Source organism: Dendrobates tinctorius, unplaced genomic scaffold (assembly GCF_039654945.1).
Source record: "Dendrobates tinctorius isolate UK_male_01 unplaced genomic scaffold, ASM3965494v1 ptg000294l, whole genome shotgun sequence".
NCBI lineage: Eukaryota > Metazoa > Chordata > Amphibia > Anura > Dendrobatidae > Dendrobates > Dendrobates tinctorius.
Genome location: NW_027361961.1, coordinates 2956492 through 3028580, shown reverse-complemented (window position 1 = coordinate 3028580; position 72089 = coordinate 2956492). Strand labels below are relative to the sequence as shown.

The 72089-nt window shown below is 46.7% G+C and overlaps 1 protein-coding gene across 1 annotated transcript; it reads right to left on the bottom strand.

The window, feature by feature from the left end:
• Positions 1–15660: 15660 nt before the first annotated feature.
• On the bottom strand, positions 15661–71671 carry LOC141072988 (uncharacterized). The gene is made up of 7 exons (XM_073560255.1): positions 71630–71671; positions 52182–52331; positions 51873–52052; positions 51667–51790; positions 50790–50887; positions 50501–50591; positions 15661–17450 (listed from the first exon to the last, which is right to left on the bottom strand). The coding sequence occupies exons 1-7, from the start codon at positions 71654–71656 to the stop codon at positions 15850–15852; spliced, it is 2271 nt and encodes a 756-aa protein (XP_073416356.1). The 5' UTR covers positions 71657–71671; the 3' UTR covers positions 15661–15849.
• Positions 71672–72089: the final 418 nt, after the last annotated feature.

Here is a 72089-nt window from a genome sequence, read left to right as displayed (position 1 = left end):
GTGCAGAACCGGCATAGGGAATGTTAGGAGCGTTAGGGACACTGACTCAGGGGAGTGCAGGAGGTCTCCACGTCCCCTTTCCCTATCGCAGGGCCCACCATTGTAACTGTTTTCCCTACCTCTTGTCTTGTTGTTTTAGTTACCGGCCTTCGAGCCGTGTCACACAAGTCAGTATCACGTGCCACGTCCTGTTTTAGTTACCGGCCTGCGAGCCGTGTCACACAGGACGGGTCCACGTGACATTTATCACCAACCACAACTTTTTTTCTGCTGAGCCATGGACCCAGTGCAGACCTTTGCCCAAATGCTGCAGACCCTTATTAATGAGCTTAGGGGGCTGCGCAGAGGGTTGGTGCGGCAGCTGCGGCTGTTGGTGGGCTCTGGGGGCTTGGTCCAGGAACAGACTCAGCCAGAACCCAAGATATCCCTCCATGACGGATTTTCTGTAGGGAGAGATCAATTCTTGGTATTTCAGCAAGCCTGCAAATTGTATTTCAGGCTGCGCCCTCGTTCATCAGGGAGTGAAGAGCAACGGGTGGGAATCATTATGTCCCTTCTTAACCCCTTCACCCCCAAGTGTGGTTTGCACGTTCATGACTGGGCCAATTTTTAAAATTCTGACCACTGTCCCTTTATGAGGTAATAACTCTGAAACGCTTCCATGGATCCCGGTGATTATGACATTTTTTTCTCGTGACATATTGTACTTCATGTTAGTGGTAAAATTTCATTCATATAACTTACGTTTATTTGTGAAAAAAACGGAAATTTGGCAAAAATTTTGAAAATTTCGCAATTTTCCAACTTTGAATTTTTATGCCCTTAAATCACAGAGATACGGCACACAAAATACTTAATAAGTAACATGTCCCACATGTTTACTTTACATCAGCACAATTTTGGAACCAAAATTTTTTTTTGTTAGGAAGTTATAAGGGTTAAAAGTTGACCAGCGATTTCTCATTTTTACAACACCATTTTATTTTTACGGACCACATCACACTTGAAGCCACTTTGAGGGGTCTATATGATAGAAAATACCCAAAAGTGACACCATTCTAAAAACTGCACCCCTTAAGGTGCTCAAAACCACATTCAAGAAGTTTATTAACCCTTCAGGTGCTTCACAGGAATTTTTTGAATATTTTAAAAAATGAACATTTAACTTTTTTTTCACAAAAAAATAATTCAGGTTCAATTTTTTTTATTTTATCAAGGGTAAAAGGAGAAATTGGACAGGAAAAGTTATTGTGCAATTTGTCCTGAGTACGCTGATACCTGATATGTGGGGGTAACCACTGTTTCAGCACATGGCAGAGCTCAGAAGGGAAGGAGCGCCGTTTGACTTTTTCAATGCAAAATTGGCTGGAATTCTGATCGGACGCCATGTCACGTTTGGAGAGCCCCTGATATACCTAAACAGTGGAAACCCCCAAAAGGTGACCCCATTTTGGAAACTAGACCCCCCAAGGAACTTATCTAGATATGTGGTGAGAAGTTTGAAACCACAAGGGCTTCACAGAAGTTTATAACGTACAGCGGTACAATTAAAAAATCATATTTTTTCCATAAAAATGATCTTTTCACCCCAATTTTTATTTCCCAAGGGTAACAGGACCCTAAAAGTTATTGTACAATTTGTCTTGAGTACGCTGATACCACATATGTGGGTGTAAACGACTATTTGGGCGCATGGCAGAGCTCGGAAGGGAAGCAGCGCCATTTGACTTTTTTGGCTGGAATTGAGATCGGACACCATGTCGCGTTTGGAAAGCCCCTGATGTACCAAAACAGTGGAAACCCCCCACAAATGACATCATTTTAGAAACTAGACCCCCCAAAGAACTTATCTAGATGTTTGATGAGAACTTTGAACCCCCAAGGGCTTCATAGAAGTTTATAACGTACAGCCGTACAATTATAAAATCATATTTTTTCCACAAAAATGATCTTTTCACCCTCAATTATTACTTTCCCAGGGGTAACAGGACCCTAAAAGTTATTGTGCAATTTGTCCTGAGTACGCTGATACCCCATATGTGGGGGTAAAACACTATTTGTGTGCATGGCAGAGCTCGGAAGGGAAGCAGCGCCATTTGACTTTTTTGGCTGGAATTGAGATCGGACACCATGTCACGTTTGGAAAGCCCCTGATGTACGTAAACAGTGGAATTCCCCCACAAATGACCCAATTTTGGAAACTAGACCCCCTAAGGAACTTATCTAGATGTGTGGTGAGCACTTTGAACTCGCCCAGTGCTTCACAGACGTTTATAACACCCGGGCATGAAAATAAAAAAATCGTATTTTTTCCACAAACATGATCATTTAGTCCCCATTTTCTTTTATTTTCCCAAGGGGACCAGGAGAAAATGGACCCCAAAAGTTGTTGTCCAATTTGTTCTGAGTACACTGATACCCCATATGTGGGAGAAAACTACTGTATGGGCACACGTCGGGGCTCGGAAGGGAAGTAGTGACGTTTTGGAATGCAGACTTTGATGGAATGGTCTGCGGCTGTCATGTTGCCTTTGGAGAGCCCCTGATGTACCTAAACAGTGGAAACCCCCCACAAATGACACCATTTTGGAAAGTAGACCCCCTAAGGAACTTATCTAGATGTGTGGTGAACACTTTGAACACCCAAGGGCTTCACCGAAGTTTATAACGCCCGGGCGTGAAAATAAAAAAAATCATATATTTTTCCCACAAAATGATATTTTTGCCCCCAATTTTTTATTTTCCTAAGGGCAACAGGAGAAATTGGACCCCAAAAGTTGTTTTGCAATTTGTCCTGAGTATGCTGATACCCCATATGTGGGGGTAAAACACTGTTTGGGCGGATGGCAGAGCTTGGAAGGGAAGTATCACCATTTGACTTTTTCAATGCAGAATTGGCTGGAATTGAGATCAGACGCCATGTTGCGTTTGGAGAGCACCTGCTTTGCCCAAACAGTGGAAACCCCCCAATTCTAACTCCAACCCTAACCCCAACACACCCCTAACCCTAATCTCAGCCCTAGCCCTAACGGGAACATGGAAATAAATACATTTTTTTAAATTTTATTATTTTTCCATAACTAAGGGGGTGATAACGTGGGTTTGATCTACTATTTATGGCGGTTTTTATTTTTGACAACTGTCACAGGCTAAAAGACGCTTTTTATTGTAAGAACAGTTTTTGCATCACCACATATTGAGAGCTATAATTTTTCCGTATTTTGACCCACCGAGTCATGTGAGGTCTTGTTTTTTGCGGGACGATTTGACGTTTTTATTGGTATCATGTTCGAGCACGTGACATTTTTTGATCGCTTTTTATTCCGATTTTTGCGACGCAGAATGAACAAAAACCAGCGTTTCATGAATTTCTTTTGGGGGGTGCGTTTACACCGTTCCGCGTGCGGTAAAATTGATAAAGCGGTTTTATTCTTCGGGTCAGTACGGTTACAGCGATACCTCATTTATGTATTTTTTTGTTTTGTCGCTTTTATGCAATAAAAACAATTTTATATAAAAAATAATTATTTTTGCATTGCTTTATTCTGCGAGCTATAACTTTTTTATTTTTTCTCTGATGATGCTGTGTGGTGGCTCGTTTTTTGCGGGACAAGATGATGTTTTCAGCAGTACCATGGATATTTATATTCGTCTTTTTGACTGCACGTTATTGCACTTTTTGCTCGGCGGTATGATAATAAATCATTATTTTTTGCTTCGGTTTTTATTTTTATTTTATAAGGGGTTCGCTAAATAGGTTAAGTAATGGGACAGTTTTATAGGGCAGGTCGTTACGGACGCGACAATACCAAATATGTGTACTTTTATTGTTTTTTTATTTCCAAAAAATGAATTTATTAGGGAATATTTTTTTTTTTTTTAATTTATTTAGCGATTTTTAAAAAATTATTTTTACACTTTTTTTTAACTTTATTAGGTTGTCCCAGGGGGGACTTCACTGTCCTGTGACAGATCGCTGATCTGTCACATCACAGATCAGCAATCTGTCACAGGCAGTGTGCAGGTTTCCTCCTTGCCTGCGCTTTTCAGGCACTGAGGAAGCCAGCTCCCTGCAGGCCCCTGAAGGTCCCCGTCGCCATCTTGGATCCGGGGACCTGCAGGGAAAGAGCCCCTCGCAGCAGCGCTGCACATTGCACTGCTGTGGGGGGCTCAGGGAAGCACGGAGGGAGCCCCCTCCCTGCCGATGCTTCCCTTTAACCCCCAATACACCGCGATCGTGTTTGATCGCGGTGTGCAAGGGGTTAACGTGTCGGGGGCGGTCCGTGACCGCCCCTGACACATAGTGCCGAGTGTCAGCTGTGATAATCAGCTGACACCTGGCCGCGATCATCGGCGCTCACCACGTTTAGGAGGTGGGCCACTGACACTCAGTGGAATGACGCTGCACTTAAGAGTCAATTTGTGCAGGGTCTGTCTCCAAAGTTGCAGCATACTCTGGTGCAGTACGCCGCCCCCAGGTCGCTGGAGGCCGCCATGTCCCTTGCCATCCGGGTAGATAGACGCCTTAGGGAGAGACATATACAAAAAGTGCCCCCTGATGTCCTCGCTAGGGAGGAGGACCCACCAGTGCAGACGGAGGAACCCAGACAGCCCCGTGTTGTTAATGCAAAAAAGGGGGTGTCTGCGGCTCGTCGTGGTGGGGGGGGGGTATGTTTTTCCTGTGGGAAGCCTGGTCATTTTATGAGAGCCTGCCCAGTTCATGCCAAGTCTCCTGACGAACCTATGCAAGTAGGAGGAGCTAGTTTGTGTACAGAGCTGCCTACGGTTCGGGGAGTGGTGTCGGCATGTTTGTACTGTGGGCAGACTGGTCATGTCCTGAAGGCTTGCCCATTGCGTGCCAAATTTTCTGTGCCATCTGAGAAGCCGCATTCCCCTGGTCGCTTGGAGGGAGGTGACCAGGAGTATACATTTCCTCCATTTTGCCCTCCCAAAGTACCATGTCAGCAGAGGTCTTGGCTGGCGGTGTACCGGAGGTAAAAGATTGGCGGACGAGGGAAGTAGCCAGCTGGGGGCGCTCATGTGAGGGCTGCTGCCTATGAACTACTGTCTCTACCGTCTCTCTTCAGCGGACCCCTTCCTCTCCGGTGAGGGCAGCAGATGTGCTGCAGGAGAGTAGGGGCAAGTCTCAACCCTCGCCATTGGCCAACCCTGGGAGGCGCAGATCTCGTGGTGGAAGGGGTTGGAGGGTGGTGTACCCCTTGCTGAGGTGCGGGGTTGTGAGTGTGGTGACACAGGGGGACGCCTCTGCTGTCAATCCCAGAAAGAGTTCTCCAAATGGTGACAAACGAACGAGTGGCAATAAACGTTCAGGTCCGGACCTGTGTGTGAACGAGTGTGTATGGGTGGCCACCAAAAAACATCCAGTGGAAGTGTGTTGTGGAGTCTTACCAGCTCATATCAAACATACACATACACAACCCGTTCCCCAGGTCAGAGCTTCGGAGATGTGTGTTGCCTCCAGAACATACGTTGCCAAAACCAGCGGGCTCGTTTGTCATAAACCTGAGGTGCAGGTAGTTGCTGGGGTGAACTCTGGGTCTGGGCGTCCCCGCTGTAGGTGGTTCCCTGATGGGGAGCGGTCTTGAGGGTCCACAGGCCCCTCCTTAAGGGGAGGGTACTGTCATGATCCATGCTGGATCAGGACTGATATAAAGCACAGGTAACCTTTTTTTTTCCTAAGCTGTGCTTGAGGTGTTTTTGCCTCCAGTGGCCATTAGGATTATTGCACTGTGTGTTGTTTGTTCTAACTTTTCCCCCCGGTGGTGGTGAGCGTCATTGCACTCTAGTTTCTTTTGTTTAGTGCACATGATTATAATGCAGGGGTGATTGCTGGCTCTGCTATAAAAGAGTCACAGGTGTTGCAATCAGTGTTGGTGATAGTGTTCATTTCAACCATCCTTGGTGGAGGAAGGAGCTGTAGAGCAGCCCTGACAGAGCCTGGTGTGAAAGGAGTCATAGGGGATTTCCTTAGCTCTGACAGAGCTTGGTGGCAGCGATTCAGGAGGAGAGCTGCATGCTGGTGGTGGACTCTGTTGCCAGGAGCAAGTGCAACAGACTAAAGCTAAGTTGTGTTTCCCCATCTGTGTTTTCTCCTTAGTGTGTATTAGTACAGCGGTGGGGCCAGTGCCTGCGCCACCCAGCTCCCTAGCAAGGGATAGGTGTAGGGTGTGCTAGGGCGACAGGTTCGTGATCGGCTCACGGTGCAGAACCGGCATAGGGAACGTTAGGGACACTGACTCAGAGGAATGCAGGAGGTCTCCACGTCCCCTTTCCCTATCGCAGGTCCCACAGTTGAAACTGTTTTCCCTACCCCTTGTCTTGTTTTAGTTACCGGACTGCAAGCCGTGTCACACAGGACGGGTCCACGTGACAGCAGCCGCAGCCCTGGCTTCCTGCTGATGTTCAATACATCCAAAGTTGGGGACAGTGAAGCTGATTGGGCGCAGGGATCATGTGATGTAACAACCACACATAAGCCCCGGGACAGTGAGTCTCAACACCGCTGAAGTGGAGTCGGCACACCAGGGGAGTAGGAGTGTTTTTATTATAATAAGGCCAAACATGAGGAATGAGTTCACTGAGAAAAAAATTATATATATATATATATATATATATATGTATTATAATATATATATATATATATATATATATATATATATATATATATATATATATATATATATACTTTTTTAGGTTAGTCAGAAGGTGAATAATAGAAAAAACATGGTATACACACTCACTCTCTAAGCCTCTAATTTCTATGGGTTTCATCATCCTCACCAAAGACGACTCATCAGGAGATTTTATTTAATACTAGCTGAAGAGCCTGGTGTTGCCCGGGCCTAATAACCAACTGTCGTTAGTTATAACAAATTATAATAATTATATTGCACATAAAAACATTTCACATCATATATTCAGCACAACAGATTTGCAACACAAAGTAACTAAACAATTACCCAAGTATTGATAGTATTTTATTTTCAACTCATTCAAGAGCCTTTTGATAAACATGTTTGGTTTTTCCTTTCGCTGCAAAGATGAACAGATTTTTGGCAGTTCCAACTCTTGAACAGATCACGTAAAGTTGACCGTGAGAAAAGCATGGAGATTGCAAATCGATCCCTACTACTTAAATCGATCCCTACTACTTTCAATGACTGTCCCTGAGCATTGTTAGTGGACTTTGCAAATAGCATTTGAACTGGAAACAGGAGGCATTTAAAATCAAAAAACAAATCAGATGGAATGAGTGGAATTCTTGGAATGAAAATGTCCTCTCTTTTGGCACATTCTGTTTCTGAGCTGTGTATCTAACCCTATCCTGTGTGATATTGTCTGCTGAGCTGTGTACCTAATTACCTAATCCTCTCCTTGTGATACTTTCTGCTGAGCTGTGTATCTAGTCCTATCGTGATTTACTGACTGCTCAGCTGTGTATCTAATCCTATCCTGTGTGATACTGACTGCTCAGCAGTGTATCTAATCCTATCCTGTGTGATACCGTCTGCTGAGCCGTGTATCTAACCCTATCCTGTGTGATACTGACTGCTGAGCTTTGTACCTAATCCTATCATGTGTGTTACTGACTGCTCAGCCATGTATCTAGTCCTATCCTGTGTGATACTGACTACTGAGCAGTGTATCTAATCCTATTCTGTGATACTGTCTGCCGAGCCGTGTATCTAATACTATTCTGTGTGATACTGTCTGCTGAGCTGTGTATCTAATCCTATCCTGTGTGATACTGTCTGCTGAGACGTGTATCTATTCCTATCCTGTGTGATACTGACTGCTGAGCTGTGTATGTAATCCTATCCTGTGTGATACTGACTGCTGAGCCGTGTATGTAATCCTATCCTGTGTGATACTGACTGCTGAGCCGTGTATCTAATCCTATCCTGTGTGTTACTGGGCTCCCCCTGCAGTCTGTGTCAGAGGGTGGTCTGTGTTGGCACGGTAATAAATTGTTTTATTTTCAACTTTACAGAAGGACGATAACACCATAGAAATGATACAAATAATAGGCCTCAGTTACCACAACTGTCTACAAAGAAAACTGTTGCTGATAGCAACCAATCACAGCTCATTTTTCATCTTTTAAACAGCTCTGGGCCAGCGTGGCGAGTTTTGAGTGGCGACTTTTGGGTTTCGACTTTTATGTGGCGAGGTTGGTGTATGTGTGGTGAAATGTGTGCTGAGGGCGGTATATGTGTTGAAGCACGTGGTAGTGTGTGGCGCATTTTGTATGTGTGTTCATATCCCCATGTGTGGTGAGTATCCCATGTCAGGGCCCCACCTTAGCAACTGTACGGTATATACTCTTTGGCGCCATCGCTCTCATTCTTTAAGTCCCCCTTGTTCACATCTGGCAGCTGTCAATTTGCCTCCAACACTTTTCCTTTCACTTTTTCCCCCATTATGTAGATAGGGGCAAAATTGTTTGGTGAATTGGAATGCGCGGGGTTAAAATTTCGCCTCACAACATAGCCTATGACGCTCTCGGGGTCCAGACATGTGACTGTGCAAAATTTTGTGGCTGTAGCTGCGACGGTGCAGATGCCAATCCTGGACACAGACACATTGAGCTTTATATATTAGATTGACCCATATTCAAGCAAGACTAGATGAAAGAAACCTAAAATCATGTATCATGTTATCTGAAACAGTCAGAAAACTAGCCACATATTGGCAGATCCCAGACTTCAAACTATATACTTTGTAAGTTTATAAGATACTCCAGTGTCAGGAATAGATAATAAGTGAAAATACAGTATATACCGCTCAGAGAACACTTAAAAGCTCTAGATATAATTTCTATATTCATACAAAAAAAATTGCACAGTTCTCCCAGACATTATGGTTGCACATATCTCTAGTCTTTATGGATATTGCACTCATTCCCTGACAGACCGCAGCATAGCTGTCATGGTCACGTATGTCAGGACGCAGATGATGTCGCAAGGCAAACCCATAACACACGTGACCCTGGATACACCGCCTCCAGTGGGGCGAATTTAAATAAAGCGTGCAGGTGGATACGCCGCCTCCACCTGGCGGATTTAGGTATTACACGCCATGCATACATATATCTGGAAACACCGCCTCCAGTAAGGCGCATTTAAATAAGGGGGGAACCTGGGTAACTTTAACAATGGTGGGCCCTGCGATAGGGAATGGAGAAATGGAGACCTCCTGCACTCCCCTGAGCCAGTGTCCCTACACTCCTCACATTCCCTAAACAGGCTCCGCACCTGTCGCCGCACGCGTACCTTAACGCCCTTGCTCGCCCTGACCCTAAACCCTCACTAGGGAATAGGTCGGTGCGGAGACTAAGGCTGTGTGCACACGCTGCGGATTCCGCTGCGTTTCCGCAGCGGTTTTGGCGCTGCGGACACGCAGCAGTTTTAGCTGCGGTGTACAGTACCATTCATTTGAATGGGAAAAAAAAAAAACACGCTGTGCCGACGCTGCGGAAAAAAACGTGCGGATTTGCTGCGGTTTTGAATCCGCAGAAAGAATTGCATGTCAATTCTTTCTGCGGAAACCGCTGCGGGTTCCTATCTCCACCATTGTGGAGATAGTGAATCCGCAGGACCAAACCGCAGGTCTTTGGACCTGCGGATTATCTGCGGTTTTTGCAGAATCCGTGCGGATTAATCCGCAGCGGATTCCGCAGCGTGTGCACGTACCCTAATCCCACCACTGCACTAACAACACACATGAGGAAAGAGACAATACAGGGGAAACACCACTTATCTTTGCTCTGTTGCGTGCGCTCCTAGCAACAGAGCCCACACCCTGTGTGCATCTTCTCCTCCACCCTGATCCATCACATAACTGGATCCGTCACCATCGTGCAGTCTGGGAGCAGAGTCCATCACCACTTGCAGCAGTCCAGTACACAGAGTCCCAAGATGAGTCCAGCCTCTGCCAAGAATCCAAGCATGCTGGAGTCCAGTTCTCAGCAACCAAGTAGAGCATGCTGAGTGCAACTCTCTTCCAAGTCGCCACTCCTCCAAGCCATGCCCGCACTTCCTGCTGACACCACAAACTGCGACTCCACCAAGCCATGCCAGTCCTTCCTGCAGACACCATTAGCTGGCACTCATCCTCTCTGGCTGACTGCGCAGGACTCCTATCCCGCTCCATCCTTCCACCAGGCTCTCCAACAACTCAGAAAGAAATATCACCAGCGGTGAGTGAACCCCCTAAGCACACCTTTATAGGGAGTCACACCTGATCCCTAATTAAGTGAACATTAACCTAAACCTATGGTGCGATACCGCAACCACCACCGGGGACAGTCAAAACACCTTTGAACTTAACCAAAGTAAAAAAAGTTCACTTTGTGCTTTTAATACCGCCAGATCCAACACTAGATCATGACAGTACCCCCTCCTTAATGAGGGGCCTCTGGACCCTCAAGACCACCCCTCATTAGGGAAACACCTACAGCGGGGACGCCCAGATCCTGAGTTCACCCTACCACTACCTGACACTTCAGGTTTATGACAAACACCGCTGATATTGGCAATAAAGTTCCTTTTGGAGGCACCACTCATCTCCAGAGCGCCGACCTGGGGAACGAGATTATGTATGTGTATGTTTGCTCAGAGCTGATCAGACTCCACAACACATTTCCACAAGATGTTTTTTGGTGGCACACATACATGCTCGTTCACACACAGGTCCGGACCAGAACGTTTAGTGCACACATACATTTGTCATAACTTGGTGAACTCACTCTGGACTTGACAGAGGCGGCGTCCCCCTGTGTCACCACACTCACACCCCCACTATTCCCCAAGGGCAGTGGCGTAGCAACTGTTTGTGGCGCCCGGGGCGGTCGAAAAATTTGCCGCCCCTTTGGTCGTTGATAATCCGGATGCATCTGAAAAGACCACACTACACTCAAAGATGTCTGCTGTTATTATTTCTAAATTTATAGACTTTCATCTTCTTGATGATGCTGGATGAAGACCTAATGGCTTTTTTTATAATAATTTTTAATAATGTGACAGAAAAAAACAGAAAGTACAAATTATTTTCAAAACTTGGGTTTTGTTGTTTTTTTCAGGTTTTTCAATAAAAATAAAACATTCTAAGTATATAATAAATATGCAATCGTGTCCTTTTTTGAATACACTTAAAAACAGATAAAAAAAATTAGAAGGCTAGCACAAAAATGGGCATCAAAGTGGGCTATGAGGTATGGTATTGAAGGGGTTAAATGGCTTTGGGCCACTGATCTAACACCTGATATACATACCTAGTGATGCCCCACATGAAATTCATGTCACTCCAGCCTGGCACAAATGGATTCTGGGCATCAGAACTTTGATGCCAGTTCAGGTGTTAGATCAGTGGCCCAAAGCCATTTAACCCCTTAAATTTAGCTGTTACTTATTCACATGTGTGAAAATTGGTTCTCTGCCCACTTTGATGCCAGTTTTGATGGCCATAACCCATTTGTGCCAGGCTGGATTGACATGAATTTCATGTGTGGCATCACAAGGTATGTAAATCACGTGTCAGATCAGTGGCACAAAGCCATTTAACCCCTTCAATACCATACCTCATAGCCCACTTTGATGCCCATTTCTGTGCCAGCCTTCTAATTTTTTTTATCTGTTTTTAAGTGTATTCACAAAAGGACACATGATTGCATATTTATTATATACTTTTATTTTTATTGAAAAACCTGAAAAAAACAGAAAATAAAAAATAGCCGAATAAGAAACCAACTTCAGCATTCGTCAATCTCCAGGACTCAAGGCCTGAGGCTGTCAAGGACCAGGTTGACCGGGCGGTGTGTGGCAGGCCGCAGGCAGGTCACGTGTCTCCCTCGTCCTCCCCTCACAGATATCACGGGCAACCCGGCAGCGCTTCCCGCCGTCCCCCTCACTCACCGGCTCCTGTGTCCCTCCCGGGATCCGCTCTGAGTCCTGCTGCGCCGGCTCAGCGCGAACACCTCCTCCAGGAGCAGACGGGTCTCTGAGTGCGCCCGCCGCCCAGCACCGGCTCAGGAGCGGACAGCAGCTGAGGCTCCAGTCCAGCAAGCCAGGTACTAGAAGAATTTGAAAGCGCCTGCACTGTGTGCCTCCGCGGAGTCCGCGCTGTTCTCCCACAGGCCACAGAGGGACAGAGAAGAGGAATTGAATTGCTGCCGCGCCGCGCCGCCCCCACACACGTGCCGCCTGGGGCGGACCGCCCCCTCCGCCCCCCCCCACGCTACGCCACTGCCCAAGGGACACCACCCTCCAACCCCTTCACCATGAGGACTGCGCCTCCTAGGATTGGTCAATGGCGAGGGCAGAGATTTGTCCCTACTCCCCTGCAGCACACCTGCTGCACACACCAGGAGGAGAAGGGGACCGGGAAATGGAGGAAATATACTCTCGCTGGTCACCTCCACACGACCAGGAGGGCGGCTTCTTCGATGGTATGAAGATTTGGCGTAAAACCCCGCGGACTATCACACCAGTCAGCTCACCACAGGGGCGTACCCCTTCACCTCGGGGAATACCAGGCAGCTCCGTGGGGCACCATTCCTCCCACCTGCCTGGGTGCGCCCGCATGCATGAACCAGTCCTGCTCCCCAGCAGCGACTCTAGGGGGTTTTAGTACCATAGCCGCAGGAATATGGAGGAAAATATATATATACTCGCTGGTCGCCTCCACACGACCAGGAGGGACGGCATCGAAGATTTGGCATGAGCCCCGCGGACTATACACCAATCTACTCCCTACAGGGACGTACCCCTTCACCTCGGGGAATACCAGGCAGCTCCGTGGGGCACCATTCCTCCCACCTGCCTGGGTGCGTCCCCTGTAAGAGCAAGTCCCGCTCCCCAGCAGCGACTCTAGGGGCTTTTGCCAGACCGCAGCCGCCATTTTTGTTTCTCTGGTTATCTGAGCCGAGGCCCCAGACCCTGATAACTGCTGCTGCAGCGGCTTAAACACACCTTGCCGCTCCCCACTGCACCTCAGTGAGGCCCGGCAGCAATTACCACAGGTCTCCACATGGCCAAAGCTCACCAGAAAAAAAAAAGTAAGGGCTGGTGATAATGTCATGGTCACGTATGTCAGGACGCAGATGATGTCGCAAGGCGAACCCATAACACACGTGACCCTGGATACACCGCCTCCAGTGGGGCGAATTTAAATAAAGCGTGCAGGTGGATACGACGCCTCCACCTGGCGGATTTAGGTATTACACGCCATGCATACATATATCTGGAAACACCGCCTCCAGTAAGGCGCATTTAAATAATAAGGGGGGAACCTGGGTAACTTTAACAATGGTGGGCCCTGCGATAGGGAATGGAGAAATGGAGACCTCCTGCACTCCCCTGAGCCAGTGTCCCTACACTCCTCACATTCCCTAAACAGGCTCCGCACCTGTCGCCGCACGCGTACCTTAACGCCCTTGCTCGCCCTGAGCCTAAACCCTCACTAGGGAATAGGTCGGTGCGGAAACTAATCCCACCACTGCACTAACAACACACATGAGGAAAGAGACAATACAGGGAAACCACCACTTATCTTTGCTCTGTTGCGTGCGCTCCTAGCAACAGAGCCCACACCCTGTGTGCATCTTCTCCTCCACCCTGATCCATCACATAACTGGATCCGTCACCATCGTGCAGCCTGGGAGCAGAGTCCATCACCACTTGCAGCAGTCCAGTACACAAAGTCCCAAGATGAGTCCAGCCTCTGCCAAGAATCCAAGCATGCTCGAGTCCAGTTCTCAGCAACCAAGTAGAGCATGCTGAGTGCAACTCTCTTCCAAGTCGCCACTCCTCCAAGCCATGCCCGCACTTCCCGCCGACACCACAAACTGCGACTCCACCAAGCCATGCCAGTCCTTCCTGCAGACACCATTAGCTGGCACTCATCCTCTCTGGCTGACTGCGCAGGACTCCTATCCCGCTCCATCCTTCCACCAGGCTCTCCAACAACTCAGAAAGAAATATCACCAGCGGTGAGTGAACCCCCTAAGCACACCTTTATAGGGAGTCACACCTGATCCCTAATTAAGTGAACATTAACCTAAACCTATGGTGCGATACCGCAACCACCACCGGGGACAGTCAAAACACCTTTGAACTTAACCAAAGTAAAAAAAGTTCACTTTGTGCTTTTAATACCGCCAGATCCAACACTGGATCATGACAATAGCCATTAGTTAGAAGCTGCTAATGATCTTTGGAGCAGGTAAGTTTTCCCTGAATGGTTCATATTGGGCCATCTGAAAACTGAGTTTAGTCTAGGACAATTTGTCTGCACTACTAATTGACAGCTGTTACAACACCAGAACTAGGGCAGTCCCTATAGGAGGAAAAACACAATAACTACACTGTATTTTCACATACTTTCTATTCCTGACTGACCGCCACTGGAGTGGCTTATAAACTACAAAATGTATAGTGTGAAGTCTGGAATCAGCCAATATGTGGCTAGTTTTCTGTTTCGGATAACATGTGTTACATCTGTGCCTGTACCTCAGTGAGACCCTTGGCGAGGTTCCCATCCTCATGCTATGAGGGCCATACCTCTGCGAGACCCCCGACAGGGTCCTCGCTTTCAATCCGTTGCCTGATGTCCTGCTGCTACCCCTGCTTCCTGGCGTGTGGCAGGTATGAGATTAAGGCCGGGAGCGCATGCGAGTGCTCTCTAGGTCTCTTAAAGAGACAGCACGCATTTTTCAAAAAGAGTAATTAGCCAGTGGCAGCGCACTGCTTGCTATTTCTGCCCCCTCCGCCATAGGGAGGGCGCTGGTGCAATGAGTATCTGCTGGTGCTTGTTCTGGTTCTGTGTCTGCTCTGTCTGCAGTATTCCATCTAGTACTCTGCTTACACTGTTTGTTTCCACAGAATATCAGTGACCTGTTATTTGGCTATCCAGGACGTTTGGACCAGCCGCTTCAGTTCCGTCTTGTCCCGCCACTTAGCCATCCGAACTTCTGCACTATGTCAGTTCCATTGGAGTCAGCTTCCACTTACATACCCAAGATTACCCAGTCATCGTCAGTGTCAGCTTCTACCCGTATACCCGACTCCCGCCAGTCAGCTCTACCATACCTGTATACTCTGGTTACCCATTTGTCCCGCTGGGACAGATGCCATGTGTCTAGTGTCTAACTGGAGGTGGCACCTGTGTCCTCCCGGTACTCCATTTACATCATGTTCGAGGGGTCTTACTGCGAATACCTGGGGTTCACTAATCACCCCCCCTTCGGAGCCCCTGGACCGTGGTCCCGAGGCTCCACTCAAAAAATAAATGAATGTGAACTTCACCACCAGTGCCTCCGTTTCCATTCGTTACAACATGATACAGGATTTTAGTTTTTTTGTCTAGTCTCGCTTTAATATAGGTCAATATTAAATAAAGTCTGCTGATGAGTCGCCTTTGGTGAGGATGACGAAACCCATAGAAATGAGAGGTTTGGAGAGTGCGTTTGTATACATCAACTCACCCTATATATTGAGATGTGGGGTATATGTTTTTTCTGTTAGTCACCTTCTGACTAACCTTCAGGGGGTGAATTATGGGTATAGTTTTACATTTGGAATTAATAAAGTTTAATTTCATCCTTTTGTCAGCAAACATGAGGAATGACACGAGACAACCCCATTAAGAAGATCCAATTTTTATTAAAATGATTCCAACATTCTGAACATAAAAAGTCTTCTCCCCTATGTGACATCTCTGATGTTTATTAACAGTTGATTAATATTTACATTATGAACATGAAAAAGGGTGAATTATCTGGTGCTTAACACAAACTGATTTACTGTTAAAACATTTCCCACATTCTGAGCATTAAAAAGGTTTCTCCCCTGTGTGAATTCTCTGATGCTTAACACAAGCTGATTTACTGTTAAAACATTTCCCACATTCTGAGCATGAAAAAGGCTTCTCCCCTGTGTGAATTCTCTGGTGCTTAACACAAGCTGATTTACTGTTAAAACATTTCCCACATTCTGAACATGAAAAAGGCTTCTCCCCTGTGTGGGCTCTCTGGTGACTATCAAGATGCACTTTCTGGTTAAAACATTTCCCACATTCTGAACAGGAAAAAGGCTTCTCCCCTGTGTGAATTCTCTGATGCTTAACACAAGCTGATTTATTGTTAAAACATTTTCCACATTCTAAGCATGAAAAAGGCTTCTCCCCTGTGTGAATTCTCTGGTGCTTAACACAAGCTGATTTACTGTTAAAACATTTCCCACATTCTGAACATGAAAAAGGCTTCTCCCCTGTGTGAGTTCTCTGGTGCTGAACACAAGCTGATTTACTGTTAAAACATTTCCCACATTCTGAACAGCAAAAAGGCTTCTCTCCTGTGTGAGTTAGTTGGTGTTCATCAAGATTCCCTTTATAAGTAAAACATTTCCCACATTCTGAACATGAAAAAGGCTTCTCCCCTGTGTGAATTCTCTGGTGCTTAACACAAGCTGATTTACTGTTAAAACATTTCCCACAGTCTGAACATGAAAATTGCTTCTCCCCTGTGTGGGCTCTCTGGTGCCTAACCAAATCTGATTTATGGTTAAAGCATTTCTCACATTCTGAACATGAAAAAGGCTTCTCCCCTGTGTGGATTCTCTGATGGCTATCAAGATACCGTTTCTGGTTAAAACATTTCCCACATTCTGAACAGGAAAAAGGCTTCTCCACTTTGTGAGTTCTCTGGTGAGTAACAAAATGTGATTTAACTGCAAAATATTTCCCACATTCTGAACATGAAAAAGGCTTCTCCCCTGTGTGAGTTCTCTGGTGGTAATCAAGAACCGATTTCCAGTTAAAACATTTTCCACATTTTGAGCAGGAAAAAGGTTTTGCTCCTGTGTGAATCCTCTGGTGAGCAACAAAATGTGATTTATGTCCAAAACATTTCCCACATTCTGAACATGAAAAAGGCTTCTCTCCTGTGTGGATTCTCTGGTGGTTATCAAGAACCGATTTCCACTTAAAACATCTCCCACATTCTGAACAGGAAAAAGGCTTCTCCCCTGTGTGAGTTCTCTGGTGACTAATAAGATGTGCTTTTCGGTTAAAACATTTCTCACATTCTGAACATGAAAAAGGCTTCTCCCCTGTGTGGATTCTCTGGTGCCTAACACAATCTGATTTATTGTTAAAACATTTCCCACATTCTGAACAGGAAAAAGGCTTCTTTGCTTTCAGAGCGGTTTGTTTTTCAATGCTTATTTTGTGACTTTGCTTTTCCTTAGTAGTCGGTAATGAATCAGAAGACAGGACCTGTTTTACAGGATCAGATGACAGATCTCTGCTGTGAATGTATGATGGTATATCTGGATTAACAGCAATCACATCAGTTGTATCTCGTAGGATCTCAAAATTATCATATTTAAAAATTGAAGATGTCAGCTGTCCCTCTGATCTCCAGGTACAGTCATCTGCTAAGATAAAAAATTATTATTTTTTAATAAAATATCCATGAGTTTTATATTTTTGAACATTTCTACTTAAACTGTCCATAGAAATGGCAAGCTATGTTAAACATTTTATTTACCAAGACAATGACAGTTCACAGTCTAATAGAAAACCTTGCTGGATGAACAAGTAGTGTGTGGTGTTCAACTGTTTGTTCCTTCTGCCTCCCAAATGTCCAATAAAAAGAAACCAATCAATGTTATGTAGGCGAAAATAATACCAATTCTCATCTCACAAAAAAACAAATCTCCACTCAGGTCCATCATCTGTCAATATAAAAACCGAAGTTCCCACACTATTAGTGGCTCAAAGGCTGTTGAAAAGCTACAAGGTTTCTATAAACCAATCCAGCAAAATCCACTCTCACGTCTGAGTCTTGCAGTGTGCGCAAACAACATTTAGGATCCCTGTATTTAGCAATATTATAGTGAGAAGAATCCATTTAATTTGCAGTGTGTCTCCTGGAGCATAATCTGGGCACTATGTGTTGGGTAATATAGTGGAAAATGTGTAATTTTCACTCTCCAATATTCACTGCATGTTAATTTCTGGAAAGTGGGTGTGGAGTCAAAATATTCAGTCCTCCTACACACGTGGACAAAATTGTTGGCACCCCTCGTTTAATGACAGAAAATTCCACAATGGTCACAGAAATAACTTGAATCTGACAAAAGTAATAATAAATAAAAAATATATAAAAATGAACAAATGAAAGCCAGACATTGCTTTTCAGACATGCTTCCACAGAATGTAAATAAAAAATAAAACTCATGAAATAGTCCTGGACAGAAATGATGGTACCCTTTGTTAGGGTTGAGGATCGCACTAAATATGATGGTAACCTGCTGCTTAGCAATGGCGGATTACTAGCTGAACACTGACGGGTTAACCACTGACCCGGTGTGTATAGAAGCGAACTCTGTTACCTCACAGAGCCACTGGAAGAAATGCCAGAGCCTGTTTATCTTCACTGGACTCGGCAGGGGAGCGCTAGTGTAGGGCCACAGGGCTCTGCCCCAAGGACACAGGGTTAGAGTCCCTGTAGTACCACTAGCGTTCAGCGCCGCGGCTGTGATGCCTGGACAGACGCTTATAGAATGCTGTGCCCTGTTAAAAGTCACAGGATGCAGCAAGTAGTTCCTTGCCGCACTAAGAGCATACAGCGCAGCACTGGTGGACGCCACTAACCAGCCTATGCCTAGAACAGAAAAGAGCTTAAGACGCGCACAGCGCCGCTCTAACGGATGCTGCTGTACATGCAGTAGCGTAGTGTGCTATGATTAGGTAACCGAGGAGGGTAACGAGGAATAGATTAGGCAACCAGATAACCAGAGAGGTTGTAGCTAGCGAACTGCAGATCCCTAAACTGACAACACAACTAGAATTAGCTGTGGGACAATGCCCTAGACGCCTCGACACAGCCACAGAATTAACTAAGCCTAAAGAGAGAAATGGGAAAGCTAAACTGCCCCGGATTAGAACCCCAAAGGAATAGATAGCCCCCAAACATATATTGCCAGTGAGACAAGATGAGGCACAAACAAAGGCAGAAAATAGAGTAAGCAAATGATGGGGCCCAAATCTATCTAGATAGAACAGGACAGGAAAGGATACTGTCTGCAATCACGCAAAAAACCCTAAGGAAAATCCAACACGTCTGATATGCAAAAATACTGAGGCCACACAACCTCTCCCCCACTAGATCAGAACTCTGGTGTGAACAGGGTCCAGCACAGGTCCCAACAGGGAACGAGGCTGAACTAACACCAGCTAAGCAAAAATCAGAGACAAGCAAAAATGGATCCAATGCAAAAAAAGATTCAAGAAGACAAATAACTTATCTGAAAGATGCAGGACGGAGCAGTAGACAAGCAGACATCAAAATATGCTCAGGAAGCAAACAAAATCACCGGCAAGAGCTGAGGGAAGGTTGTTCACTTAAATCTCCCCAGTCTGTAACACCTGACCTCCAATCATCCAGCTCAGGTGATTGACTTCTGTCAGCTAGACCAGCTCCATTACCAGGATCAACCACCAGAGGGAGCCCAAACTCAGAAGCCAGGTCAAAAGTGTTCACAACAGTATCCCCCCCTTGAGGAGGGGTCACCGAACCCTCACCCACACCACCAGGCCGATCAGGATGGGCCCAGTGAAAGGCGCGAACCAATCTCTCGGCATGAATGTCCGAAGCAAAGACCCAAGAATTATCCTCCTGACCATAACCTTTCCACTTGACCAAGTACTGGAGTCCCTGTCTAACCAGATGAGAATCCAATACCTTCTCTACTTCATACTCCAGATTACCCTTAACCAATACAGGATCAGGGGGCGCAGCCATGGGAACTACTGGCTCCACAAACCTTTTCAACAAAGATTTATGAAAGACGTTGTGAATCTTGAACGTTCCTGGAAGAGCCGAACGGAAAAAATGGGATTAAGGCATTCCAAAACCTTATAAGGTCTAATGAAATTTTGGAGACGAGGGCGTGGCCTGGAGTGAGATGTGAGCAGATGTGTGCTCATTCAGCTCCTGCACAGTATCTAGCCAGGACACACTTTGTGACACTTAGAAACACTTCATTATCTCCCTACTGTGAAGATGAAAGTGCGGTGACCCTGTTTCATCCTCTGGAATGCTCCTATATCATCCATGACAGGCAAAAAAGGCCTCAGAAAGAATGCCTGGAATCCGGACAGGACAGCCCAAGATGGCGCTCATGCTGCTGGTGAGGTGGAGGAGGGGCTGGCCCGAGATGAGAGCAGGAAGATGGATGCTGTAAGTAGATTACAGCATTTTGCCAGGACCACAGGAGGGCACAGACTCAAAACGAAGATGGAGGAGGAGATGTGTGCACATCACAGAGGTATGAGAAGGGAGAGGAGGAAACTGAGCAGGGGGGTGTTGTGAATTCGCTTTCTGGCCTCCCTCTGGTTATTACTGAAGGTAGTGGAGCTAGTCAGATTGACAGAGGGGTTGCAAGTTCTCTTTCTGGGCTCCCTCTGGTGGTTACAGGAGGTAATGGAGCTGATCTGATTAACAGAGGCTTGCCACCTGATGATGAGGATGACGATTGGAGATCAGGGGTTTCACATTGGGATTTAAGTCAGCCGACTCCCTTGATCCCTGCTGGTGATTTTCTTCTTGTCTCCTGAGGTCTGATGTTTCCAGCTCTTTCCCTGCATGTTCAGCTAAGTGTTCATTTGCTATTCTATTTGCATTTGATCTGGTTTTGTCTATCTCAGTTTTGTGCTGGTCAGCCAGCTCTGGCTGGGGCTGTGCTAAATCACCGTCCATATGTTACTGCTTGTGCCAGTTTGTTTTTGTCCCTTATTAGATTGGCCTCTTTTTGCTCTGCTTTCAAAATATACCAGAGTGCTGATATAGTGGGCGAAGTCGTGCAACTTCAGTGTTTTTTGCATCAGACGTGTTGGACTTTTTGCAGTGTTTTTTGCATGATTGCTGACGGTGTCTTTCCTTTCCTGTCTAGTCAGTGTGGGCCCCATCATTTGCTCAGTCTATTTTCCTGCCTGTGTTTGTGTTTTCATCTTGTCTCACCGACAATATATGTTTGGGGGCTATCTATTCCTTTGGGGTCTGCTCTGGGGCAGTTTAGATTTCCCCTTTCTTGCTTTAGGCTTAGTTAGCTCTATGGCTGTGTCGAGGCATCTAGGATCATCATAGGCACGCTCCACGGCTAAAGCTAATTGTGTGGATAGGATCAGGGGTCTACAATCCGCTTAGTTACCAACCTCTCTGGTTTTCTGTGGCTTAGCCTGGGCCTGCTCTCCTCCACGGTGACCCGCTCATAACAGGGAGGTGGATAATGTTGAAAGTGAAGATGAGATTCAGAGTGGCTCTCAGGGAAGTGACACAGGACATGGTGAGGTGAATGCAGAGTTGCTGAGGGGAAAGAAGGGAGAACTGTTATTGCAGGAGGAGCCGACCTTAAAAGATGTTTTTCGCGCCATAATACACTGTGACTCCTCTATCAGCAACATGGCGAGACAGCTAGGCAACATCCAAGCTAACGTGACTAAAATTCAGCACCCTATGCATGTGGTGAAGGAGAGAGTGGGAGAAGTTGAAAAAAGTGTCAGCTCTGCGGAGGACTATCTAGAAGGAGCTGAGAAGGAATATAATCAAATGGCAATGACCCTTACTGCTGTCCAGGCCAAAGTGGATGACTTGGAAAACAGGTCCCGGCGCAATACCTTGAGATTGGTCGGCATGCCAGAAAAAGTTGAGGGCAATACCACTACGGAATTCTTTGAGAAATGGCTCTTGGAAAAGATGGGTGCTGATAAATTGTCACGGTTCTATGCCATTGAACGAGCTCACGGGGCTCCCACGCGTCTCCTCCCCCCTGGATGTCCACCACAGACTGTAATAGCTAAAGTGCTCCATTACCGGGACAGAGATACCATTTTGAGGCTTGCTAGACATCACTCAGACCTTGTGATTAATAGTTCTGCAATTTCCATTTTTCTGGACTATTCTATTGAAGTGCAAAAGCAAAGAGCCAGATTTATTGATATCAAGAAAAGGTTACAGGGAATTGGTGTGAAATATTCCATGTTATACCCTGCCAAGCTGCGGATCGTAACTGCAAATAAAGTTCAGTTTTTCTCTGATGCCAAGGATGCTCTCAGATGGCTGGACTGTAATGAGAAACAACTACGGTTGGAAAAGGAGAAAGTCTCTGCAGACTGAAGGTTTCATGGACTGTGCGTCTGTTGACCTAATTGCCACTTATGGTGGCTTCCTGGGAGGTTCTTTGTGGCGATATACTATGTTCATTTTTGTTCACAAGTTTAAGACATAGAGGATCCTTGTATTGGAGGATCTGATTTGGGAGTGGATATGGCGAGGTTAAGATCGGATAAGGATAATAAACGCCTGTTTTTCTTTTTTCCAATACGGGAAAAGATATCTGGCTTTCTTTGCTACAATTTTTTTTGTTCTAGGGATAGTTGTTGGGGGAGGGGGGGTGGAGGGTAATGGGGATGGTTTATGTCATGCTTCTTCTTCAGGACATTTACATGTTGTTGCACATTTTATGTCATATACAAGTCTGAGTATCAATGTTGGGTGACGTGACATTTCTGAGCTGGAATGTTAGAAGCCTTGCAGCTGATGTTAAAAATCAAGTAATTTTTCAGTTTTGGCGCGCAGCGAAGCCAGCTATAATATGCTTGCAGGAGACTCATATGGTCCCAGACAGGATTCACACCCTGAATGGGCGTTGGATACAAGTGAGCTATCATGCTACGTACTCTGTCTATTCGAGGGGAGTAAGTATCTTGATATGTAAGGGAACGAAGTTTGAAAAGCTCAACGTGATCATTGACCCGGAGGGGCAGTACGTGTGTCTATTATGCAAACTTAGTGGTAGGCCTATACTGCTCATATCTGTGTATGTTCCGCCACCGTATAACAATACACTGTTTTTGAAAATACTTGAAATTATCGTGGGCTTCCCTGGAGTCCCATACTTGGTGGTGGGGGATCTCAACAATGTACCTGACTCTCATTGGGACAGAGGTAGGGGAGAGGAAATGAAACCGGGGGGTAACTGTACTCCATTTGGTGCTTTGTTGAGAGAAACATCTATGATTGATCTCTGGAGGGTCCGAAACTCTGGGGTGCGTAGATTCTTGGGCTTCTCAGAGACTTTTTCTTCTTTGTCAAGGATCAATTTGGCGTTGGGGGACAACCAGATGTTAAGACTTGTGACAGATGTGGGATATTTGACTAGAACGGTGTCTGACCATTCTCCTGTGTATGTCGTACTTGGTGAGCAGGGTCAGATAATGAATAACAAACCCCCTTGGCGATTAAACCCCTTCTGGCTGCAGTTAATTGATAAAGGAGGTGATCTAGAGAAAGAGCTCCAAGAGTTCTTCAAGGTTAATAGTGGTACGGCCCATGAGGGAGTTGTTTGGGAGGCCATGAAAGCTTTCTTTAGGGGGCTTTGTATTAAAGGAACATCTAGGGTTCAGACGAATACTAAGCAATGGGTATTCAGGGAACTGAGAGAGGCGGAGGAGGCACTGACCTTGTACCCATCCACTCAGGCGGAGGAGAGGCTTAAAAAGGCTCAGGTTGCAATAAATGCGCTTTCCTTACGGATGGTGGAACAAAAAAAGATGTTCCAAACTATGCAATACTTTGAAGAAGGAGAGAGAGACGGTTATCTCCTGGCCCTAGTAGCTGCTGCACAGACAGACAATGCTTATATAATTGCCTTGAGGGGAGACGATGGGCAGGAGGTTAGAGATACTACGGGCATACTAGAGGTGATGGAGGGTTTTTATATTAATTTATATAGATCACAGGCACATCCGACAGATACAGAGATTAATGATTTCTTGGTCAGAGCTGAGCTTCCCAGATTGTCTGCAGAGAATCAGCAATTATTGGATAGACGGTTTAGCTTGGAGGAGCTGGAGATAGCGATGGCCTCTATGGCTAATGAAAAGGCTCCAGGGATGAATGGCTTGACTGGTGAAGTATACAAAAAATGTAGGAAATTTTTGCTACCTGTTTTGCTGGAAGTATATAAGGCAGGGATGGATAGAGGTCAACTTCCACGGTCCATGCGGGAGGCAATTATTGTTGTGCTCCCTCAGAAAGGCAAGGACCCTACTGACCCGGCCTCGTATCGCCCAATCTCACTACTAACGACAGATACAAAACTTCTGGCTAAAATGATGGCTAACCGTCTTAATAAAGTTATAACATCTATAGTGCATGGGGATCAGGTAGGCTTTATGCCTAACAAGTCCACAGCGATGAATTTGAGGAGACTTTTTATTAATATGCAAGTGAAGGCGGATAGTGACGGGCATAGAACGATCTTGTCGTTGGACGCGGCCAAAGCATTCGATAGCGTAGAATGGAAATACTTGTTGGCTACGTTGCAGCACATGGACTTTGGGGAAGTGTTTATCAAATGGGTTCAGTTGCTATATACTGCTCCTAGGGCCAAGGTATGTGTAAATGGCCAAATGTCTGAGGGTTTTTCCTTGTTTAGAGGCACACGACAGGGATGACCTTTATCCCCTTTATTGTTTGCTATAGCAATAGAGCCACTGGCAGCAGTGATTAGAAGGGACCAAAATATTGTAGGATTTAAATATGGGATACAGGAGGAAAAAGTGGCACTCTATGCTGACGACATGTTGCTATTTTTGGGAGATGCGGAAGGTTCCTTGGGGAGGGTGATGAGGGTTCTTGATGAATATGCCGGTATATCTGGGATCTGCATTAATTGGGATAAGTCCGTTTTGTTGCTGCTGGGTGGTGGGACTCTTGTAGGAGATCAGCCAACTCCGGTTCAAGTGGTTACAGAATTCACTTACTTGGGCATTAGGGTGTCAAATAATATTGAAGATTATGAAAGACTTAATTTGAACCCGCTGCTAGGTAAATTTAAACAGAAAATTACAGCATGGAGGAAATTAAATTTAGCAATGGCTGGGCGTGCTAACTTAATAAAGATGATACTTATGTCTCAGCTTTTGTATGTGCTACACAATGCACCAGTTTGGCTGCCTCAAAATAGATTTTATAAAACTAACGCCATTTTCCGTGATTTGATATGGAAAGGAGGTCGAGCTCGTATTAAGTTGGAACTGTTGCAACGTCCAAAAGATGATGGAGGTTTGGCGGTTCCCAACCCATGGCTGTATTATATTGGGTCCCAATGCCAGCATTTGATAGGATGGGGGGATCATGATCTTATAAGCTCAGTGGGGAAGGTTATTTCTCATGTGGTAGGGAGGGGCCCGCTGCTGGTTGCTGTGGAGGCGGGTAAATTTCGTCTGAATCCTAAAAGGTTTCCAACTTTGGTGTTGCTTGAAAAACTGTGGAAAAAATAAAGCTATGGAGAGGTATAGGGGAATACATGAGATACACAGCCATTTGGTTTGACCCCCGGCTGACTGAACTGCTAAGTCTACGGAATTTTGGACAGGGGAGAAGAATAGGTATATGGTATGTGTCACAGATGCTAGATGGTGAGACATTTAAAACATTTGAAACACTAAGGGAAGAGTTCCCTTTGGTGCATACTATGTTTTACCAGTATCTGCAGCTGTGACACGCATTCTCTAGACAGTGGAGAAGGTCACCGATAGTGATTCAGAATGACAGTATGTTGAATATGCTTGGCCCCCAGAGGGGTACTAGGGGTCTTATATCGATAATTTACAGGGGATTGCTGGGTACGTTTTTGGATAGACACCCATTGATGGCTAGATCCAAATGGACAAGGGATTTAGGAGACATATCGGATGAGCAGTGGGGGTCGGTTTTACAATATGTCCCTAGAATATCTATAAGTGAATCTGGGAGGGTGTCACAGTTATACACTATACATAGGGTATATAGGACACCTGTGTGGATGAAAAAAGCTGGACTAAGGGCAGACTCTGGATGTCCGAGATGTACGATGGATGAAGCTGATATTCTTCATAAGCTATGGTCTTGTCCAAGATTACAGGCATTTTGGATTGGGGTCCTGGATTTGGTGGAAGCAAATATTACTCGAGATCCATTGACATGTATTTTAGGACATGTAGAGGAGGTGGTGTTGGATGAATGGGGTAGACTAGCAATAGCCAGATTGCTTTATGTTGCAAGGAAGACTATCACATTGCACTGGTTAGATGAGAATCCGCCTACTAGGAAGGAATTTGTAAATAGAGTTAATTTTGTAATCCTTTTGGAGCGAAGCGTATACAAGAAAAGAGGCAAGATGAACCACTACGAGAATATCTGGGGGGGCTGGTTGGACTTTCCCGGATTGGCTTCCGCAGAACTCGTCAAAAATAGGTTATTATGGTTATAAAAAATGTACAACAATGTAATGCATGGATAAGGATTGTAGATGCGCGACGGGGGGGGGGAGGTTTTCTTGTTATGGGAAGGGGGAGGGATGTGTTTGGTGTATTTGCATTTATTAAAAAATGGGAAAAGTATTATAATTTGTACTCTAATGTATAATTATGTATGTAATACTATCCTGTATGCTTTCTTGAATAAAAAGTATTTGATTTAAAAAAAAAAAATTTTGGAGAGGCAACATTCATAGGAATATTTTTGAGGACAACCAAACAATGTCACCCACTTTAAACCGTGGACCAACAGTCCTATGCCGGTTGGCAAACCATTGGGCCTTCTACTGAGAGTGAGACAAATTATCCACTACTTGATCCCAAATCTGCTGCATTCTCTCTACCACAGAATCAACACCTGGACAGGCCGAAGCCTCCACCTGCCCTGAAGAAAACAGAGGATGAAACCCGAAGTTGCAGAAAAAAGGAGACATCAAAGTGGCAGAACTAGCCCTATTATTTAGAGCAAATTCAGCCAAGGGCAAATAAGAGACCCAGTCATCTTGACCAGCAGACACAACACATCTCAAATAGGTTTCCAAGGTCTGATTTGCTCTCTCAGTCTGCCCATTGGTCTGAGAGTGAAATGCAGGGGAGAAAGACAACTGAATTCCCTGTTTACAACAAAAAGCTCTTCAAAATCTGTAAACAAACTGGACTCCTCTGTCAGACACAATTTTCTCCGGAATACCGTGCAAAAGAACCACCTGCTGTAAAAACAAGGGCACCAACTCAGAAGAGGATGGCAACTTTGGCAGTGGTACAAGATGGACCATCCTGGAAAATCTATCACAGATCACCCAGATACCAGTCATTCTCTGAGTGACAGGGAGGTCGGAAATAAAATCCATTGAAATATGGGTCCATGGCCTCCTGGGCACTGGCAGGAGCATTAACAAACCACTAGAACGAGAAAAGGGTTTGGACCAAGAACAAGTCCCACAGGACTGCACAAAATTCCTGACATCACGAGATAAAGCAGGCCACCAAAAAGACAGACTCACCAAGTCTCTGGTACCAAAAATACCAGGATGACCAGCTAACGCGGAGCAGTGAATTTCAGACATTACTCTTCTCCTCCACTGGTCGGGGACATACAATTTCCCCATAGGGCATCGTTCAGGTTTGTCCTCTTGAAATTCCTCCAGGGCAAGTCTCAAATCGGGTGAAATAGCGGAAAGAACCACACCCTCATTTAGAATGGTAGTAGGCTCAGTCACATCAAGAGAATCTGGAAAGAAACTCTTAGAGAGGGCATTCACCTTAATATTCTTATTGTCCGGAAGAAAGGAGACCACAAAATTAAAACGCGTGAAAAACAAGGCCCACCTAGCCTGTCTAGGATTCAATCGCTTGGCTGATTCGAGATAGATCAAGTTCTTGTGGTCAGTGAGGACCACAACTTGATGTCTGGCCCCCTCCAACCAATGTCTCCACTCTTCAAACGCTCACTTCATAGCCAACAACTCCCGATTTCCCACATCATAATTACGTTCAGATAGGGAAAACTTTCGACAAAAGAAGGCACAAGGATTCATCTTAGGCCTGTTTCACACATCAGTTTTTCACCATCAGTCACAATCCGCCAAAATTTGAAAATGGCGGATCCGCTTTCTTGTGGCTGATCTGCCATTTTATCCCATTGAGATACATTAGTGGCGGATTTTGGCGGGTGGTCGTCCGTTAGGCCTGTTTCACACATCAGTTTTTCACCATCAGTCAAAATCCGCCAAAATTTGAAAATGGCGGATCCGCTTTTCTTGTGGCGGATCCGCCATTTTTTCCCATTGTGATACATTAGTGAAGCATTTTGGCGGATGGTCATCCATTAAGTCCGCTATTCGGCGGATCTGCCAGATTTTTGGCGGATTCTGTCTGAGGTGAACGGACTTTGCAAGGTTTTTTGGCGCTGTCAAAATGGCGGGAGACGGCGTATCCGCTGTCGTCTGCCATGTGGTAGAATGGGCACCTATGGGCGGCGGATCCGCTGGGATCCGCTATTTTGCAGAATCCGCCGGCGGAATCTGCTTTTTCGCACTGAGCATGCTCAGAAAAAAAGATACTTTTCCAGACAGTCCAAAAACTATATAAGGTGGACTAATTAAACATTGGGCCCAGACATCCGGCACGAGCCACACTGAGGAGACAGAGACAGAGCCAGCACCTGCCCAGCAACAAGACACCTGGAACCACAAGCCCCCTGGAGCCACAAGCCCAGGAGCAAGAGGCCTGCCAGCACCTGCCCAGCACCAAGCCAGGACCAAGCGGCCTGCCATTGCCAGCCAGCACGAACAGCCTGCTAGCAAAGCCTGCAATTATTGTGTGAGTATAAAACCAATTTGTGTGGGGCATGTCTGTGTGTCTGTGGCTTGCCTGCCTGTGTGTGTGTGGTCTGCTGTTATGAGCTCATTTTCTGCTCCACCAGCTGGGAGTTCTCCTTCCGCTCTCACTCTGGTAGTGACAGGAGGTAGTGAGGTTAGTTTAATTGGTAATGTTCTGCCACCTGACAAGGAGGATAGTGATTGGATCTCTGGAGTATCAGACTGGATATAAGACAGCCAACTCCCTATCCTGTTGCTGGTGATTCAGTCTGTTTCTCAGGTCTTGTACTTCAGCTCTGCTCCAGTCTTCTCAAGTTAAGTTTGTTTTTTGCTAATGTTCACACTTGCTCTTGTTGGTCAACTCAGTTTTTGTGTGGTCAGCCAGCCCGGCTGGGCTGTGCTGAATTTCCACTCTTATTTATCTGTATTTGCCAATTTGCCTTTTTGTCCTTTATTAGATTGGCCTCTTTTTGCTCTGTCTCAGAATATTCCAGAGTGCTGATATCGTGGTAAAAGTCTAGTGACTTCAGGGTTAATTTTGTTATCAGAAGCGTTGGACATTATTTTTGGTAGGGTTTTTTGGCAAATTGCAGACAGTATCTTTCCTTTCCTGTCCTTTCAAGTTAGTTTGGCCCCATTGTTTGCTCAGCCTATTTTTCTGCCTTTGTTTGTGTTTTCATCTTGTTTCACTGTCAATACATGTGGGGGGGCTGTCTTTCCTTTGGGGTCTGCTCTGGGGAGTTAGTTTTCCTCTTTTCTTACTTTAGGCTTATTTAGCTCTCCGGTTGTGACGAGGCGTCCAGGACCACCGTAGGCACGCTCCACGACTGCTTCTAGTTGTGTGTTAAGATCAGGGCTCTGCAGTCTGCATAGTTACCAACCTCTCTGGTTATCTGAGACTTAGCGTGTGTTGCTTTTTTCCTCCTCAGTGACCCATTCATAACAGTCTGCCTTCCTGCATGTATGTTTGTGGCCTCCCAGTGTTGCATGTCTGTGTGTGTATCTGTATTTTTATTATGGTTTTTTTTCATACTTTAATTGTTTTTCTGTTGCATGTGTACTGCAATTTATTTTCATAGTACTGTAATTTTATTTGCATATTTGCAATTGTGCTGTGATTGTGTTGTGTATTGTATGTTGTGTAACTGTGGTATTGTATGTGGTGTTACTGTAGTATATCACTGTTTTTTTATTTTTCATTTATTGTGGTATTTAAAATAAAGAGAAGAGTAGCTCCTACTTGTGAAAAAAAATATAAAAAAAAATTTAATAAAAACTGTTTATAAAAACTGTCCGTAGTATTATTTTAAAACCAGGTAAAATTAAGGATGGGTATACATGCAAAAAAGGTTACATTAAGTGTTGGTTTTTGGTATACAAGTGTGGTTATACTCTCAAGTGAGAGATTGTAAGGGAATTTACACATACAAACACTTGGGTATACTCTCAGTGAGAGTTTCAGGGAATTACACACATGCAATCACAGTGTGGTTACACTGTCAGTGAGAGATTGTAAGGGAATTTACACACATGCAAACACTTGGGTATACTCTCAGTGAGAGTTTCAGGGAATTACACACATCCAATCACAGTGAGGTTACACTCTCAGTGAGAGATTGTAAGGGAATTTACACACATGCAAACACTTAAAATTGTGGGTATACTCTCAGTGATACATTCTCTGCAAATTACACACATTAATACCAATGAAGAATTTTTTTTTTATGTTACTAAAATTCTCTTTATACTTTCAGATCCATTCAGGAAGAACCCACCAGGCCGCAGCATACCCGCCAGACTGCAGCAGATGCACATAGGAAAAACTTCAGTTTTCCCAGTAAGTATAAAGGCCTGAAAGCTTTTGTTAACCTTTGTATAGTAGCTTAACAAGTGTCTTTATACTTGCAGATCTGTTCAGGAAGGACCCGCCAGGCTGCAGCAGAACCGCCAGCGATCCGTTGAGGAAGGACCCACCAGCCAGACCGCAGCAGACCCACAAGCCAGGCCGCAGCAATAATGTCTTCTTCTGGGAGCTCCCCCTCACATCATCAGCGAACTGAGGTAAATAATTTTTTATTTTTTTTTACCCTTATTTTACACATTTTTTTTTTAACCCTATATGCATGTATTATGTTTTCACAGGAAGCTGAATCTGAGGAGCTTCCAGGAGGAGACATGCAGGGTGGAGAAATGCAAGGAGGGGGCGCGCAGAGTGTAAGTTTAGCAGATACAAAAACTCACATACATACATACATACATACATAATGCTACACCCAACACAAACATTCATCACAGCACACACAATAACTACGCCTCCATCCAACCAAAAATTATTATTTTTTTTACAGTCTTCAGAATCCAGTGCCCGCACTAGAGCGACTCCCAGGACATCCCATCGTCGTCGAGGTGATTCATCTGGTGGTCGGCGAACGGTAAGTAACCCTTTATTTGGGCGATTGATTAATGAACCTCATGTGTTTGAATGTAATCATATTTTTTTTTTTGTTTTTTTTTTCTTCACAGGTTTCACAGCGTGCTTCCCACAGACCTGTGGAAGATTCTCTCATCATTGATGTGGACACCCTCATTGAGGTTGTGCAACCACGGGAGCCGCTGTGGAACACTGCAAACCACTTACTTGCCGACCAACCAACCACCCGACGGCTATGGGATGAGGTGTGTTCGGAGGTTGTTGAGAACTGTGGGAGGAGCTCGATGCGAGGGCCAGGGATTTTGTGCGTAAGTATTCCAATTTCAGTAACTTATATTACAGCATGTGAAGTGTTGAATACTAACAACTTTTTTTTTTCCTTCACAGGTGACAGGGTTATCATACGGTGGCGGTCGCTCAGGGATCGCTTCAAGAGGGACTTCAACAAGGAGATGCAGGCCCCGAGTGGATCAAGAGGAAGCAGGAGCACCCAGTATAAACATTACAGAGCCCTGTCGTTCCTCCTGTCGACGATGGTGAGCAGAAGGTAAATATTCCACACACCATTTCTGTAGTTCAAATGTTAATGTCATGGTCATGTGTGTCAGGTCGCAGATGATGCCGCAAGGCGAACCCATAACACACGTGACCCTGGATACACCGCCTCCAGTGGGGCGAATTTAAATAATAGAACGTGCAGGTGGATACGCCGCCTCCACCTGGTGAATTTAGGTATTACACGTTATAAATATATTTCTGGAAACACCGCCTCCAGTAAGGCGCATTGAAATAATAAGGGGGGAACCTGGGAAACTTTAACAATGGTGGGCCCTGCGATAGGGAATGGGGACATGGAGACCTCCTAAGCTCCCCTGAGCCAGTGTCCCTGCACTCCTAACATTCCCTATACAGGCTCCGCACCTGTCGCCGCACGCGAACCTTAACCCCTTGCTCGCCCTGACCCTAAACCCTCACTAGGGAATGGGTCGGTGCGGAGACTAATCCCACCACTGCACTAACAACACACATGAGGAAAGAGACAATACAGGGGAAACACCACTTAGCTTTGCTCTGTTGCGTACGCTCCTAGCAACAGAGCCCACCACCTGTGTGCATCTTCTCCTCCACCCTGATCCATCACCATAACTGGATCCATCACCATCGTGCAGCCTGGGAGCAGAGTCCATCACCACTTGCAGCAGTCCAGTACACAGAGTCCCAAAATGAGTCCAGCCTCTGCCAAGAATCCAAGCATGCTCGAGTCCAGTTCTCAGCAACCAAGTCGAGCATGCTGAGTGCAACTCTCTTCCTAGTCGCCACTCCTCTAAGCCATGCCCGCACTTCCTGCCGACACCATAAGCTGCGACTCCACCAGGCCATGCCAGTCCTTCCTGCAGACACCATTAGCTGGCACTCGTTCTCTCTGGCTGACTGCGCAGGACTCCAATCCAGCTCCATCCTTCCACCAGGCTCTCCAACAACTCAGCAAGAAATATCACCAGCAGTGAGTGAACACCCTGAGACCCATTTATAGAGTGTCACACCTGAACCATAATTAAGTGCAACCTAACCTAAGGTGCAATACCACTAACCACCACCGGGGACAGTCAAAACACCTTTGAACTTAACCAAAGTAAAAAAAGTTCACTTTGTGCTTTTAATACCGCCAGATCCAACACTGGATCATGACAGTACCCCCTCCTTAATGAGGGGCCTCTGGACCCTCAAGACCACCCCTCATTAGGGAAACACCTACAGCGGGGACGCCCAGACCCTGAGTTCACCCCACCATTCCCTGACACTTCAGGTTTATGACAAACACCGCTGGTATTGGCAATACATGTTCATTTTGGAGGAACCACTCATCTCCACAGCGCCGACCTGGGGAACGAGTTTATGTATGTATATGTTTGCTCAGAGCTGATCAGACTCCACAATACATTTCCACAAGATGTTTTTTAGTGGGCACCCATACATGCTCGTTCACACACAGGTCCGGATCTGAACGTTTATTGCACACATACATATGTCATAACTTGGTGAACTCACTCTGGACTCAACAGAGGCGTCCTCCTGTGTCACCACACTCACACCCCCACTATTCACCAAGGGACACCACCCTCCAACCCTTTCACCATGAGGACTGCGCCTCCTAGGGTTGGTTAATGGCGAGGGTAGAGATTTGTCCCTACTCCCCCGCAGCACCCCTGCTGCACACACCAGGAGGAGAAGGGGACCGGGAAATGGAGGAAATATACTCTCGCTGGTCGCCTCCACACGACCAGGAGGGCGGCTTCTTCGATGGTATGAAGATTTGGCGTAAAACCCCGTGGACTATCACACCAGTCAGCTCACCACAGGGGCGTACCCCTTCACCTCGGGGAATACCAGGCAGCTCCGTGGGGCACCATTCCTCCCACCTGCCTGGGTGTGCCCGCCTGCATGAACCAGTCCTGCTCCCCAGCAGCGACTCTAGGGGGTTTTAGTACCATAGCCGCAGGAATATGGAGGAAAATATATACACTCGCTGGTCGCCTCCACACGACCAGGAGGGGCGGCATCGAAGATTTGGCATGAGCCCCGCGGACTATTCACCAATCTGCTCACTACAGGGACGTACCCCTTCACCTCGGGGAATACCAGGCAGCTCCGTGGGGCACCATTCCTCCCACCTGCCTGGGTGCGTCCCCTGTAAGAGCAAGTCCTGCTCCCCAGCAGCGACTATACACCTAGTCTGCTCACCACAGGGATGTACCCCTTCACCTCGGGGAATACCAGGCAGCTCCGTGGGGCACCATTCCTCCCACCTGCCTGGGTACCTCCCCGTGCATGAGCAAGTCCCGCTCCCCAGCAGCGACTCTAGGGGCTTTTGCCAGACCGCAGCCGCCATTTTTGTTTCTCTGGTTATCTGAGTAGAGGCCCCAGACCCTGATAACTGCTGCTGCAGCGGCTCTAACACACCATGCCGCTCCCCACTGCACCTCAGTGAGGCCCGGCAGCAATTACCACAGGTCTCCACATGGCCGAATCTCACCAGAAAAAAAAAGTATGGCTGGTGATAATGTCATGATCACGTGTGTCAGGTCGCAGATGATGCCGCAAGGCGAACCCATAACACACGTGACCCTGGATACACCGCCTCCAGTGGGGCGAATTTAAAAAATAGAACGTGCAGGTGGATACGCCGCCTCCACCTGGTGAATTTAGGTATTACACGTTATAAATATATTTCTGGAAACACCGCCTCCAGTAAGGCGCATTTAAATAATAGGGGGGGAACCTGGGAAACTTTAACAATGGTGGGCCCTGCGATAGGGAATGGGGACATGGAGACCTCCTAAGCTCCCCTGAGCCAGTGTCCCTGCACTCCTAACATTCCCTATACAGGCTCCGCACCTGTCGCCGCACGCGAACCTTAACCCCTTGCTCGCCCTGACCCTAAACCCTCACTAGGGAATGGGTCGGTGCGGAGACTAATCCCACCACTGCACTAACAACACACATGAGGAAAGAGACAATACAGGGGAAACACCACTTAGCTTTGCTCTGTTGCGTACGCTCCTAGCAACAGAGCCCACCACCTGTGTGCATCTTCTCCTCCACCCTGATCCATCACCATAACTGGATCCATCACCATCGTGCAGCCTGGGAGCAGAGTCCATCACCACTTGCAGCAGTCCAGTACACAGAGTCCCAAAATGAGTCCAGCCTCTGCCAAGAATCCAAGCATGCTCGAGTCCAGTTCTCAGCAACCAAGTCGAGCATGCTGAGTGCAACTCTCTTCCTAGTCGCCACTCCTCTAAGCCATGCCCGCACTTCCTGCCGACACCATAAACTGCGACTCCACCAGGCCATGCCAGTCCTTCCTGCAGACACCATTAGCTGGCACTCGTTCTCTCTGGCTGACTGCGCAGGACTCCAATCCAGCTCCATCCTTCCACCAGGCTCTCCAACAACTCAGCAAGAAATATCACCAGCAGTGAGTGAACACCCTGAGACCCATTTATAGGGAGTCACACCTGAACCATAATTAAGTGCAACCTAACCTAAGGTGCAATACCACTAACCACCACCGGGGACAGTCAAAACACCTTTGAACTTAACCAAAGTAAAAAAAGTTCACTTTGTGCTTTTAATACCGCCAGATCCAACACTGGATCATGACAGTTAACATGTTTAACCTATTTTTTTTTCAGCAATGTTAAATGAAATCAATATATTAATATATTTTTTTTTCTCTTTTTTAGCACCGTCTGCAGCACTTGGGAGCCTGCTTCTGAGTTGCCTCCCTCTGGAGGGATCCCTTCAGAGACCGCCACCGGTCACCACATCGAGGTATCCGACCCCTCTCTACCTTCCCTCTTGTCTCGTCCATCTATCCCCTCCACCAGCACTAGAGCAGCAGGGCAGACTTCATCACATGAAGCTGCAGGTGACGATTTACAGTACCCTTTACCCCGCCCCTCTGACACTGCCGCAACATCTCGACCAACTTTTGGTTCTGGCCGGCAGCGTCTGAGAGGTCTGGAAAGGATGACCTTGTCTGACTGTTTGAGTCTGAACTCATCCGTCCATAATGCTTTCCACATTTATGGGCAACAGTTAGCTTCTGGGTTGAACATGATAAATCAAAGTATCATGGAACTCAGAAGCTACATGGAACGGATGAATGCAGAGTCAAACCAAACGCCGAGACATATTTTTTTTCATTCAGTTGTCCGGCAAATGGAAGGTTTAAATACTCACCAGCAGATGCATGTGATGCAAGCCTGTCACAATGCCCTAGTGGCTGCAGTGTTCGAAGCATCCCATTCTACCCATGCACCTCATTCCACCGTCCATCCTCCCTCTGTCCATCCTCCCTCTGTTCATCCTTCCCCCGTCCATTCTTCCACCGTCCGTCCTTCCACCACCATCCATCCATCCTCCTACCACTCCTTCTCCTTTCTCTAGTTCCCCATTCCATTCTTCCCAGTACCTTCCTTCTCCATTGCATTATACCCCAATGCCCTCACCATACCCACCCCCACACACACCTTCAATGTTCCCACAAACCTCCTCTGTCCATCAACTCCCATCCCAACCTCATGTTTTCAACCCCCCTTCCACTTCTGATCCTCACCAACTCCGTTCCCAGTCCTCCACCCCCCCCCCCCCTCGATGTGGTCAACCCTGTTAACCCCTCCGATGATATCTCCACCCAACAATACCGGCATATGTAATTTTCTAAAAAAATTAAAATAACAGTTTTCTAAAAAATTAAAATAACAGTATATAACTTTGAAAAAATGCAAAAACAAACATGTTTTTGTTTCAAAACAATTTTATTGTGTAGTTTACTTTTTTTCTTTAGTTCTTGGTAAAGGTTGAAAGTACACCGGTGGTGTACAGATACAAATACACTACACTTGATAACATTTCAAAGTACACCGGTGGTGTAAAGGTAAAAAAACACAACACTGTTATTACCCACTATGAAAGAAAAAAGGAAAAATTACTAAAGTTTTTCTTATCCAAAAAAGGAACTTTGGTAAAAAAAAAAAAAAAAATTATACCTCGTCATCTTGCCAGTCAACTCTTCCTTCTGGTGACAGAAAATGATCCGCAAATGTGTCCCTCATTCTTGTCACTGACACAGAACTTCGAACACTTGTCTGCTGATAATCCCACAAGGTGGTTTCACAAACATTTTCTTCCATGGAAACAGGTTCCTTTGAAAGTACAAAATTGTGCAGGATTACACATGTTTTCACCACCTCATCCACAGTCTCAGTTTTCATTTTTATGGCCGTTAACAGCACTCTCCATTTTGCAGTTAAAATCCCAAAAGCGCACTCCACCACTCTTCGCGCTCTTGTCAATCGATAGTTAAATATTTTTTTGCTGTGTGTCAATCCATGACTACCATATAGCTTGAGATGATGTTTGGACAGTTGAAATGCGCCGTCACCAACACACACAAATGGCATTGGTGGGCCTGTTGTTCCAGGGAGTGGTCTTGGAGGTGGGAAATCAAAATTGTCTCCATACAAACGACGGCCCATTGTGGAAATCTTGAATACCTGAGAATCATTTGAACGACCATACGCACCAATGTCCACCGCAATAAATTTGCATTTTGAGTCTGCAATGGCCATCAGTACAATTGAGAAGAATTTCTTGTAGTTGAAAAATTCTGATCCAGATCCAATGGGCTTCACAATCCTTATATGCTTCCCATCAACTGCACCAACACAATTTGGAAACTGGCAGATTTCTTGAAAGTTGTCCGCCATCTCCAGCCACCTTTCCTGTGTTGGCTGTGGGATGCACTCCTCGTGTAGACAATCCCACAATGCCCGGCGGGTCTGTTGGACAATTCCAGATATTGTTGATATCCCAAGCCGGAACTGGTAATGGAGGGAGGTGAAGGATTCTCCAGTTGCCAGGAATCTGGTAAAAAAAGGGGAAAAAGTAAAATTAGTACAAACTACAAGCCATAACATGACAATAAGAGTCTGCAGAATCTTAAAACTTTTAAAAAATAGATAACTTACCGAAGGGTCACCATCAAACGCTCCGCCGGTGAAATAGAAGAGCGCATGTAGGCGTCCCTTCTCCGGATTTGCGCTCCAACACGCTCCACCAATATCTCAAACAGGTCCTGTCTCATCCGCACATAATTGAAGAACTTGTCCGGATTATCCCTCAATTCCAGATACAGTGTAGAAAACACGCCAAGGGTAAATCTCTGTGCATTTATCGGATGAATCCACTGCCTTCGTCTCTTCCTTCTCCAATGCAGGAGTCGCAGTCTTCTTTTCTCCCTCTGGAGAGCAATAATTGCCAAACGATTGCAGTGAAAATCAAATTCCACACAGAGGGTGTTAATATTTGCTATGACTCCTTTTATCTCTGCCACTAGCTCAACAACCTTTCAAAGATATTGTTTTACAACACCATAGATATAGTTTCCCCTAGTTTCCAGGATCCAATCACATTTGGGAGCATTTTCCAAGAACCAATCATATTTGGGAGCATCCCATTTGGAGGGTGTGTAAAAAACGGATCCGTCAGAAAACAGACCCAATGGATAGCAAAAACGGATGACAGCGGATGGAACGGATCCTGTTTTTGACGGATCAGTCTAAAAATCCGTTTAGCGGATCCGTCAAAAACCGGATCCGTACCATCCACTTGCACCCGTTTTAGCATTTTTAGCGGATCCGCCATTTTCACTTTTTGGTGGATTTTGACTGATGGTGAAAAACTGATGTGTGAAACAGGCCTTAGCCTAAAGCAAGAAAGGGGAAAGCTAAATTGCCCCGGTGTAGAACCCCAAAGGAATAGATAACCCCCAAACAGATATTGTCGGTGAGACAAGATGAGGCACAAACGCAGGCAGAAAATAGAGTGAGCAAATGATGGGCCCCAAACTGTCTAGATAGGACAGGACAGAAAAGATACTGTCTGCAATCACGCAAAACCCCTAAAAAATCCAACACGTCTGATATACAAAAACATTGAGGCCACACGACCTCTCCCCCACTAGCGATACTGAAAAGAATGACATAAGCTGTGATATATGAGAGGGGTCCAGCACAAATCCCAGCAGGGAATAATGCTGAACCCACACAGAAAAGCAGAAAAAGGCAAAAACTATGTCAAATGCAAAAGATTCCAGCAAACAAATAACTTATCTGAATGATGCAAGACCAAGGAGGGGAAAAAGCAGACTTCACAATGCACAGGAAGACAAACAAATCACCAGCAGCAACTGAAGGAAGCTTGCTCACTTAAATCCTCCCAGTCTGTAACCCTGACTTCCCATCATCGTCTTCAGGTGATAGACTTCAGTCAATACGACCAGCTCCACTACCCACAGCAACCACCAGAGGGAGCCCCGACTCAGAAGTCAGATCAAGAGAGTTCACAACAGTGCACCATCTTGGAGAAATGGTCGGTGACTACCCAAATAACCGTGCTGCCACTGAACTTGGGCAGTCCCACCACAAAGTCCATACCGACCATTTCCCAGGGCCCTGCTACCGGCAGGGGGTAAAGTAGCCCAGTGGGTTGCTGCCGAGGGGACCTATTCTGAGCGCAAGAGACGCACGCCTGAATATAGTCCCTGACATCACATGCCATATGTGGCCACCAGTACGTCCTTGCCAGAAGCTCAGAGGTCCGTTTTGTCCCAAAATGTCCACCCATCCTGGAGGAGTGAGCCCAAGAGAGGACCTCCGGCCGCAGATAGGCAGGGAGAAATATCTTGCCCGGAGATACTGACTCAAGGGTGACCGAAGCCATGGTCCTCAGACTCTCAGATGGGACGATCAGCCGAGGCTCCTTCTCCTCCAATGACAGCACGGAGCAGGAGAGAGCATCGGCCCGGATGTTCTTCTCTCAGGAGAGAAAATGGATGGTGAAGTGGGACCAGGAGAAGAACAAGGACCATCTGGCCTAGCGACCGCTGGGCTGTCTGCAAATACACCAAGTTCTTGTGGTCGATTAACACCTGGAAGGGGTGGCGAGCCCCCTCTAGGAGGTATCTCCACTCCGAGAAGGCCAACTTCATCGCTAGCAGCTCCCTGTCCTCAATGGAATAATTCCTTTCCGCCGGCGTTAAGGTCTTGGAGAAAAAGAAGTATGGGTGCTTCCGACCTTGCGCATTCTTCTGAAACAGGACCACTCCAGCACCAACAGAAGAGGCATCCACCTCCAAAATGAAGGGTTGTTCTACATCGGGGCGATGTAGAATGGGAGCGCTAGCAAAATGAGACTTAATGGAGGAGAAGCCCTTGGAGACAGGTTCCGACCACAACTTGGGATTTGCACCCTTCTTGGTTAGGGCCACTAAGGGGGCTACCAAAGTCGAGAAGTGGGGGATGAATTGTTGATAGTAATTTATGAACCCCATAAAGTCCTGCACCGCTTTGAGAGAATGGGGCTCCTGCCAATCCATCACTGACTGTAGCTTGGCAGGATCCATGGCCAATCCCTGGGCGGAGATGATATAGCCCAGGAAAGGCAATGACTCCTGCTCAAACACACACTTCTCCAACTTGGCATAGAGGGAGTTTTCCCGCAGGAGATCGAAGACTTTGCAAACATCTCTCCGGTGGGAGTCGATATCTGGAGAGTGGATAAGAATATCATCCAGATAGGCTACTACCGAAGTGGTAAGAATATCCCGGAAGATGTCGTTCACAAAGTCTTGGAAGATGGCCGGGGCATTACAGAGCCCGAAGGGAATCACCAGGTATTCATAGTGCCCATCCCTGGGTTAAAAGCCATCTTCCATTCGTCCCCCTCACGGATGCGAATCAGGTTGTAAGTCCCCCGCAGATCGAGTTTGGTAAACACTCTCCCTCCCCGTAGCTTATCCAACAGCTCCGATATCAGGGACAAAGGGTACTTATTCTTAATGGTACTGGCGTTAAGACCCCGGTAATCGATGCAGGGACGCAGTTCTCCGCTCTTCTTCTGGACGAAGAAGAAACCCGCCCCTGCTGGTGAAACCGACTTCCTAATGAATCCTAGTCAGTCAAAGAAAAAAGAAACATCCGGCACTGTCCCCGAGGAAGAAATACCCGCAAAGCCACTTATAACCGCTATCAGTGTGACACCTGTAACCCTTGCTGAACGGGTGCTCTGTCCATGTGAAGAAAAAACATGAACTATCATAGTAGAAAAAGACAGCAGGATGGCACTCACCGTTCTCTTGAAATGATTCACTTTATTTCATGTTAATAAAGAATAGGCAATGGCACGGGAGAAATGCAAAAAGACGGACGACAGCAGTTTCGTGCACAATGCACTAGGTCCCATGCTCAGGCTCAAGGAAACACTAATTTATACCACATGTGTGAACAAAAGAAACTTCACCCTTTACCTGAACGTGTCTTAAAAAAACCCCAAAATAAAAATAAAAACAAGCATAATTTACATACACCATATGCAATAAAACTAGCAATCATAACCGCTTCAGAGAAATACGGACATATCCACTTTTTCATTTAGACCCAAAGGACCTGTGGCTTTTGTACGGAGGATCCATTTAGCCTCTATTTGTAAAAGATGTTTTTTTATGGTTCCCTCCATGCTGCGGTGCAGACACCCTTTCAATGCCAGTAAACCGTAATGCTTCCGCATTCCCCCCATGTACCTTCCTCATGTGTTCTATAAGTCTAGGGACACCCTTTCCTGTGCTGATGGAATTGAAATGTTCCCTGAATCTTACACAGAGGGGCCGGATAGTTTTCCCAATGTAGAAAAAAAACGCATGGGCAAAACAATGCATACACTACAAAGGAGGTCCTGCAAGTAATGAATTCCGTGACTTCGTGAAATATAGGTCCCATTTTTACAGTTTTGCCACTTAATTTAAATGGACACCAAGAACAGTTTTTACATATATAATTTCCCTTTGGGGCACTAGATTCCAACCAATTATTTCGTTTGTTTTGAAATCTGTTCTTGACTAATAAATCCCGAAGGTTAGTACTTCTTTTACTCGCAAATAAAGGACCCCTACTGACCACATCTGTGAGGTCTCTGTCACTTTCGAGTAGGTGCCAATTCTGTCTGATGACTGTTCTAATGTGTCTATCCATAGCATTATATGTAAAACTAAAAACAAACCGTTTCTCTTTTCCCTTTTTGATCTGCCCGTTAATAACTGGTTCACTATTAACCCTCTGTAAGGCGGAATCTAGAACAGAATCAGGATATCCTCTTTTTTGGAATCTGCTACGCAATTCATTCGCTTGTCTCTGAAAACCTTCATTATGACTATTAAATTTCTTTAATCTCAAAAATTGGCCATAAGGCAAGGAATTCTTTACATAATGGGGGTGTGCACTATTATAATGTAAGAGGGAGTTTGTGGATGAAGATTTACGAAAAATTTCTGTATACAAAACTCCATTGGTTAACTTTAATCTGACATCCAAAAAATCTATTTCTGAGCCTCCAAATTGCGAAGTAAACTTCATATTCATATTATTATGTGAATTAAGAAACTCCACAAATAAATTGAAATCCTCTTTTGACCCGTCCCACACAATGAAAATGTCATCCACATAGTGAATAAATAATTTTATATACTTCAAAAAGGGATTGGTGACCGCATAAACTACTTTCTCCTCCAAAACTGGCAAAAACATGTTAGCGAGGGTGCACGCGACGGGCGTACCCATCGCTGTACCCTCCGTTTGCCTATACCAGACATTGTCAAATTGGAACGCGTTATGCGTAAGAATAAAATAAAGACCATCTATGATGAAATTGATGGTTCCCAGATCTCTATCAGAACTCAAAAGCACTTGTCTAATTGCGTCTACTCCACCCTCATGTGGAATTCTGGTGTATAGATTTTCCACATCTATGGATGTCATCTGGAAATTATCCTGCCAATCAATTTCTTTTAGAACTGTCACAAAATCTTTTGAATCTTTTATGTACGAAGGAATCTCCTTGAGGAGAGGACGCAGAAGCCAGTCTATGTACTGGGATAGGGGCTCCGTGAGAAACCCTATCCCAGACACTATGGGGCGGCCTGGAGGATTATTAATGGACTTGTGTATTTTAGGTATATGATACCAATGAGGCTTTCTCGGAAATTCTGGAAACAATTTCTCAGCTTTACGTTTTGAAAGTACATTATTCTGGACCTGTTGTCTTAAAAGAGACCGCAATTCTTCTTTGTATCTATTGGTGGGATCACTTTTTAAGACGCAGTAAGTTGAAGAAACGGATAACTGCCTATTCGCCTCAGCAACATAACTGTCCTTATTTAGTAGAACCACGTTACCTCCTTTATCTGCTGAACGCAGGATTACATCTGACCAGCCCTGAATTTCTTTAATGGCCTGTCTTTCCTCCAAAGTTAGATTTGCGGTCTGTTTTGAATATATCAATGCCTCTAAATCCTTCACTACCTTTGTTCCAAACACATCTACCACATTTCCAGGGGAAATGGGAGGCATGTATGAGGAACTACAACCTCCCAAAAAAGGAACATAATTATGTGCGGTGGTTACATTAGACTGAGTTACAGGATCAATATCCATCAGAATTAATGCGTCATCTCTAATATCCGCTAGCGGTCCATGGCCAGCCATAAACCCCAAAGGGCCAATGGTGCAGGGAATCTCTCCAGGGTAACTACTGGTTTCAGAGGAAGCATTATTAGATGCAAAAGATTTATGCAAATGGATTTTTCTCAGTGCTTTGAAAAGATCTATTTGGAAATCAACCACATTAAAGTCCTGAGGAATGCAATAATTAAGACCCTTGGACAATACATCTAAATGTCTCTTTTCCAGGACACGGTCTGTTAAATTGATGACCAAATTTTGCATGGAATCAGTCTCCTCTATGTTTTCCAAGACACCTGTTTCCTTTTTCGTAAATTGCCGCTTGGGCCTCCTCTTTCCTCTGCGGATTCTATGTCTAAAGGGAATGACGTAGACTCTGCCACAGGTCCTTTGGGTCTAAATGAAAAAGTGGATATGTCCGTATTTCTCTGAAGCGGTTATGATTGCTAGTTTTATTGCATATGGTGTATGTAAATTATGCTTGTTTTTATTTTTTATTTTGGGTTTTTTTTAAGACACGTTCAGGTAAAGGGTGGAGTTTCTTTTGTTCACACATGTGGTATAAATTAGTGTTTCCTTGAGCCTGAGCATGGGACCTGTTGAAGTGCATTGTGCAAGAAACAGCTGTCGTCCGTCTTTTTGCATTTCTCCCGTGCCATTGCCTGTGCTTTATTAACATGAAATAAAGTGAATCATTTCAAGAGAACGGTGAGTGCCATCCTGCTGTCTTTTTCTACTATGATAGTTCATGTTTTTTCTTCACATGGATAGAGCACCCGTTCAGCAAGGGTTACAGGTGTCACACTGATAGCGGTTATAAGGGGCTTTGCGGGTATTTCTTCCTCAGGGACAGTGCCGGATGTTTCTTTTTTCTTTGACTGACTATTGTTGAACACTGCTTTATTCCCGGAGCACGTCCTGTGATTTACCCAGCAGCAAAAAAATCCGCATGGTGTATGCAGTTTTTTCTCCGCAATAATGGAGACGAGCACCTTCCCTTTATCTAATAGCATATTGGCAGGCCGGGAGAACGTAGACTCCTATTTCACAGATTGTGAGAAGTCAGACAGCATTTTATCATACAGCACCAAGACACTGGAATTTAAACTGCAAGAAGCGGCAGAAAGAGAAATCAACCTTTTTTGGACAAATAACTCTTTGCAATCATACAAGGACTGTGGCAGAGTACCTCGTGGGTTAAGAGTGTTCAAACCGATGGCACAGTTCCAGGATAATGCAAGATTTTCTGACGAATGGAATAAAATCCTGCTAAAATGTTCACAGGATCTTCTGAATCTGGTTTTACAACAGAATGTGCTTAATTATGAGCAAGTGAAAATGGATCTTAAGAAAACAAAAGAAGAGTTAAAAACAAGAATCACAGAACAGCAATGGTTAACCCTTAATAAAAAAATTGGATAGCAAACTGGTGGTTTTACAGACGGAGATCAAGCAAAGAAAAAAAGACAAATTTATCCGGGACAAACATGATTTTGACACTAATCAAATTTTTTCATGGAACAAAAATAAAAATTTACAGTCAAACCCTCGTTTTAAGAGAAGAAATTTCAAAAGGGAGAACACAAAATCACGACACAATAAAAGGGATTATTTGACTACTGATTCAGACTCTAGCGCTAATGAGGACATTATTCCGTCTGCATGTCCAGGTGATAGGAAGAATATCGCAGAGTCTACGTCATTCCCTTTACACATAGAATCCGCAGAGGAAAGAGGAGGCCCAAGCGGCAATTTACGAAAAAGGAAACAGGTGTCTTGGAAAACATAGAGGAGACTGATTCCATGCAAAATTTGGTCATCAATTTAACAGACCGTGTCCTGGAAAAGAGACATTTAGATGTATTGTCCAAGGGTCTTAATTATTGCATTCCTCAGGACTTTAATATGGTTGATTTCCAAATAGATCTTTTCAAAGCACTGAGAAAAATCCATTTGCATAAATCTTTTGCATCTAATAATGCTTCCTCTGAAATCAGTAGTTACCCTGGAGAGATTCCATGCACCATTGGCCCTTTGGGGTTTATGGCTGGACATGGACCGCTAGCGGATATTAGAGATGACGCATTAATTCTGATGGATATTGATCCTGTAACTCAGTCTAATGTAACCACCGCACATAATTATGTTCCTTTTTTGGGAGGTTGTAGTTCCTCATACATGCCTCCCATTTCCCCTGGAAATGTGGTAGATGTGTTTGGAACAAAGGTAGTGAAGGATTTAGAGGCATTGATATATTCAAAACAGACCGCAAATCTAACTTTGGAGGAAAGACAGGCCATTAAAGAAATTCAGGGCTGGTCAGATGTAATCCTGCGTTCAGCAGATAAAGGAGGTAACGTGGTTCTACTAAATAAGGACAGTTATGTTGCCGACTCGAATAGGCAGTTATCCGTTTCTTCAACTTACTGTGTCTTAAAAAGTGATCCCACCAATAGATACAAAGAAGAATTGCGGTCTCTTTTAAGACAACAGGTCCAGAATAATGTACTTTCAAAACGTAAAGCTGAGAAATTGTTTCCAGAATTTCCGAGAAAGCCTCATTGGTATCATATACCTAAAATACACAAGTCCATTAATAATCCTCCAGGCCGCCCTATAGTGTCTGGGATAGGGTCTCTCACGGAGCCCCTATCCCAGTACATAGACTGGCTTCTGCGTCCTCTCCTCAAGGAGATTCCTTCGTACATAAAAGATTCAAAAGATTTTGTGACAGTTCTAAAAGAAATTGATTGGCAGGATAATTTCCAGATGACATCCATAGATGTGGAAAATCTATACACCAGAATTCCACATGAGGGTGGAGTAGACGCAATTAGACAAGTGCTTTTGAGTTCTGATAGAGATCTGAAAAATATTCAGGATTGAGAGTCCTCAGTAGTATCTTTGTATCAAGATAGAGATCTGGGAACCATCAATTTCATCATAGATGGTCTTGATTTTATTCTTACGCATAACGCGTTCCAATTTGACAATGTCTGGTATAGGCAAACGGAGGGTACAGCGATGGGTACGCCCGTCGCGTGCACCCTCGCTAACCTGTTTTTGGCAGTTTTGGAGGAGAAAGTAGTTTATGCGGTCACCAATCCCTTTTTGAAGTATATAAAATGATTTATTCGCTATGTGGATGACATTTTCATTGTGTGGGACGGGTCAAAAGAGGATTTCAATTTATTTGTGGAGTTTCTTAATTCACATAATAATATGAATATGAAGTTTACTTCGCAATTTGGAGGCTCGGAAATAGATTTTTTGGTTGTCAGATTAAAGTTAACCAATGGAGTTTTGTATACAGAAATTTTTCGTAAATCTTCATCCACAAACTCCCTCTTACATTATAATAGTGCACACCCCCATTATGTAAAGAATTCCTTGCCTTACAGTATGGCCAATTTTTGAGATTAAAGAAATTTAATAGTCATAATGAAGGTTTTCAAAGACAAGCAAATGAATTGCGCAGCAGATTCAAAAAAAGAGGATATCCTGATTATGTTCTAGATTCCGCCTTACAGAGGGTTAATAGTGAACCAGTTATTACCGGGCAGATCAAAAAGGGAAAAGAGAAACGGTTTGTTTTTAGTTTTACATATAATTCTATGGATAGACACATTAGAACAGTCATCAGACAGAATTGGCACCTACTCGAAAGTGACAGAGACCTCACAGATGTGGTCAGTAGGGGTCCTTTATTTGCGAGTAAAAGAAGTACTAACCTTTGGGATTTATTAGTCAAGAACAGATTTCAAAACAAACAAAATAATTAGTTGGAATCTAGTGCCCCAAAGGGAAATTATACATGTAAAAACTGTTCTTGGTGTCCATTTAAATTAGGTGGCAAAACTGTAAAAATGGGACCTATATTTCACGAAGTCACGGAATTCATTACTTGCAGGACCTCCTTTGTAGTGTATGCATTGTTTTGCCCATGTGTTTTTTTTCTACATTGGGAAAACTATCCGGCCCCTCTGTGTAAGATTCAGGGAACATTTCAATTCCATCAGCACAGGAAAGGGTGTCTCTAGACTTATAGAACACATGAGGAAGGTACATGGGGGGAATGCGGAAGCATTACGGTTTACTGGCATTGAAAGGGTGTCTGCACCGCAGCATGGAGGGAACCATAAAAAACATCTTTTACAAATAGAGGCTAAATGGATCCTCCGTACAAAAGCCACAGGTCCTTTGGGTCTAAATGAAAAAGTGGATATGTCCGTATTTCTCTGAAGCGGTTATGATTGCTAGTTTTATTGCATATGGTGTATGTAAATTATGCTTGTTTTTATTTTTATTTTTTATTTTGGGGTTTTTTTAAGACACGTTCAGGTAAAGGGTGGAGTTTCTTTTGTTCACACATGTGGTATAAATTAGTGTTTCCTTGAGCCTGAGCATGGGACCTAGTGCATTGTGCACGAAACGGCTGTCGGCCGTCTTTTTGCATTTCTACCGTGCCATTGCCTATGCTTTATTAACATGAAATAAAGTGAATCATTTCAAGAGAACGGTGAGTGCCATCCTGCTGTCTTTTTCCTAATGAATCCCCTTGCCAGATTCTCCGATATACTGAGATATGGCCTCTGTCTCCGAGAGATAAAGGGGGTAGACTTGTCACTGAGGAGGCTCAGCACCAGGCAAGAGGTCAATAGGACAGTCGTAGGGGTGATGGGGCGGAAGAGTCTCCGCCACGCTCTTGGAGAACACGTCTGCATACTGTTCATAGTGTTTGGGGAGAGAGGAAAAATCTGCGGGGAATTTGGTGGAAGCAACCTGAACACACTCCCTCTGACATCTACCCTCACAGGCTTTACCGCAACCGAGAATCCTCACCGAGGACCACTCTATATGGGGAGAGTGGAACCGTAGCCAGGGAATCCCTAAAAGGACCTGATCGATACCCTCGGCCATGACGAGGAGGGATATCGTCTCCTGATGGGACAGAGACACAGAGAGTATCAATGGGGTGGTCTGGTGGGTAATTTGAGAAGGTAGAGTCACGCCGTTCACCACCTTGACGGTGATGGGCTTGGCCATCATAACCAGGGGTATAATGTGCCATTGAGCGAAGGCAGAAGACATGAAATTGCCCTCCGCTCCGGAATCCACGCAAACTTCCACCGCCAGAGTGGAAGAACCTACCTCAAGCTTACCCTTAAAGGTCAGCTTCGAGGAAAACGCCGGTGATTCTAGTGAGCCCCCTCCTATGGCCACTAGAGGTGCGCGTTTTCCCGGCCGTTGTGGGCACCGGTTGGCAAGGTGACCAGACTACCGGCCAACATGACAGACCACAGGTGCTCGAGCGGACCGGGACCTGGGTCCTGCACAAGGAGCCCCCATGGCCCCCTGAGGCTCGGATGCCTTAGCAAAACTAGGTGCCAAACTAAACCTCTGCCTACACTGGGACCGCTCCAACCCTCACTCGGCGAAGCGAAGGTCTATACGGGTGGAGACGGTGATAAGCTCCTCCAGTGTGGCAGGAATCTTCCTGGTGGCCAGAGCATCCTTCACATGATCAGCCAAGCCTCTCCAGAAAGCCAGAATGAGGACCTTATCTGACCACTCCAACTCGGAGGCCAGCGTCCGGAACTGGATGGCGAAGTGACTGACCATGGACGAGCCCTGTGACATAGCCAGCAGCCGGAGCGCGGTGTCATGGGTGACTTGCGGTCCCAAGAAGACCTGCTTCAGAGTGGCCAAGAACAGAGAAGCACTATGTACCACATGATCACCACGTTCCCAAAGCGGTGTGGCCCACTCCAAAGCCCTGACTGACAAGAGGGAGATGACAAATCCCACTTTAGCCCGCTTGGAGTGGAATCGTGCAGCTAGCAGCTCTAGCTGTATCGCACACTGGCTCACAAAACCCCTACATGAAGCACTGTCGCCCGAGAACTTCTCGGGCAGCGGGAGGTGGGACAGAGTCGGGGCAGGGATCGCAGTGGTCACACGAGAGACAGCCTCTGTGGCTGCCTGGAGCGTGACCGCGGTAACATCGCAGCTGAGGCTGGACGCTCAAGAGCCGCCAACCTGCCCTCCAGCTGCCGGAAGTACGCCCTGAGTCACTGCTCGTCCGCCATTACTAGCCAGACCCTGGCGCTAGTATAATGTTAGGGTTGCGGATTGCACTAAATATAAAATATAAAGTGCGATGGCAACCCGGGGTTTACGGTGCAGAGATGGTAACCTACTGCTTTGTAATGGCGAAGTACTAACTGAACACCGGCGGGTTAACCACTGACCTGGTGTGCACAGAAGCGAACTCTGTTACCTCACAGAGCCGCTGGAAGAAATGTCAGCGCCTGTTTATCTTCACAGGACTCGGCAGGGGAGCGCTAGTGTAGGGCCACAGGACTCTGCCCCAAGGACACAGGGTTAGAGTACCTCCAGTCCCACTAGCGTTCAGCACCGCAGCTGCGATGCCTGGACAGACGCTTATAGAATGCTGTGCCCTGTTAACAGTCACAGGATGCAGCAGGTAGTTGCTTGACGAACAGCACAGCACTGGCAGACGCCACTAACCAGTCTAAGCTTAGGACTGGAAAGCGCATAAGACGAGCACGGTGCCGCTCTAACGGATGCTGCTGTACATGCGGTAGCGTAGTGCCTTAGGTAGAGTGGCACACTCTGGCGCTAGCATGTGTGAGGAGCTGGGAGCACTGCGGCGCTAGGCAGTGCCACAACTCGGTGCTGACTCTGACTCTAGAAACCCTATCTCATGCACAACCAAGGGAGGGGAGTTATAATGAGTCAGTCACCTGTAACAAGCATCCATCTTCACACACACACTTTGCCATATTAGTCTATACTAGCGCACGGCCGTGTAACCGTGTGACCCTTTTATAGGCGCAGCCTTCCGGGACCTTCCTGATGGCTCAATCCAAGCTGCTTGAGGACCTGAGTGTGTGACCTCCGACCTCCAATGAGAGTTCGTCCCACCGGCATGCTCAGAAGGCTGCAAAAAGGACTTACTGTAGCCTCTGGAGCTGCTCACTGCTGGCTAGTGCAGATTGCTAAAGCTGAACCAGAGGTGGCAGCAGCAGCAACCAGCCTGACAGCCAGTGGCATAACTACAAAGTTATGGGCCCCAGTGCGAACTTTCAAATGGGGCCCCCCCATGCCAAAATACACGCACGTCTCCGCTCCGTACACGCGCGGCTCCATACACTTCATACACGCGCGGCTCTGCTCCGTACACACATGGCTCCTCTCCGTCCACAGCCGGTGACTGAGAAGAATCTGTGACTTATCTGCATTTAGTGGTTACTACTCACCTGGGTAGTCATATGTAGGAATCTCCTCTTTACACCCCTCATCACCCCTCACATATGTCTCTGTAGTATTAATGTGGGTCAGATCTTCAACCTGAAACAAATATTGTAAAACTCACAGACAGATGGAGAAGTCACATCTATGATCAGCTCTAATCCTGCCATCTCCACTGTTCTCATTAAACAAGTATAAAACATATAATACTGGTGGTTTAAACAAGACTGAGCACAAGACCTTCACAGCCATCTACACACCACAGGCGAAAACTCATGACACCTTCTCTCCATCTACCTGATGATCCTGAGGAGCATTGGGATCTTCTTGTTTACAGTCCTGTGAAAGAAGAGGATGGGGACATCTCTCTGGTGTTGTCCTCTTACTGGATAGATCTGGAGGAAACACATACAGGGACTGAATTCATTCTTTACATATAGATAGAATCATAGAATCGTAGAGTTGGAAGGGACCTCCTGGGCCATCTGGTCCAACCCCCTGCTCAAAGCAGGATTCGCTAAATCATCCCAGTCAGATGTCTGTCCAGCCTCTGTTTGAAGACTTCCATTGAACGAGAACTCACCACTTCTCGTGGCAGCCTGTTCCACTCATTGATCACTCTAACTGTCAAAAAGTTTTTTCTAATATCTAATCTGTGTCTCCTCCCATTCAGTTTCATCCCATTGCTTCTAGTCTTTCCTTGTGCAAATGAGAATAAAGTTGATCCTTCTACAATGTGACAGCCCTTTAGATATTTGTAGACAGCTATTAAGTCTCCTCTCAGTCTTCTCTTTTGCAAACTAAACATTCCCAAATCCTGCAACCTTTCCTCATAAGACAGGGTTTGCAGACCGGTCACCATTCTGGTCGCTCTTTTCTGAACTTGCTCCAGTTTGTTGATGTCTTTTTTAAAATGTGGTGCCCAAAACTGGACACAATATTCCAGATGAGGTCTGACCAAAGAGGAGTAGAGGGAAATAATGACTTCACGTGATCTAGACTGTATGCTTCTGTTAATACATCCTAGAATTGCATTTGCCTTTTTTGCTGCTGCATCACACTGTTGACTCATATTCAGTCTGTGATCTATTAGTATACCCAAGTCTTTTTCACATGTGCTGTCACTTAGCCCTTAGATAATTATAGGCCGTGTGTATTTAGTCCTGTCTATTACCTGGTGATGTGAGGGGCTGGGGAACCTCCATCATGACGTCCTTATACAGATCTCTGTGTCCTTCTAAATACTCCCACTCCTCCATGGAGAAATAGACAGAGACATCCTGACACCTTATAGGAACCTGACACATACAATGATACCATCATCCCCCGATTCCTTCATAGCATTACTGTATAATGTCCCACCATTCCCAGCAGTGTCACCTCTCCAGTCAGCAGCTCAATCATCTTGTAGGTGAGTTCTAAGATCTTCTGGTCATCAGTGTCCTCATGTATCATGGGGTGAAGTGGAGGCTCTGTGATTGAGCTCAGGGGTCTTCCCCATGCCTCAGACACAGGGTCCTGACAGCGCTCACTAGAGGTCTTCTTCACTACTGTGTAATCCTGGTTATGGAGAGACACATTAATAAATCTCACTACAGACATTTCCAGAGTCCTCACCTCTCCAGTTCTGTCCATCTGTTATTGCCATACATATGAATGATGTAATGTGACGTCATCAGAATCTCTCACCTCTCCAGTAAGCCGAAAGAGGATCTCTAGGGTGAGGTGTAATATTTTCTCTGCCATCTTTTCTCTGTCCATATGCATCTGTGATGGGTAATTCAGGAAAATTCTCTTTTGTAGAAGATCTTCACTGAGAGGATCCGATATTGTAGAGACCTGAATGAGAAGATGAGCCGATGTAACATCATAAAACTCCAGTGTAATAATACAATTACTGGAGATAATAAGGGAAACATATGAGGAGATTATTTTACAGTATTTAGTTTTCTTCTTTACATCTATTAATAAAACCTATATATTTAGGCCACAGACAACAAGCAGTTTCTCCCTCAGAGTCGGCAGCTGAATATGTTTCTCATAGACTCATCTTCCATAACGCTAATTCTCGTCTCATTTACCGACACTGGAATCGGCATTAGCAATACTGCAGGAGATATTCATTACACGGGACAGGAGAAATAACTACTTCATGATGAGGACGACATCTTCATCTTCTACTATGGCTCTAGAAACATATTTGACCAGAGTCCGTCACTGACTCCATCCCCACCAGCCGTCTATATGAATGCTTCCTGTCTTCCCCATACTGTAATCTTCTATCACATTAGATCTCATGTCTGATTCACACGTAGGAGGGAGAGTCCCCACTGTGTAACCGGACCGAACCAAGGGGACTGTCACCAAGGTTCCTAGGGAAACTGTTTCCAGGGGACATAATTAGAGGACGGAGCAGGGATAGTTCTAGAAGGAGTGGGGGCGGAGCAAGTATAAAAGGAACTGAGAACGACAGCAGGGGGCACTCGACAGAGCGGAAGAGAGGGAGCAGGAAGCCTAGGTGGCGCCAGAGAGCCAGAGTGAGAAGTAGTGAGCGATGACCATAGAGATTGGAGAGGGATCCACCACCGCCAGGGAGGAGACAGCCCCGAGCAGCCCAGCAGAGGGACACCGACCGAACGACCGCGCTCCCGCTCCCGTCACCTCAGCCCGCAGTTGCGGCCTGCCAGGTGCCACCCGCAGCCGCCACTGCCCGACTCCAGCCCGTGGCTGTGGCCTTCTCACTGCCACCCGCGGCCGCCGCTGCCCGACTTCGGCCCACGGTCTGCCTGCCGCCGTCCGCAGCCAACACTGCCCGACTTCACTCAGTGGTTGTGGCCTGCCTGCCACCACCCGCAGCTACCACTGCCCGAGTCCAGCCCGCGAACACGGCCTGCCCGCTGCCACCCGCGGCCGCCACTGCCCGACTCCAGCCCGCGGCTGAGGCCTTCTCACTGCTATCCGCGGCCGCCGCTGCCCGACTTCGGCCCACGGTCTGCCTGCCGCCGTCCGCAGCCGTCACTGCCCGACTTCACTCAGCGGTTGTGTCCTGCCTGCTACCACCCGCGGCCGCCGCTGCCTGACTTCAGCCTGCGATTGCGGCCTGCCTGCCACCACGTCCAGGGCCCCGGCCACCGCCATCCCGCCTCCCCCGGGAGGCACAACACAGATGAACTCTTCAGGGGCAAGTTGTGCCCTCGCTCCACCTGGGCGTAGGAACGCCAGAAGCTTACGTCAACTCCTCATCGGCTGGGCCCAGCGGCTGAAATGCAGAGTAGACACCGACCACCACTCTGCCGGACGTCAGAGAAGGATAAGTGACACGTTGTAGTTGATCAATCGTAGTACTTGGACCTGTAGTCGGCCATACCGCGGCCTCATAGTCACCCGTTCCGACCGGGAAGTTATTATCGTGTTACCTGTGTATTAATGTTTTGATCCCGTGGATAACTGTTGTTAGCTTGCTAGTTACTCAAGATAGCCCATTATATATATATATATTACATTCTAAGCTCACTCCAGCTCCCGTCTCATCACTGCATCCTGCGTACCTGCGACTACTACTGCGTAGTCGGCAGGATGCAGTCTCTGAGCGCAAGCGGAGATGCTGTGGACCAAGGGGGCGAAGGCGGACCCCGGTCCAGTTTATCCTTGGGGGCTATGCTGAGTAACCTGCCCAGGTTCTCCGACAGCAATACTATGCTGTGGAGCTGGATGGAACGGATGTGAGGGCAATTTAGGATGCATCCGATGACCCCTGACCTAGAGGCTGAGGTGGCCCTAATGGCGTTGGACGAGGAGGCCTGGGATTCCATGATGTTAAGGCCCCAGGGACAGCAAAACACCTTTATCAGGGTATTACAGATCTTGGAGGAGATTCATAGGGACCCAACAGACGTGGGAGAATTGAGAACCCGGTTATTCAGTCGTATGCAAGGGGAAGGGTACATGAACGTCCTTCAAGAGCTATACACGGCCATTGAGCGAAAGGACGGTGTAGGCGTAGGACCCATTGACATAACCCTACGCGACCTCTTAGTGACCGGGCTCCGAGACCCCCTGACTAAACAAGCACTGCGAGAGTGGGTCCGGGTAAACCCGTGTATGGCTTTCTCTGAGGTAGGTTAGTCAGTCACGCGCCCGAGAACAAGAACAAGGGCTGACAGTTCCCATGGGGAAGGTCTGGAGCACTAAAGTCTCCATGAATGCCACTGGAGAGCCCCAATGGGTGGAAGAAATGAAACAGGAGCTGAAGAGCATAGGGGCGAATTGGCCAAGGTGAAGGGCCGAGACCACAAGTGGTCGGCTTGGGCTGGGCCCGGAACCCTGGGGCCCTCGTAATCCCAGGGAAGGTCGGTCCCTGCGGCCTCGGGAGTGCTTTGACTGTGGCGAACTGGGCCACTTCGCCCGAGAGTGCCCTCGTCGTGGGAGATACCCACCCCGGTGGCCATTAAACTAAAGGGCTCTGAGCTGGGGGGACACCGCTCGGAGCCAGAACCCACAACGCGGGGTGGTGGAAGTCCCGAAGATCTGATTGCAAAGTGTCCGCTGATATGGGCAGAGTTCGAAGGACATGCAGTGCGCTGTCTGGTGGATACGGGGTTGCAAGTTACGACCAAGCCGGAAACCTATTTCTGGCAGCACTTTCCCGAGGCTATAAGGCCCCAGTGGGGTCCGTGATAAAGCTACTAGCCGCCAACCAGCTACCAGTCCCTTTTGTCAGAGTAGCCTGGATGCAGACTTCATTGTGCGGCAAACATCTCGGCCGCCGAGGTGTGGTCCTGACCCAGGGAGACGCAAGCGAAAGACACACTGTCACCCTAGGCATGAACATATTGAGGGAGTTTGGCAGTCTACTCCTAAGCGAGCCAACACAAGAGACCTTGAAACAATGGGGCTCCCGCACTTCCCAAGGGCAGGTCTTCCAACAGCTGGTGCGGGGGGTGCGGGTCCCACAGGACTGCCAAGAGGGAGATGTGCTGGGAAGAGTGATCGTGCCTGCGGCCCCTCAGCTCATGCTGCTGCCAGGGCATAAGGTGGTAGCCCTGTCCGTCCGGGCTACCATGTACCTCTGGAGGGAGTAGAGGTGCAGGTGGAACCGTGCTTCTCGGAGTACCTACCCCCTGGCATCATAGTGGCCCGCGCCTTGGCCACTGTGAGGAAGGGGACAGCCATCGTGCGCTGTGTTAACCTAGAAGATCGAGACATCGTCCTAAGACCATGTGCCGAAATGGCGAAACTGGTGAAACCTCTTGAGGAAGTGATCCTGACCCCAGCATTACAGCTAAAAGTGAATGCGGGGAACTCATGGGCGGTGACTGTTGTGAGTTCATTTTCCCCTTCACTACTGAGGCCCGAGGAACTCCCTCTTCTGGTAAAGAAAGGTAGTGAGCCTGATTATCAAACACCTGAACCTGATGATGATGACTGGCTGAGTGGAGTTACTGACTGGATATAAGGCTGCCGACGCCCTTGTGCCCTGCGGGTGATTTCTCTGTGGGATCCTTGGAGACCAGTCTGAATTCCTGCTCTTCTAAAGCTAAGTTTTCTGCTCGGCTTTTTGCATTTGTGCTTTGACTTTGTTTTGCTTTGTTTTTCTGGATTTCTGCCATTCCCTGCTGGGGTGTGCTGAATTCCTTTAGCTCTGTCTTCTGAAAATAGCTGAGTGCTGATTTAGTTTTTGAAGCCTAGCTGCTTCAGGGTCTTTTTCCATATCAGCTTGTTGGCTTATGTCTTTGATAGGGTTTTGGCAGATTGCAGACAGCAACCTTCCTTTCCTGTTCTGTTTAGTTAGCTTGGGCCCCATCGTTTGCTCAGCCTATCTTTCTATCTGTGTGAGTGTTTTTTCATCTTGCTTCACCGTCATTATATGTTGGGGGCTGCCTTTTACTTTGGGGTCTGCTCTGGGGCAGTTTAGATTTCCTTTTCTGTCTTTAGGCTATTTATCTCTCCAGCTGTGATCGAGGGGTCTAGGGCATCGTAGGAACCCCCCACGGCTACTGCTAGTTGTGTTGATAGGTTCAGGGGTCTGCAATCTGATAGTTGCCAACTTCTCTGGTTTTCTGGACGTAGCTTCGATTTTTGTGTCTGCCTCCTACGGTGACTCAATCATAACAGAATCACCCGCCATACCGCAGATCCTAGGGTACTCAATAGCAGGAAAGAATTGTAAAAAAAAAGTGTGTAGATTTTTTCCTCTATATCTCTGAGGCCGTAGGGGGAATTTTTTTTTTTCTCTCAATGGAGATAAAGCAATTGTCTGATTGTGTGGAGCAGCTCGCTGCGGAAGTGCGGGGAATTTCCGCCTACCTTGCTCATTCACATGCTGCTGAACCAAAGATTCCTACACCTGACGTATTTTTTGGGGATCGGTCTAAATTTTTGAATTTCAAAAATAATTGTAAATTATTTTTTGCCTTGAAGCCTAACTCGTCAGGGAGCTCTGCGCAGCAGGTTAAAATTGTCATCTCTTTGCTGCGTGGCGATCCCCAGGATTGGGCGTTTTCTTTGAAACCAGATGATCCTATTCTGACTAATGTGAACGCATTTTTTCAGGCCTTGGGGTTGTTGTATGACGAACCTAATGCCATTGATCAGGCTGAAAAGACCCTGCTGGCATTGAACCAGGGTCGATATTTTGCAGAATTGTACTGTCAAAAATTCCGAAAGTGGGCAGTACTTACTACCTGGAATGATAATGCCTTGGCTGCTCTCTTTCGGAAGGGGTTGTCAGAAGCCATAAAAGATACTATGGTGGGATTTCCTGTTCCCTCTGGTCTTGACGATTCTATGTCATTAGCCATTCAGGTTGATCGGCGTTTGCGCGAACGCAAAGCTGCACGAGAGGTGTTGCCACCTGTTGAACAAATGTCTGAACCTATGCAATGTGATAGCGTTTTTTCCAGAGAGCAGCGTCAGGAGTTCAGAAGGCGTAATAAGTTGTGTTTTTTCTGTGGAGATGCCTCGCATATTATTTCTGTCTGTCCTAAACGAGAGAAACGCTTTGCACACACGTTTTCTGTTGGTGGTGTTCAACCTAAGTTTCTTCTGGCTATAACTCTGATCTGCTCCCTGTCCACATTTTCCGCCAAGGCTTTTGTGGATTCGGGAGCAGCCCTAAACCTAATGGACTTGGATTTTGCTAAACGTTGTGGATTTCCGATGACACCTCTGCAGACGCCTATCCCTTTGAGGGGGATTGATGCTACTCCTTTGGCTAAAAATAAACCTCAGTTTTGGACCCATCAAGACCATCAAGAAAATTGCAGATTTTTGGTGTTGCATAATCTGCATGATACTATTGTTCTGGGGTTTCCCTGGTTACAAATTCATAATCCAGTTTTGGATTGGAAATCTGTGTCTGTGGTGAGTTGGGGTTGTCGGTGTGCCTTTAGTGAGGCTCCGGTGTTTTCCACCTCTCCTCAGTCGCATGATGTTCCTGATTATTTGGCGGACTTTTATGATGTATTTAGTGAGAATGAGTCTGCGTCTCTGCCTCCTCATAGGAGTTATGACTGTGCAATTGAACTGAGCCCGGGGTGTAAATTTCCCAAGGGTTGGCTCTTCAATTTATCGGTACCCGAGCACGAGGCTATGCGATCCTATATTAAGGAGGCGTTGGAGAAGGGTCATATTAGACCATCCTCTTCACCCTTAGGTGCCGGGTTTTTTTTTGTAGCCAAAAAGGATGGATCATTAAGACCTTGTATTGATTATCGTGCCCTCAACAAAATTACTGTTAAATATCAATATCCGTTACCCCTGATTTCTGATCTATTCTCCAGAGTTAAAGGTGCTTGCTGGTTTACCAAGCTTGACCTCAGGGGGGCGTATAATCTTATTCCTATTAAGCATGGGGATGAATGGAAGACGGCGTTTAATACTCCGGAGGGACATTTTGAGTACCTGGTGATGCCTTTTGGGCTCACTAATGCCCCTTCTGTCTTCCAGTGCTTCATGAACGATATTTTCTGAGATTTTGTCGATAAATTTTTGATTATCTATCTGGATGATATTTTGATCTTCTCCAAGGATTGGGATTCTCATGTGGAACATATTCGGACTGTGTTCCGGATCTTGAGGGAGAATTACCTGTATGTCAAAGGATCTAAATGCCTTTTTGTAGTACAGAGGATTTCTTTTTTGGGATTTATTTTGTCCCCGTCAACTATTGAAATGGACCCGGCCAAGGTACAGGCCATTTACGATTGGGTTCAGCCCACTTCTTTGAAGGCCCTCCAGAAGTTTTTGGGTTTTGCTAATTTTTATCGGAAATTTATAGCAAAATTTTCTAGTATTGCCAAGCCATTGACTGATTTGACTAAGAAGGGTGCTGATGTGTTAAATTGGTCTCCGGAGGCTGTTTCTTCCTTTCAGGAGCTGAAGCGAAGATTCACCTCCGCCCCGGTTTTGCGGCAACCTGATGTCTCACTTCCGTTCCAGGTAGAGGTGGATGCTTCTGAGATTGGTGCAGGAGCTGTTTTGTCCCAAAAGGATCCTGTAACATCTAAAATGAATCCCTGTGCTTTCTTTTCCCGAAAGTTCTCTCCATCTGAACGTAACTATGATGTGGGGAATCGGGAACTGTTGGCCATGAAATGGGCATTTGAGGAGTGGAGACATTGGTTGGAGGGAGCTAAGCATCAAGTTGTGGTCCTCACTGACCACAAGAATTTGATTTACCTAGAGTCAGCTAAGCGCTTGAACCCTAGACAGGCTAGGTGGGACTTGTTTTTTACACGTTTTGATTTTGTGGTTTCTTTTCTTCCTGGAACTAAGAATGTCAAGGCAGACACCCTCTCTAGGAGCTTCTTTGCTGATTCTCCTGTGGTGACCAAGTCTGCTACCATCTTAGGCGAAGGGGTAGTTCTTTCTGCCATCTCGCCCGATTTGAGACGTGCTCTGGAAGAGTTCCAGGAGGACAAACCTGAGCGCTGTCCCAGTGGAAAGATGTATGTTCCTGACCAGTGGAAGAAGAGAGTGATGTCTGAAGTTCATTGCTCTGCTTTGGCTGGTCATCCAGGTATTTTTGGTACTAGAGATCTGGTGAGTCGGTCTTTTTGGTGGCCCTCCTTGTCTCGTGATGTCAGGAATTTTGTGCAGTCCTGTGGGACGTGCTCCCGGTCTAAATCGTGTTCTCGCTCTAGTGGGTTGTTGATGCCTTTGCCTGTCCCCAAGAGGCCATGGACCCATATTTCAATGGATTTCATCTCTGATATGCCTGTCTCTCAAAGGATGACTGTTATTTGGGTGATTTGTGATAGGTTCTCTAAGATGGTTCATCTTGTACCACTCCCTAAGTTGCCGTCTTCCTCTGAGTTGGTGCCCCTGTTTTTACAACAGGTGGTTCGCTTGCACGGGATTCCTGAGAACATTGTATCTGACAGAGGAGTCCAGTTTGTGTCTAGATTTTGGAGAACTTTTTCTTCCAAGCTGGGAATTCAGTTGTCCTTCTCCTCTGCTTTTCACCCTCAGACCAATGGGCAGACAGAGAGAACAAACCAGACCTTGGAGTCATATCTGAGATGTTTTATTTCTGCTGATCAGGATGATTGGGTTTCATTTTTGCCCTTGGCCGAATTTGCTTTAAATAATAGAGCTAGTTCTGCCACTTTGATGTCACCTTTTTTTTGTAACTTTGGGTTTCATCCTCGATTTTCTTCAGGGCAGGTGGAGCCCTCTGCCTGCCCAGGGGTTGACACTGTGGTGGAGAGAATGCACCAGATCTGGAACCAAGGGGTGGATAAGTTATCTCTCTCCCAGGAAAAGGCCCAGCGGTTTTTGCAACCGACATAGGACTATTGGTCCCCAGTTTAAGGTTGGTGATATGATGTGGTTATCATCAAAAAATATTGCTATGAAGGTGGCTTCTCCTAAGTTTAAGCCTAGATTTATTGGACCTTACAAGATTTTGGAGATTATTAATCAGGTCTCTTTTCGTTTGGCTCTTCCTGTCACATTTAAAATCCATAATGTGTTCCATAAATCTTTGTTGAAGAGGTTTGTTGAACCTGTTGTTCCGGGGGTGGCACCTCCAGACCCTGTATTGGTTGAAGGTAACATGGAATATGAGGTAGAGAAAGTACTGGATTCCCGTCTGGCTAGACGGAGACTCCAGTATTTGGTTAAGTGGAAGGGTTATGGTCAGGAGGATAATTCCTGGGTCTCTGCCTCTGATATTCATGCCAAAAGATTGGTGCGTGCCTTTCATCGGGCTCACCCTGATCGCCCTGGTGGCGTGGTTGAGGGTTCGGTGACCCCTCCTCAAGGGGGAGGTACTGTTGTGAGTTCATTTTCCCCTTCACTACTGAGGCCCGAGGAACTCCCTCTTCTGGTAAAGAAAGGTAGTGAGCCTGATTATCAAACACCTGAACCTGATGATGATGACTGGCTGAGTGGAGTTACTGACTGGATATAAGGCTGCCGACGCCCTTGTGCCCTGCGGGTGATTTCTCTGTGGGATCCTTGGAGAGCAGTCTGAATTCCTGCTCTTCTAAAGCTAAGTTTTCTGCTCGGCTTTTTGCATTTGTGCTTTGACTTTGTTTTGCTTTGTTTTTCTGGATTTCTGCCATTCCCAGCTGGGGTGTGCTGATTTCCTTTAGCTCTGTCTTCTGAAAATAGCTGAGTGCTGATTTAGTTTTTGAAGCCTAGCTGCTTCAGGGTCTTTTTCCATATCAGCTTGTTGGCTTATGTCTTTGATAGGGTTTTGGCAGATTGCAGACAGCAACCTTCCTTTCCTGTTCTGTTTAGTTAGCTTGGGCCCCATCGTTTGCTCAGCCTATCTTTCTATCTGTGTGAGTGTTTTTTCATCTTGCTTCACCGTCATTATATGTTGGGGGCTGCCTTTTACTTTGGGGTCTGCTCTGGGGCAGTTTGGATTTCCTTTTCTGTCTTTAGGCTATTAATCTCTCCGGCTGTGATCGAGGGGTCTAGGGCATCGTAGGAACCCCCCACGGCTACTGCTAGTTGTGTTGATAGGTTCAGGGGTCTGCAATCTGATAGTTGCCAACTTCTCTGGTTTTCTGGACGTAGCTTCGATTTTTGTGTCTGCCTCCTACGGTGACTCAATCATAACAGGTGACTATACGTTCCATCCAAACCGCTGGGTCCTCGCCCGAGGAGAAGGGCCGAGCCATCTTAGAGAAAATGCGAGCAGAACTCTCTGGCTTAACCCCGGCCCAAGTAGAAGCACTCCTAGGCCAGTACCGAGAGGTATTCGCCAATCATGAAGACGACTTTGGGTGCACCATGGCCATCATGCACGGCATTCCCACCGAAGGAACGGCCCCTATCAGGGAGAGCGATACTGACAGATTCCCCCTCGCAACTATACCAAGAGGTAAAAACACTACTGGGCCAAATGCTGTGTAAAGGGGTTATCTGGGAAAGCCAGAGTCCTTGGGCGGCCCCCATTTTGTTGGTCCAAAAGAAAGACGGCACCTTGCGGTTCTGCGTGGATTACCGAACGCTGAATGCCTGTACCATCAAAGACTCATATCCGCTGCCCCGTATAGAGGAGTCCCTATCAGCCCTGGGACAGGCAACATACTTTTCTACCCTGGATCTGGCCAGTGGGTACCGGCAGGTGCCAATGTCGGAAGAAGACCGCACCAAGACCGCGTTCATCTTGCCCATGGGACTGTTCGAATTTAATCGCATGCCTTTCGGGCTAGCCAACGGCCCCGGGACCTTCCAATGGCTAATGGAGCGATGTCTGGGAGATCTCAACTTTGAGGCCACGCTGATATACCTCGACAACATCATCAGCTACGCTGCCACGTTCGAAGACCACTTGCAGCGGTTGGGGCAGGTGCTCGGTTGGCTGCAAAAGTACGGGTTGAAGGTAAAATCCCAGAAATGACATCTGTTCCATACGCAGATTGAATACATAGGGCATATCGTCTCCACCGAGGGCGTTAGACCGTGTAAGGAGAAGGTCGCCGCAATACAGGGGTGGCCTACTCCTGAGACGGTAAAAGATGTACGAGCTTTTCTGGGGTTGGCCGCATATTACCGTCGCTTCGTAAAAAGTTCACCCGCTGGGCCCAAGCCCTGCAGGACCTGCTTAAAGGGGCCCCTGCTGGGGCCAATAGTTGGAAGATCCAGTGGCAGGAACCACAGGAAACAGCCTCCCGAGATCTCAAACCCGCGCTCTCGGAAGCCCCAGTGTTGGCCTACACGGATTTCTCGCAGCTGTTCATACTGCACACCGACGGGAGCTTACACGGGGCTGGGAGCTGTATTGTCACAAGTACAAGACTGCTGGGAAAGAGTCATCGCTTATGGTAGCCAGTCGCTTCATGACTCCAAACGTAATCCTGACATTTACAGCTCCTTTAAGCTCGAGCTTCTCGCGGTAGTGTGGGCCATGACGGAGCGGTTCGCGGAGTAACTGGCAGGCTATGAGGTAGTGGTAGGACTGACAACAACCCACTGGCCCACCTCGACAATGCCAAACTGGGGGCCTAGAACAATGGTGGGTGGCCCGGATGGCCAAATTCAAATACAAAATCATCTACAAACGGGTAGCTGAGAATGTACATGCCGATGCTCTCTCTTGGATTCGACATGCGGCCCCCGGGCAAAGCCGGGATGAAGAACTGGAAGGAGAAGAGACGCCGTTTGCTCTGGCCCCCGCCGGAATCACAGCCGTGACCCGAGAGCAATTCCATACAGGACCCGCTAGGGGCATGTTAGAACAATCCCTGGATGAATGGATCCAACAGCAGCAAGAAGATGAAGAGACTGGCCCTCTGCGTCAATGGGTAGCTGCGAGACAGTTACCCAGTGACGCCCAAAGAAAGACATTGACTCAAGACACTCTGCTAATGCTACATCAGTGGGAAAAGCTGGTAATCAAATGAGGATTATTGTGCCGAAAGGCAGTGCCGCGCACAGCACCAATGATAGCCTGGCAGGTGGTAATACCGGGAGCCCGGCTCACTGAACTTACTTGCGAGTCTCACGAAAAAGGGGCTCATTTTGGGGCACAAAAGACTTTTCAGTGGCTACAACAAATGGCCTACCACCCCTGTTTACAAGCCAAAGTGGAAGGAGTTTGCCGTGCATGCTGCCTGTGTGAGCTAACTAAACCACCTGAGCAACAGGCTCCCGTACAAACAATAGTAACAGCGGCACCCTTCGAACTCCTGATGATAGACTATTTAACCATTGGTCCGGCTCACCAGGGGTACGAGCATTGTCTAGTCATGGTGTACCATTTTACCGAATTCGCCGTGGTGACCCCAACTTGGGATCAAACAGCGGAATCGGCCGCCTTTGCGATCTGTAAGAACTTTATCCAAGTATACGGCTGCACCCAGTGGATTCATTCAGACCAACGTGCGTGCTTTCTGGGGAAAGTAATGGAAGAACTACATCACTTATATAGCATCGATAAATTCCGAACTACACCATACCATCCTCAAGGGAATGGGGCCTGCGAGCGATTTAACCGGACATTAATCCAAATGTTACGTATCCTGGAGGACGACCGAAAAGCCCGCTGGCCCGAATACATCCCCGAACTGGTCTGGGTATATAACATCCGGGTACACCGAGTCACCGGCTATACTCCGTATTCGCTACTGTTCGGCCGGGAAGGCAAAGGAATCACCGAGGTGGAGTTGAATCCGGAGGACAGGAGTCTTCTCATGGGTCCGGAATCACCGGTATCGGCTACAAACTGTGCACCGGATCGTCCATGCAAAACTTCAGGACCTGGAACACCCGGGGAAGACGCCGTCCCAATCCACAGAATTTCATGCAGGAGATCGCGTACTCGTACGAGATCAGTGCCCCCAAATCAAATTGGGACACCGCTGGGAAGAGAGCCCCTACCGAGTACTGCGACGAGTAAGCCCATATGGGCTAGTGTACGAGATACAATCTGAAAACGAGGGGGATCACCCCGCCCGAACAGTACATCGCAATATGTTGTGACCCTGTACATCCACAGACCGTGAACGGCCCGAGGCCCCTCCTCAGGCTCCAGAACCTCTGCCAGTAATATGGAATGAGGATAACGAGGACGATCCTCCGGTGGTACAAACGGACACTTCTAAAACCAATACCCCAATTACCCTAGTCAATCAACCATCTTCCACCACCCCTGAAGACTCCACCACAGTCGAACCACGATGCTCTGAGCGGTCTACAGCTGGCAAACCCCCCGAACACTATGAACAGGACTAGTTAATGTGGCAGAAAAGACTTCTACATCAAGAGGCAGGGCCAGACCCCTCCAAGCCCTCGCCCGAGGACTGGCGAGCATACAAGATGGGGAGTGTAGGAGAAAGAGTTCCCACTGTGTAACCGGACCAGAACTAAGGGGATTGTCACCAAAGTTCCTAGGGAAACTGTTTCCGGGGACATAATTAGAGGATGGACCAGGGATAGTTCTAGAAGGAGTGGGGGCGGAGCAAGTATAAAAGGAACTGAGAATGCCAGCAGGGGGCACTCAAATATGCAAATAAAGTCCGTGGAGCCTCATTTAAGAGTCTCAAACACGGGACTAGCCAGATCTTCCTCCAGGGAAGGACCCAGCCAAGGAGTGGCTCCTTTCGGAAACCACCATTACCACCATATTAAGTGGCCCTTTAAGTCAATATCCAGCTCTTTACGAGTTGGCTGGTCCCGTGTTTGAGACTCTTAAATGAGGCTCCACGGACTTTATTTGCATATTCGTATTTCCCAGGGAGCAATGCACCTAGGATTTCACTGATTGAGCGCCTTTGCCGGCTGCCGCAGTGTTTTCTTTGACTTGTCTCCCTGAGGTCAGTGATTGTTTCGTGAAGCAGGGGGCACTTGACAGAGCAGGAGAGGAGAAGGAAGCCTAGGTGGCGCCAGAGAGAGAAGGAGTGAGCGACGACCAGAGAGATTGGATAGGGACCCACCAAGGCCAGGGAGGAGACAGCCCCGAGTAGCCCAGCAGAGGGACGCCGAACGAACGACCGCCCTCCCGCTCCCTTCACCTCAGCCCGCAGTTGTGGCCTGCCCGCTGCCACCCGCGGCCGCCGCTGCACAACTCCAGCCAGCAGCTGCAGCCTGCCCACTGCCACCCGTGGCCACGACTGCCCGACTCCAGCCTGCGGTTGCGGTCTGCCCGTGGCCACCCACGGCCGCCACTGCCCGAGTCCAGCCCGCGGCTATGGCCTTCTCACTGCCACCTGCGGCCGCTGCTGCCCGGCTTCAGCCCGTGGTTGCTGCCTGCCTGCTGCCACCCACGGCCGCCGCTGCCCGACTCCAGCCTGCGGCTGCGGCCTACACGTCCAGGGCCCCAGCCACCGCCATCCCGCCTCGAGGCACAACGCAAAGGAACTCTTCAGGGGCTTGTTGTGCCCTCGCTCCACCTGGGCGTAGGAACGCCAGAAGCTTACGTCAACACCTCGTCGGCTGGGCCCAGCGGCTGAGACGCCGAATAGACACCGACCACCACTCTGCCGGATGTAAGAGGAGGGTAAGTGACATGTTGTAGTTGATCAATCGTAGTTCTTGGACCTGTAGTCGGCCATACCGCGGCCTCATAGTCACCCATTCTGACCGGGAAGATATTATCGTGTTACCTCTGTATTATTGTTTTAATCCCTGCGAGGATAAGGCTAAGTGCACACGTACTGGAACTCTCGCGGAAATTACCGTGAGAATTCCGGAATTCCATTCCGCGGGAAAATCGCATTTTAAATTCCCGCGGAAAAACTAGCGATTTGCAAGCATAATTAGCTTGCAGAATGCTAGCGTTTTCCAAGCGATCTGTAGCATCGCTTGGAGAACTGATTGACAGGTTGGTCACACTCGTCAAACATAGTGTTTGACGAGTGTGACCAACTTTATACTACTGAGGCCGCCTATGCAGCATCAGTAGTAAAAGATAGAATGTAAAAAAAAAATAAAAAATAGTGTTATTCTTACCTTCCGACGTCCCGCGCATCCGTTCCCAGTAATCCTTTGCGAAAATGCCCGCGATGACGTCCGTTCTCACATGCGGGAAGGAAGCGGAACAATGCATTCCTACGGGTGCTGGATCGCCGCGATTCCGCAAATTAATGAGCATGCTGCGGTTTTTACCGCAAAGCGATTCCGCCGCGGTAAAAACCGCAGCATTAGCACAGCATTGCGGAATCCCATAGGAATGCATGGGATGCTTATTTTTCGCGTTTTCGCGCCACGGAAACGCGAAAAAAACGCCACGTGTGAACTCAGCCTTACTGTTGTTAGCTTGCTAGTTACTAGAGATAGCCCCTATATACAGTACATTGTGCACAGGTCCTATTCAGGATGCTAATAAACGTCTCCCATTTCCCTTGTGTATTTTTATGTCTCAGGATATCGTCCCAGTTAATTGCACCAAGATCATCTCTCATCGGTTGGAAATTTGCCTTCCTCAAGTTTAGTGTCCTAGTTACCCCTTTTCTACACATCTTATTAAAGGATACATGAAAACTTATTATTTTGTGATCACTATTACCCAAGCGACCCCCAACCTTTACATTTGATATGCGGTCTGGCCTGTTGGTTAATATTAGGTCTAGCAGTGCCCCCCCTCTTGTTGGGCCCTGAACCAGTTGTGAAAGGTAATTGTCTCTCATAGTTGTCAAAAACCTATTACCTTTGCTGGAACTGCAGGTTTCGGTTCCCCAATGTATTTCAGGGTAGTTGAAGTCTCCCATAATAATGACTTCTCCTTGAGTCGCAGCTTCATCTATTTGCTTTACGAGGATATTCTCCGTTACTTCCATTATTTTTGGAGACTTATAATAAACCTCTATCAGTAATTTATTATTTTTCCCCCTCCCCTTATCTCCACCCACAGGGACTCTACATTTTCATTAGATTCACATATATTATCACGCAGGATGGGTTATAAGGATGATTTTACATATAAACACACGCCTCCCCCTCGCTTATTTGTACGGTCATTTCGGAACAGACTATAGCCCAGTAAATTAACCTCCCAGTCGTGGCTCTCGTCCAGCCATGTCTCAGATATCCCCACCATGTCATAATTATGTTCCAACAACATTAACTCCAATTCCTCCATCTTGTTGGCGAGGCTTCTGGCATTAGTATACATGCACTTTATGTATCTCTCGGTACCTCTATTCTTTCTTAAACTATTAACTGTTCTAATCTGTTCTAACCCGACCACCTGTGCCACCCCCACCCCCAGTTTCCTTATTTGGGCCCAAGTCACTATCTGCACTATCTTCCCCTCCTATAAAATTAATACTCTCCCCCAATCCCTAGTTTAAACACTCCTCCAACCTTCTAGCCATTGCCCTATCTGTTTCCCTAATAATTGAGTCCCCCACTACCAGCACCTGTCTGGCCTGCCCTGCTCTCCTATTTCCCCCCTTACTGGAGCAGACACTCCTCCGGCTTTCAGAGGACATGCCTTGCTGCAGCAGTGCTACTCCTGTACTAACACTCCCCTCATCTGCCAACTTAGCAAACTTATTGGGGTGCTCCATATCAGGACTAGCCTCCCTAGTGCTCTTCCCTCTACCTCGCCTTCTAACTGTCACCCAGCTAGCTGCTTCACTGTCTTGCAGTTCCTTACTACCATCCTGCCCCTCATCTATTCCATTGAGTGTCTGCTCAGTGAGCAGAAGACTCCTTTCCATATTGTCTATGGATCTCAGTGTTGCCAGCTGCACATTTAGATCCAGTATCTGGGCTTCCAAATGCACAACATGCTCACATCTCGCACAGCAGTATGCACCCTCGACCGGCTGTTCAAGGATTGCATACATGTGGCAAGATGTACACCAGATTGCATTGTCAATAGTGGAGCACATTCCTAATGGGGATTGCACCAGACAGAAAAGTTAATTAAAAATAAATGCAAATTATTAATAAACTACCAACAGCAATTCAGTAATTCCTTCATTGTAAATTCCCTGAATTCAAAGTCACTGAATCACAAGTCACACACTTACCACCGTTCGCACTTACACTCTGGTCACACTCAGCTCGTTCACTCTCGCTAAGCCAGAAGATTTAAAGAGATTTTTTTCCCTTCAGCAGCAATCCACCCTGCAAGCTAAATGCACTTCCAAAAACAGGAGGAGATGACATAAAGCGACAATTTATGTGCAATATAATCATTATAATTTGTTATAACTAACCACAGTTCGTTACTATGTCCGGGCAGCGCCGGGCTCTTCAGATAGTGGTAAATAAAGGTCATCATGACCTGGGCAACAGGGAGGGCTACATGCGCTACATTGATTTACATTGCTGTAAATGGTATAAAATACTGCTTCTTCGGTGAATAAACTAGAAAAAGTGACTTGCTCACAATCAGTGTGCATGCTTTTCTCCGAGCACTTGTTATCTGAGGGACTAATTTCTTAATTCAGCCTCACTGGTGATCCAACATATCTGACTTTTGGTCATAACAAAAACAGCTACAACACAAGGAAATTGTTCTGTGTGCTCATGTAGCTCAGAATGAGGTCTCCCACGCAATATGATGGCCTCCACAGACCCCACACAGTATGACGGCCCCCACAGCACCTCACACAGTATTATGGCCACCACAACCTGCTACACAAAATAAGGACCGCCACTCACTATGGAGTCTACCACAGGCCCCCCATAGTCAGGATAATGGCCCCTACCAGCCATACACTCAGTATGAGAACCCAAACAGCTCTTCTCTTAATATTAAGCCTCCACAATTCCTGATGTTTAAAAAAAACACACTCACTACTCACCCAACCCTGTTCCCGAGGTGCGCTGCTCCAGTCTGTGAAGTGTGAGTACTGAGGCTCCATATACAGGTGTGATGTAGTGACGTCATTGTACCTGCAGTGCACGGAGTCTCAGACTCACAGGTGAAGGCTGAATGGTGGATCCGGAGCTTCCGACTCCCTGATTCACTATTCTATTCACTGTCATAGGAATGTGGATATCTCTGAAATTGTGATGATGAAAAGGAGAGGGTGACCAATACCAAACCCCATGAGCCCTCTCAATTCATGGGCATCATAGGGACTGAGTGGGCCACCTTTATGGATGATACACTTCTGCCTATCCAGCTATCGTATGGTAAATATCTCATAGATCCTGGGTTCATTAGTATCTGCCCCAAGAATGGGGCAAAGTGTTTATTAATTAGTTGTTGGTGGTCAGAGGTAGTCAGTAAGGTGGATGGAAACATTACACTGTGTGTGTGGTGGGATAGCGGTACTGTGGGAACATTACACTGTGTGTGTGGTGGGATAGCGGTACTGTGGGAACATTACACTGTGTGTGTGGTGGGATAGCGGTACTGTGGGAACATTACACTGTGTGTGTGGTGGGATAGCGGTACTGTGGGAACATTACACTGAGTGGAGGAAATGGTGATCCTGTGAGATGATTATACTATGTGTGCTGCTACTATGTGTACTGAACCTGTCAAAGACTGAACTCCTGGTGTTTCCTCCCGCTACTAATGCACCTATACCCGACATTGCTATTTCTGTGTGTGGTTCCACTATTACTCCCCAGCAACATGCCCGCTGTCTTGGGGTCATACTTGATTCCGAGCTTTCCTTTGCCCCCCACATTCGATCACTGGCTCGCTCTTGTCATCTGCACCTCAAAAACATTTCTAGAATTCGACCTTTTCTTACTTTTGACTCTGCAAAAACTCTTACTGTTTCTCTTATTCATTCTTGTCTCGACTATTGTAACTCTCTTCTAATCGGTCTCCCTCTTACCAAACTCTCCCCTCTCCAATCTGTCTTGAATGCTGCAGCCAGGATCATATTCCTCACCAATCGTTACACCGATGCCTCTACCTTGTGCCAGTCATTACACTGGCTACCACTCCACTCCAGAATTCAGTATAAACTTATTACCCTCACCCACAAAGCCCTCCATGGCTCAGCACCACCCTACATCTCCTCCCTTGTTTCAGTATACCACCCTACCCGCGCCCTCCGTTCTGCTGATGACCTGAGGTTAGTATCCTCAATAGTCAGAACCTCCCACTCCCGTCTCCAAGACTTTACACGTGCCGCGCCAATTCTTTGGAATGCACTTCCCAGGTCAATACGATTAGTCCCCAATCCCCACAATTTTAAGCGTGTCCTGAAAACGCATTTATTCAGACTGGCCTATCGCCTCAACACATTAACCTAACCTATCCCTGTGTGGCAGAGCCAAAAGTTTTACCATAACCAGGTTCCCAGCATCATGTTCCCACATGCTTTATGCATCCATTAGCCCTCTGCGTCTGTACTGTTACACACTTAACATTATGGCTGGTCCATACAATCAGGGCAACTGTTACCACCCACCTTTCGTGTCTACCTCTTTCCTCATAGACTGTAAGCTTGCGAGCAGGGCCCTCTTTCCTCTTGTTATTTGTTATAATCTACTGTAGGTGATTATTGTTATGCTGTAATGTCTATTGTCTGTACAAATCCCCTCTGAAATGTAAAGTGCTGCGGAATATGTCGGCGCTATAAAAATAAAATTTATTATTATTATTATTATGTGTGGGGGTATGGCGGTACTGTGGAAATATCTTGTGTGTGAGAGATGCCAGTACTGTGGAAACTTTATACTGTGTGAGAGGCATCATATGTGCGGCATTTGTACAAAAAGACTGCAATCTGCTGTCCAGATGAGACCATACGGAATCAATGGGAAGAGGGAGAGTTTCAGGAAGAAAGAGTCTAGATGGTACACAGGTCAGGTGACCTTGATGATGTAGTTTACTGTTATCATAAAGGCCATAGCCCCAAAGCCAGAACCGATTTGGCACCAAGCAAAAGAACGGGGGGTCGGGGAAGAATCTGAGGTACCAGGACATGGTGAAGTGCCCGAGGCAGCTGGTTGTGGCGGCAGAACCCTGCTTACAGGGGCATTATGGGGGCATTACACTGTGGGGGGCATCATATATACTGACTAAGGGGCATAATGGGGGCAATACACTGTGTGGGGCCTTGAAAGGGGCCCTGTACTATGAGAACAATCCGTTTCCTCCCTTCCTGTCTCCCATAGTTGGGTCGTATGTATCTATTACATGAAACAGCGCAGAAACGTTATGATTCTTATAAAGTGGCAACAAAGACCCCAAAAGAGCCTCAGTGCTGAAGGGGTTAATGTTCCCCCTCGCCCAGTAATGGGGAATCTCCAGCACCTACCTCCACCCGCAGAGCCGCACTCCACATATATGGCTGCTCTGTGCGCACAGGACCTGGGATGAGGTCACAGGAGGGGAGGAGTCAGGGGTCACATGATATCTGGAGTGCAGACACTTTATTATTATTATTATTTATATAGCACCATTGGTTCCATGGTGCTGTCCATGAGAAGGGGTTACATACAGATTACAGATATCACTTACAGTAAACAAACTAACAATCACAGACTGATATAGAGGGAGAGAGGACCCTGCCCTTGCGGGCTTACATTCTACAGGATGGTGGGGAAGGAGACAGTAGGTTGGGGGGTTGCAGCAGTTCCGGTGTTGGTGAGGCGGTAGCTCCAGTAGTGGTGAGGAGGCAGCGGGGATCACTGCAGGCTGTAGGCTTTCTTGAAGAGGTGGGTTTTCAGGTTCCGTCTGAAGGATCCGAGTGTGGTTGATAGTCGGACATGTTGGGG

What these genes read in the sequence shown, in the direction of transcription:
- LOC141072988 (XM_073560255.1), bottom strand. Translation starts at nt 71,656, where the DNA reads ATGTGGAGTGCGGCTCTGCGGGTGGAG. An exon ending in TCTTTCGGCTTACTGGAGAG is followed by an intron (nt 52,053 to 52,181) that starts GTGAGAGATTCT and finishes CTCCATAACCAG; the next exon opens with GATTACACAGTAGTGAAGAA. An exon ending in TTGAGCTGCTGACTGGAGAG is followed by an intron (nt 51,791 to 51,872) that starts GTGACACTGCTG and finishes TGTATGTGTCAG; the next exon opens with GTTCCTATAAGGTGTCAGGA.